The sequence below is a fragment of the Zingiber officinale genome, chromosome 9B (genome assembly GCF_018446385.1).
Source record: "Zingiber officinale cultivar Zhangliang chromosome 9B, Zo_v1.1, whole genome shotgun sequence".
Lineage (NCBI taxonomy): Eukaryota > Viridiplantae > Streptophyta > Magnoliopsida > Zingiberales > Zingiberaceae > Zingiber > Zingiber officinale.
The window spans coordinates 13,863,081-13,934,110 of NC_056003.1; the positions used below are offsets into that span (position 1 = coordinate 13,863,081).

The 71,030-nt window shown below is 36.1% G+C and overlaps 6 protein-coding genes, 1 long non-coding RNA gene and 5 other non-coding genes across 14 annotated transcripts in view; 10 read left to right on the forward strand and 2 right to left on the reverse strand.

Moving 5' to 3' along the window:
- Positions 1–22,049: 22,049 nt before the first annotated feature.
- LOC122024598 (protein FLX-like 1) lies at positions 22,050–25,704 on the forward strand. The gene is made up of 5 exons (XM_042583255.1): positions 22,050–22,471; positions 22,562–22,794; positions 24,171–24,334; positions 25,153–25,235; positions 25,312–25,704. Exons 1-5 carry the CDS (start codon positions 22,097–22,099, stop codon positions 25,408–25,410), a joined length of 954 nt encoding a protein of 317 aa, XP_042439189.1. The 5' UTR covers positions 22,050–22,096; the 3' UTR covers positions 25,411–25,704.
- Positions 25,705–26,235: 531 nt separating this feature from the next.
- LOC122025105 lies at positions 26,236–28,139 on the forward strand. Its single transcript, XR_006123606.1, has 2 exons — positions 26,236–26,614; positions 27,869–28,139. It is a non-coding gene; the product is annotated as an uncharacterized LOC122025105 (long non-coding RNA).
- On the forward strand, positions 26,896–26,979 carry LOC122025807. Its single transcript, XR_006123834.1, has one exon. It is a non-coding gene; the product is annotated as a small nucleolar RNA SNORD36 (small nucleolar RNA).
- LOC122025806 lies at positions 27,133–27,216 on the forward strand. Its single transcript, XR_006123833.1, has one exon. It is a non-coding gene; the product is annotated as a small nucleolar RNA SNORD36 (small nucleolar RNA).
- On the forward strand, positions 27,369–27,452 carry LOC122025811. Its single transcript, XR_006123838.1, has one exon. It is a non-coding gene; the product is annotated as a small nucleolar RNA SNORD36 (small nucleolar RNA).
- Positions 27,606–27,691, forward strand: LOC122025808. The gene has a single exon (XR_006123835.1). It is a non-coding gene; the product is annotated as a small nucleolar RNA SNORD36 (small nucleolar RNA).
- On the forward strand, positions 27,863–27,946 carry LOC122025810. The gene has a single exon (XR_006123837.1). It is a non-coding gene; the product is annotated as a small nucleolar RNA SNORD36 (small nucleolar RNA).
- A 2,674-nt stretch (positions 28,140–30,813) lies between the features above and the next one.
- LOC122023785 (polyadenylate-binding protein-interacting protein 11-like) lies at positions 30,814–47,262 on the forward strand. Of its 3 annotated transcripts, XM_042582109.1 has the most exons (11): positions 30,814–31,317; positions 32,381–32,383; positions 32,722–32,832; positions 44,029–44,073; positions 44,152–44,224; positions 44,306–44,418; positions 44,551–44,610; positions 44,698–44,745; positions 44,916–44,984; positions 46,810–46,871; positions 46,961–47,262. In XM_042582109.1, the coding sequence occupies exons 1-11, from the start codon at positions 30,913–30,915 to the stop codon at positions 47,016–47,018; spliced, it is 1,047 nt and encodes a 348-aa protein (XP_042438043.1). In that variant the 5' UTR covers positions 30,814–30,912; the 3' UTR covers positions 47,019–47,262. The 3 variants fall into 3 exon arrangements, with proteins under 3 accessions (XP_042438043.1, XP_042438045.1, XP_042438044.1); XM_042582110.1 differs by lacking the exon at positions 32,381–32,383 and having other exon boundaries at positions 30,818–31,317; XM_042582111.1 differs by lacking the exons at positions 32,381–32,383; positions 32,722–32,832 and having other exon boundaries at positions 30,815–31,317.
- A 4,229-nt stretch (positions 47,263–51,491) lies between these two features.
- Positions 51,492–57,463, forward strand: LOC122023959 (spastin-like). The gene is made up of 13 exons (XM_042582412.1): positions 51,492–51,898; positions 51,986–52,077; positions 52,188–52,204; positions 52,622–52,820; positions 52,921–53,016; positions 53,095–53,210; positions 53,327–53,407; positions 54,603–54,726; positions 54,841–54,890; positions 55,993–56,083; positions 56,173–56,208; positions 56,287–56,387; positions 57,199–57,463. The coding sequence occupies exons 1-13, from the start codon at positions 51,588–51,590 to the stop codon at positions 57,313–57,315; spliced, it is 1,431 nt and encodes a 476-aa protein (XP_042438346.1). The 5' UTR covers positions 51,492–51,587; the 3' UTR covers positions 57,316–57,463.
- Positions 57,464–60,247: 2,784 nt separating this feature from the next.
- Positions 60,248–62,364, reverse strand: LOC122025776 (pentatricopeptide repeat-containing protein At2g45350, chloroplastic-like). Its single transcript, XM_042584650.1, has one exon. It carries the CDS (start codon positions 62,301–62,303, stop codon positions 60,402–60,404), a length of 1,902 nt encoding a protein of 633 aa, XP_042440584.1. The 5' UTR covers positions 62,304–62,364; the 3' UTR covers positions 60,248–60,401.
- A 161-nt stretch (positions 62,365–62,525) lies between these two features.
- On the reverse strand, positions 62,526–68,824 carry LOC122025309. The gene is made up of 9 exons (XM_042584095.1): positions 68,585–68,824; positions 67,567–67,614; positions 67,417–67,486; positions 67,259–67,316; positions 67,106–67,167; positions 63,484–63,683; positions 63,333–63,375; positions 63,138–63,263; positions 62,526–62,805 (listed from the first exon to the last, which is right to left on the reverse strand). Exons 2-9 carry the CDS (start codon positions 67,612–67,614, stop codon positions 62,612–62,614), a joined length of 801 nt encoding a protein of 266 aa, XP_042440029.1. The 5' UTR covers positions 68,585–68,824; the 3' UTR covers positions 62,526–62,611.
- A 386-nt stretch (positions 68,825–69,210) lies between these two features.
- LOC122025200 (protein cornichon homolog 4-like) overlaps positions 69,211–71,030 on the forward strand; it is a 3,967-nt gene continuing 2,147 nt past the window's right edge. The window contains exon 1 of the mRNA XM_042583970.1: positions 69,211–69,398. Within this exon, the coding sequence (XP_042439904.1) occupies positions 69,333–69,398 (66 nt within the window). The 5' untranslated portion in view covers positions 69,211–69,332. The remainder of the gene's footprint in view (positions 69,399–71,030) is intronic.

The following is a 71,030-nucleotide window of genomic DNA, read 5'->3' on the forward strand; positions in this document are numbered from 1 at the left end:
AGATAATCACCTTATTTCTCTTTATAACGACATTGTTACTAAAAGAGACTGAATATCCATCCAAATACAGTTTAGAAACTGAAATTAAATTCTTTCTAAAACTGGGTACATAAAGACAATTTCTTAAAATCAAATTTCTATTCCTATCAAAAGATAAGTAGACGTCTCCCACTGCAACAGCCGCCACCTTAGTAGCATTGCCCATGTAGACAGTTATCTCTCCATCAACCTGGAACCCCTGCAAAGAATTGCAGACATGATCAGTGGCTCCCGTATCTACACACCAGGTGCTGGTAGATAACACCGCTAAACATGTTTCAACTACTAGAGTATGAGATATACCTTTATTGTTCTGGTTTCTACGAGGACAGTCCGCTTTCCCATGTCCAGACTGCTTGCAGATGAAGCACTTGCCCTTCGGCTTCTTCATTCCAGCTTTCTATCCTGTATTCTGAGGTTTATTCACCTTCTTTGCTGAAAAGACTTGTTTCTTCTTCTTCTTGCCTTTCGACTTAGAAGTAGAACCATTTTCAGCATAGTGAATCTGAGAACTATGACGAAATATTCCTTCTGCTGCCAACGTATACTCTCTTTTGTTCATATTATAGTTCAGGCGGAACTGCTCAAAACTTCTGGGTAGCGTTTGGAGAATTATATCGACCTGGGTTTCCCCATCGATTTCTCCTCCAAGGACTTGTATTTCATTCAGATAAGCCATCATTTTGAGGATATGATCCCTTACGGGTGTCCCCTCAGACATGGTGGCTGTCATTAACTTCCTCATTGTCTCTTGCCTAGCAGTCCGACTCTGGTGCCCAAAGAGTTCTTTGAGATTGTTCATTATATCATAAGCTGTTGGTAAATCTTGATGCTGATGTTGCAATACATTTGACATTGATGTCAAAATGTAACACCGCGTCATCTCATCAGCTTTTACCCATTTCTTATGATACTCAATCTCCTCTGGGGTAGAGTCACCGTCAGGTGCATCAGGGCAAGCCTCAGTCAGTACAAACTTATAGCTTTCAGCAGTAAGAACTATATCCAGGTTTCTTTTCCAATCAATATAGTTTGGACCAGTAAGTTTGTTCTCTTTCAGTATAATGGCTAGTGGATTGAAAGTCATCCTAAGAATCACAAAAGTAAACTTTGGTCAAGACTCTAAATTTAGAATAATATTGATTCCTCAAACAATACTATTTTAAATTAACCAACACCTCAAATCACCGTGAATATTGCATGCCACGTTAGTGTGGACGTATACAAATTCATCATTTGTAAGAGGAGGGTGTGACCCATTAATTTTATTATCTTGTCATCCTAACTTTATGACAAATAAAATTAATAGTTGGTTTCACTTTGGTCACACAAGACAATAGCAGTGACTCCGTTGGGGAGGATACTATTGAATGCGTCTAAGTGTATACTATTACTTGATACTAAGTCCATTAAATAGGATTGTGCCCCTTCAGTTGGAGAAGATCACACACTCCTAAATAATTTCCTTTAACCATCCATAAAAGGAAGTTTGATCTAGTGATCCGCAACAAACCCATCCGTTGTGGAGGGAGGCACTCAGAGCCAACACGCAAGCTTGTTGCATCACTTACAAACCAGTAATGGAGACCATGAGATTTATTAAAATCCCTCTCCCACTTAGTTATTTAGAAATGAGGATTTTAACCTATGCTAGCATACATCACAGTAAATAAAAATAATAAATTTGGAAATTAATTTTTCAACTATTATGGCATTTTCCATCACTGTCTTCAGTATGCTCCAACCCTAGCTGCTGCCATCTTTAGCCACCGCCATCGGGTCGAGTTGTCGCATCCTTCTTGCTTCTTATTCCGCTGCGCCTCTGGTGCTCCGAAAGTACCTCGCCTCGCAAGAATCCGATCCACGACAAAAATATAATTTTACATATGTCGATCCTATATTCCACGAGGGAATGTACATGTATTCTAGATCGAACAAAAATAAAATTCTAAAAATAATACAGCTCCTGCTGTATTTTATACATACAATCATGCACACAAATAATGCCCTTGACATGTCCAAGGGTCCAATCACACACAATATCAATAAGCCATAATAGTTGGAGCCTGCAATCAAAGAGTTAGCACATCCTACTATTTTTCTGCCTAAATTATGCATGATATGTGCATAACCTATTTGAATTCTAAAAATACACAGAGGCAAACCCTAGCTCTGATAACAATTGTTGGTTAAACCTAGGAAAACGTACCGGTTCCACTGTACAAAATTTTTTATACAAGTGTCGAACCTTTCCTTAAATAACCTATTGTGTTCTTTAGAAGTTAAATAAGGAATCGTAGACGGAACTTAACATCATTGATTCCAAATTTAACTTATCTGTTCTTAATGGTTTAGATTTGAATCGCAAGTGGAACTTAACACTATTGATTCAAATCTACCTAGGTTATTAATTCCATAAATATTAATTTCCAAAATTAGCTTCCAGGACTGCATGGCGAGGCACATGGCCTTCTTGGATATGAGAGCAACCACCACCGCCTAGGCAAAGCCTTTTAAGGAAAGCTAATATTTATTTCCTTAAATAACTCTAGGTTAACCAAAAGGAACAATCGAATCACAAGTTCGATAAAGAAGAAAACACAAACTCGAAAAACTAGATCTAATTGCCTCATGTATTTAGAATTCTTACAAAGAGTAAAACTAGCATGATGCGGAAAACAATTGCTAATTATACCTTCTCTTTGTATGCTAATGACCTCGAGATCTTCTGTCGTATTCCTCGCCTCGCCTTAGACGTCGTGTGGGCGACGATCCTCCAAGATGAACACCACCCAAAAGCTTCCTCCTTCTTCTTCTAAAATCCGGCCACCACCACCACCAAGGAGAAGAGAGCAAAGGGAGAGGAAGAAGGGAGAGGGCCGGCCACACCAAGAGATCACCCAAGCAAAAGAATAAGAGTTGTGTCTCATAAAGCCCCCTCACCCCTTCTTTTATATTACTTGCCCAAGGCAAATAAGGAAAAACCTTTTACAAAAAATAAAATCATCCAAGAGTTTTTCCTTTTCCCTCTTTATTTTTCCTTTTCTTTCCTCTTGATTGAATCAATCATCAATCAATGGTTGAGATCAATCCTATTTGGTTTAATCCTATTGGCCGGCCCTTGCTTGGGCACCAAGCAAGGTGGCCAGCCATAATTAAAAGGAAAGGAAAAATAATTTTTTTAAAATTTTACAAGAAGAAAACCTCTTATAAAATTTACAAGCTCTCTTTCCTAAAGTATGAGTTAAAAAAGAAAAGTTTCTAAAAATTAAAACCATGTTTTAAAATTTAAAAAACTCTCTTATAAAATTTCCTTTTTAAACATGGTGATAGAAAATTTAAATTTTAAAACTTCTTTTTCTTTTTTTCTTAAACCATAAGGATGGTTAAAAAGGAAAGTTTTAAAATCTTTTAAACTCTCTATTTAAACATGTGGCCTAATTCAAATAAGGAAAGTTTTAAAAATTAAAATCTCTCTTTTAAAACTTATAGTTTTCTACAAAGAGAAGATTTTAAAAATTCAAAACAACCCTCTCTTTTTGAATTATTATGGCCGGCCCCTACAAGCTTGGTCACCAAGCTATAGGGCCGGCCCCTTTAAGAGGATGTGGCCGGCCATTGCTTGGTCACCAAGCAATGGTCCGGCCCCCTTCTTGGACACCAAGAAGAGCCTTACATTTGGATGGACTTGAGGCTATAATGAGGCTACGACAGGGACCTAGAGGAGAAATTGGTTTTGGCCTTCCGATGAGCTTGAGTATCCCGTGTTCGCCTTGAACACACAACTCAAGTTCATCGATAATAACTCATTCCACTAGAGAGTTATTACCGCACTACCGCACCAATCCCAAATTACATTATGGGCTCCTTCTTATCATGAGTGTGTTAGTCTCCCTGTGTTTAAGATTACAAATGTTCACTAATTAAGTAAGTTACTGACAACTCACTTAATTAATATCTTGCTCCAAGAGTAGTACCACTCAATTTTATTGTCATGTCGGACTAGGTCCACCTGTAGGGTTTAACATGACAATCCTTATGAGCTCCTCTTGGGGACATTCTTAACCTAGATAACTAGGACACAGATTCCTTCTATAATCAACAACACACACTATAAGTAATATCATTTCCCAACTTATCGGGCATATTGATTTATCGAGCTAAACCTCACCCTTTGATAAATCAAAGAAATAAATATTAAATATATGTGCTTGTTATTATATTAGGATTAAGAGCACACACTTCCATAATAACTAAGATTTAGTTCTTTTACTAAGTCGGTACAAAAGAACATACCTAAATGATCATACTCAATACACTTAAAGTGTATTAGTGTAATTTATTAGTCAAGATAAACTAATACTTAATTACACTACGACTATACTGATAGTTTGTTCCTTTCTATCTTAGTCGTGAGCAACTGTTTATAATTTATAGAGAACCGACAACATGATCTTCTGAGTGTGACACCACACTCCATGTTGTCTACTATATAAATTAATTGAACAATTATATTTAATAAATAAATACAGATATTGACCAATGTGATTCTTTTATTTTAACAAATAAATGTTTACAAAAGCTAGACTTTTAGTATACACTCCAACACAAAGGAGATAGAGGAGATGAAGACAGTTCCTTATGCTTCGGTTATAGGAAGCCTAATGTATGCGATGCTATGTACGAGACCGGATATCTGTTTTGCGGTGGACATGGTTAGCAGATATCAAAGTAACCCAAGACAGGGACATTGGACTACCGTAAAGTATATATTAAAGTACCTGAAAAGGACTAGAGATTATATGCTGATTTACCTGACAGATGATTTGCTCCCTGTGTGTTACACGGATTCAGACTTCCAATCAGATAGGGATAGCAGTAAATCAACCTCGGGGTTGTGTTTACTTTGAGAGGTAGAGCCATAGCATGGAGGAGTGTTAAGCAGAAATATATTTCAGACTCCACCATGGAAGCTGAGTATATGGCAGCCTCTAAGGCAGCCAAAGAAGCTGTATGGTTCAGAAATTTCTTGATGGGCTTAGATGTGATTCCTGGTTTACCCAAAATTATCATAATTTATTGTGATAATAGTGGTGCAGTAGCAAACTCGAAGGAACCACGAGCCCATAAGGTAAATAAATACATTGAGCGTAAGTACCACCTGATACGAGACATCATAAAACGATGAGAGGTTGTTGTTGCCAAGATTACATCAGTAGATAACCTCGCAGATCCTTTCATTAAGACCCTTTCGGCGAGAGATTTTGATAGGCATGTTGAGGGGATGAAAATCAGATGTATGACAGCATTTATGACATCAGTCTTTTAGTATAAGTGGAAGATTGTTGGGATGTATACTATAAGCCTAGCTTTTATATGAACATCTGTTTTGAAATATTTTGAAATGAGAATCACTTTAGTCAAATGTTTGCATTTTATATTTATATATATGTCAATGTAGTTGTCTATTTAATTTATATTATAGATAACATGATGTGGTGCCACACAGAAGATCATGTTATCGGTTCCTTATAAATTATAAATAGTAGCTCACAACCAAGATGGATTGGGACAAACCATTGGAACGGTTGTAGTATATTTTGATAGTAGTTTGTCTTGACTATAAAATTACACTAGTACACTATGTGTGTATTGAGCAGGACCGTTTGAGGTTGTTCGATTTGTACTGACTACATAAAAGAATAAAACCTCTGTTATTATGGATGTGTGCCCTCTAAATCCCTATATAATAACAAGCACGTATACTTAGTATTTATTTCTTTAACTTATCAATGAGTGAGATTTATTTGTTAAATCAATAAACCCGATGAGTTGAGAAATAGTACTATTTATATGGTGTGTTGTTGATTATAGAAGGAATCTGTGTCCTAATTATTTAGGTTGATGATGTCCCTTTGAGGAGCTCATAAGGATTTTCATGTAAACCCTGCAGGTGGACTTAGTCTGGCATGATAATAAAGTTGAGTGATATTACTCTTGGAATCAGATGTTAATTAATTGAGTTGCCAGTAACTCATTTAATTAATGAACATACGATATCTTAAACACGGGGAGATTAATGCACTTATGATAAGAAGGAGCCCATATTGTAATATGAGATTGGTGTGGTAGTTCAATAATAACCCTTTAGTGGTATGAGTTATTATTGATGGACTTGGGTTGGGTGTTCGAGCCGAACACAGGAAGCTCAAGCCCATCAGGAGACCTAAACCAATTCCTCCTTTAGGTCCTTGTTGTAGACTTTATATAAAGTCTCGCATCCACCAATCCATAACTTGGTTTGGTTTAACTTGATTTTGGTTTGGTTTTCTCCATCCTCCTAGGGTCGGCCGCAAGGTTATTGATCCAGTGGTAAGGACGGGGGACCCTCATGGGCGGAGGGTCAAAGACACGTGGAGGTCAACCCCAAGTTCGCGCCGAACGGAAGCATGTCGGGCCGAACGGAAGCATGCCGGGCCGAACGGAAGGATGCCCGGCTGAACGGAAGGATGCTGGGCCGAACGGAAGGATGCCGGGCCGAACGGAAGCATGTCGTGCCGAACGGAAGGGTGCTGGGCCGAACGGAAGGATGTCGCGCCGAACGGAAGCATGCCGGGGCGAATGGAAGGATGCCGCGCTGAACGGAAGCATGCCGGGCTGAACGGAAGCATGCCAGGCCAAACGGAAGCATGCCGGGCCGAACGGAAGGATGCCGGACCGACCTGACATTCGGCTAGGAGCTTCCTGGGCCGGACAGAAGGCAACCCGACCATGGGCTGGTTTCCGACGCTCATAGTGAAAAAGGTCACCGGGCCGAGCGGATAGCCCGCTCGGCCGAAGCATAAAGCATGTGGAACACTCTCAGCTGAGCACCCGGTCAGACCGATACTTACGCCCGGTCGGACCTATGCCTGCCGAGCGGATGAAAGCTTGGCGTCAGGAAAAAGGAGACAAGGGCAAGGGGACATTAGGGAACATCATTTTCTGACAGCAGGCATGTTCGACGACCAGGCCATACATAGAATCGTACGACGGAAGGACCTACTGTCCCATCAAAGAGGTGATCAGATTGTATAGTATGGTGTCAGGCATGTTCCTCTGACAAGCCCATGCTAAGGTATGGTACTAGGACACGTGTACACCTCGGTAGGTGTGCCCGAGCCTACCCACAGCTCTATATAAGAGCCTTCATACTTCGCCAGAGGTATGCGTTCTTAGATATTCGAAGCCACCTCTTTGTTGCCCACTTGCCTGACTTGAGCGTCGGAGGGTCGTCGCCGGGAACCCCTTCCCGCCCCGACTTCTTTGCAGGTTCGCCGGAGCGCCGTCCGACCGGCCGAAGATCTACGTCAGCGACAAGGAGAGCACCACGTGCCCAGCGTCCATTGATTCAGCGATTCGGACAGGATCAGTTATAGAAAGGGAGATTTTTAAATAGAATTATGTTATTTTCCTTTTTTGTAACTGATGACAAAGGTTATAAAAGGAGTAGGTGGTGACCCCTAAAATATAATTTTTCCCACAAGCCTCCTCTTCTCCTTACCTAAGGTCGGTGGCATCCTACCTCTTCCATGGTGGTCGCCCACCCCCCTTCCTTGGTGGTCGGCACCCCCTCCTCCTTGGTGGTCGGCTGATTGGAGAAGAAGAAGAAGAAGATTAGAAGATGCCCCATCCTAGAGCCTCCTTTTGTAACCGGCGATTTGGAGAAACGAGAGGAAGGGTGGTTGTTGTCTTGGTAGATCGTCGCCCACACGACGTCCAAGAAGAGGAGTGGAATACCAACACAAGAGGCTAGCGATCTTGTACTTCGATCAAGGTGTGCTTTGATCATTCAAGAACTTTCTTGATTGATCAAACACATGTTTGATCGAACATGCGGGTTGCTAGGAAAAGTTCTGTTCTTGTACAATTTTTTTTGTATAGGGAAATTGAAATAGAACGAAATTTTAACGCCTTCATTGACAACACCAAAAGGATACTCCAAAGTTTGAAGAATGAAGAGTCTCTCAAATTTCCTTTCTATGTTGGTAACATTATTCTTTCCAGTTCTTGTAACCAATTCCTGTAATACATTTACGAACTGATAGTGGATTATCCAACAAAAGCCCTCATCGAGTGCGGGCCTTGGAGTAGGAGTCGTCGAAGGCTCCGAACCAAGTAAAACTAACTTATATTTGCGATTGACTTCTCTATTTTCTTTTCTTCTTTTATTCTTCCGCTGTGTACCTGTTGTAATTCACTATTGATTTTCGACGATCGCTATTCACCCCCCCCCCCCTCTAGCGTTTTTTCGATCCTACAATCATAGTATAATTAGAATGGATCATTCTGTATTTGTGAGATTGTGTAATCTTTTAGGTGGTTTACGATCTATAACAAGGATCAATGTGGAAGAACAAGTAGTAAAATACTCTATTTGCTAAGTCATAATGTTACAAATCATGAACTTGACTTCTTTTTTTATCAATCGAGAGAAATAGCGAGTCATCGTTTCTACAATGTTTTGAGAGTTATAATAGAGTTGGAGGAGAAATTTCTCTGATAGTCAGATGGGTCACAAGTTCCTTTAGAAATCTTCAATGCAATCGATTCTACCCATTTTTTAAGGTGAAAATATTATACATCCCCCCGCATGACTACCCCACACTATTGGAATGGAGTAAATCAAGAAACCGAAGCTAACCATTATATGGGAAGGTAATTCCTCAGTTTTTGCCGAGATTTGACCCTTGCTCAATTCTGCAAACCTGTCATGTAATAACCAACTCGACTATACCCTGGGGGCATCTTTTGACTAGTATAGAATCATGTATATTTGTTCATAATTATTAATAATTTAGACATGGTTATATCAAGATTGTGTTGGAGCAATAGATGGAGCACATATTAGTGTTAAAGTTTCTCCCTTTGATGCGCCAAAGTTTCACAGTGAAAAGGATTTTCCAACACAAAATGTTTTAGCAACATGTACATTTGATTTGAAATTCACTCACTACTAAAAAAGTGGTCTTTCGCATCGGCATGTTTTGATCGTAAAAGTAGCATTTTCGACATAAATCGTCGTTTGCGACGATCTTACGACAGAAAAGGGGTCGACGCATACGTGAGGGTAGCAAATACTCCACAACGGTTACCATGCCGTTGTAAATGTATTCACGTCGAGAATAAGAGGGTTTTGCGATGTGGATGCTTTCGTCACAAACAATTCAAATTTGTGACAATATTTGTCAGGTCGTCACAATTGTGACGCAAATAAAGGTTATTTGCTACCCATATTTTTTCTGTCGTCCCATCGTAAATATATTTGTGACTGTGAAGTATAGTCGTCGTGTAGATGCAAATATATTTGTATTTGCAACCAACAGAACAAAGACGCGAGGTTGTCGCAAATCTAATAGTATTTGTGATGGGCAAATGTAATCATGCTCCCGTCACAAAAAATTATTTTGCAATTAACCAAAATTTCATATTTATTTTATTTTTTTTTGCCCAATTTAATGGGTCTCAACAACCTGTACATGATTATTAGGTAAATATATTTTAGCCATTCAGAAATTTCCCAAATACAAATTACAATTAAAATTCAACAATAAAACCCCACAATACATGAGATTTCCAGCTCATATACACTATTGACTAATAAGTAGTCCAAACTCACTAACCCAGTACCATAGAAGATCGTCTCAAATAAATCCCAAGTCGACGTAAAAAGTCATTTGGCTTATGGATGCTCGATGCATCAACAACCTATTTATAAAAGGTAGTTTAATTACAAAGTAATTATAAGAAAGAACTTATAATTATTTTAGTCACCTAAAATATAATACCTGTGTACTTGCATTTCCTTCTGCTCTCACAGATGATCTATTCGGATCATTATTTGCTTCGGTAATAATGGTTTGGAAGAAATTCTCCAAGGCAATAGCAACTTCATCTCGTGCTTCAGCCCGTGCCTTTTCAAGCACGTACTCCCTTACTTTATTAATTATCATTTGCATCAATCCTTCTGGGATTGACTCCAAAGAAATAGGAGCCGCATTAGATGAACTCGGAGCAAAATGAGATAAATCAGGAGCTGCATTTGGAGTTGGAATCGTACCCAAACAGCGCATACGAGGCCGCCCCTCTCCTCCAACAAGGCTACCCAACAACTTCTCCTTGAATGTGGTTGTGACATCTGACTCAGGAACTTGAGAAATGGCATCTCTTATAGCGTCCTGCACCATTGAAGAAATTAGATTATAAAAGAACCATTTAATTATTTATAACTCCAAAAACTAACAAGTTTTTATACTTACAAACATAGTCTTCATATCTGCATCAAGTGTTTTCCCCGCTTTTGGCATGCGAGTCACAAGGAAAACATCGAGGCGAGAAGTGTCCATGATAGTAGCCCGCATCTATAATATAAAAAGTTACCAACACATTGCCAACAAAAATTTGACAATATCATCATATTGAAGGAATCAAATTATAGAGAATTTACCTTTTCAATGATCTCATCAAAACCTATTCTTCTAGTCCGATGTGGATACCTCAACAAAGCCCTATTTTTCTTGTTTTGTTCAGAAATTTCCTTCCAAAAGATGTTACGAAGCATTAGACATATAAAATATTAGTATAGTCATACGAAATATTGATAAATAAAGAGTAAGAACCATGATGCTTTGGTCCTTCCAATAAGCAACTAGGGTCTTCCATTGATCATTCGAAACACGACTATCCGGGCTATCCATTGGTACACTATCAGTGGCCACAAAAGGAGCAAAATACTTTGTCTTCAAACGACTCTTGAAGTCCTTCCACCTCACTGTCACATCCATTAATACTCTTACTTTTGCCTCCGGATGCAAAGTATTATTGTCTTGAAATAATAATATTTCATGAATTCTTAAAATAATAGATTATTATAATAGTATATCAATAACTATTTAAACAAAATTATCTTAAATTGAACTTCCTCCCAAATATCATCAGTCAAGGATGATGGTATATCTGAGAACGATGGATATGTGAGGAGGAGCTTGGAACCATTTCTCTCCAACACACCAAGAGTGGATTGCAATTTCATCTTGTCCACACCAGCAAAAACTTGCCATTGTCGCCAAGGTGAACCTCTAATTTCCTTGATGTACCCCACCGTATACAAGGGCGAGCACCACCACGACCTCTCCTAGAGCCTTTAGATGTAGAACCTATACTAGGTACTACAAAAATTTTAATTCCATTAGTAGTAGGATACAAATTAAATCATAGAAGAAAAGTTGAGATAAATATGGATAGATGAATATGTTGTAACAAATGTATGGCTGGCTTAACTAAATATAAGACATATCATAACCTGAAATTGTAGCATCTTAGTAGCAGTAGACCCTTTTTGCTGCTGGTTCTCTAGTTGACATGCTTGCAGCTATAATTAAGGTGCTTCCTGTTGTGGTTGTGGTCGTGGCGGCGACTGTGGTTGTGGTGGTGGCTGAACCTCTAGCTATGTTTGAGGTTGTGTTTGGCTTCCTTCTTCATGTAGTGACGGTTGCTCAGGCATCAAATTGTGCCCAAGATTCCTGATGATTTGGTAACCCTCTTCTGAATAATGTCAACCATCGTGGTGCCATGAAACTTTCTTTTTCCTCCCATGCTCACTACCAATATTGGAATGAAATAAGGTAAGCAATTACAATTGAAGGTACAGTAATTAATACAATGAGGAAAAATAATCAGAGAAAAAAATAACAGATAAAGATGGTAAGTTTTGAAAACATGCTATTCTGTCTGATATATATAGGTACACATTACACGCGTAACCAAATTTGTATGGAAAGAGACTTACATTCATAGAATTATGATACACACATATATATCAAGCATCTTCATTTTCATTCATTTGTCTTTCAATTCATTCATGTTCACCAATGTGTCAGTAGCAATAGCCTCCACCCCTTGTCTCGCCCAAGTGACATCTTGCTCACGAGCAATTGGGTGATCATCAAGGGGTCGTGGAAAATAACCATCAGTATCATGGAATCTTGAGTAAACGTCAAAATTATCTCTAAGTGACATTCTCATTACAACATTCCAATTTGAATCAATCGGATCAACCACATACCAACATTGTTCTGCTTAACTAGATAAAATGAATGGTTCATCCCTACTATTATTACCACCATACATCAAGCGGCTAAAGTTCACCAGTGTGAACTTGAATTCATCTTCCATTTTGCCTCTCTCGTTGTCAATCCAGCCACACTTGAATAGAGTGTACTAAAGATCAGTCGTATATGTAACTTTAATAATATGTGTCAGAACCCCATAATATATAACTAGTCCCTCATGTAGAGTTTTGCACTAGCAAAGCTTAAAGTGCTAGCTCTAAGCATAACTCCACTATTTTGAGTTGCCTTAGACTCTTCATAGCTCTTTGTTCGAAATCTGAACCCATTCACAATGCAAACATTGAAGCTACGAGCCCACTTGTCATGACCACATGCCAACTTTTTAACCACATCAGATATTTGTGTAGTGAAATTACTTTTGCAAATCACGTATTTGAAAGTTTATAGCAAATGTTAGTTTTTCAATTAGTAGTCGTTACTGTATAGAGTGACAACATCCATGTAAGTTTAGTATAGCTTACATGGTTCTTAAACCACTCGTGGAATGTTTCATTATGAATTCGTTGGATATGGTTCCTTCCCGCACATGGATATTGCCCCACAAGTAATGACATGTGCATTATGTCCAATTCATTTCATAGTTAGTCCTATGAGTAGTTGTGCCTTAACCAAGTGGGAAGGGACAACATCTGACTCAAGAATAATAAAAAAATACATTAACCAAACAAGTGTATATTAAAATTCCAGAAGTTAAATTAATTAAATGACATATATTGTGATTAGACTTTCCTAGTTTTTACAATTTAATAACATATAAATTTTTTAAAGAAAGATATAATCTTATTGATGCTGGATTCATGTTAAAAGCATTTTTATTACACCATATTGAGGAGAAAGTTATCATTTGAAAGAATATAGCCGCAAATCATCACAAAATGCTCAGGAGTTATTTAATCTTCAACATTTTTCTTTGCACAATATAATTAAAAGAGCTTTTTGTGCCCTTAAGAAGAGATTTCCTATTATAGGAAGTTCTATGGAACCAAATTATGGCGTCGAAACTCAAAAATAAATTATTCTCTATTGTTGTATTTTACACAATTACTAGATTAATGCTAATTCAGATGAGGGATTGATTACTGATGTTGATACTGAACTTCGTAATAATAGTAAACATCAAGAGCAAAATCATATTAATAGAGATGACAATGAAGATGCAAGAAGGAGAGAATTTGCTTAAGGATTTCATAGATGTGACTATATGGTTAGATTATAATATGTGATATTTATGTTTATTTGTTTATCTTGACTATTTAGACAAATTCTCTTGTAATTGGATGATTGTGAATATTGACATTTTAATTTATTATGTTACTTGAATTTTATGTCATATGACTATTTATGTGATTGTGCATTTTGATTGCATGTTACTAGATTTTTATTTTTAAGGATGCCAACAAAGGACTTGCAAAGTAAAAAAATGCAAGTGCATGCAAGGTAAATAATCAATGTGTTTCAAATAAAGTAATGAATGATTATCTAATTGATGCATATTTAAACCAATATAATATAAGCAATAAGGTTGATAGAACTTTTATTACACATGCATTTGAAAATATTATAAATGAATTGAAAGTAAAATTTCCCGACAAACCTATCAATAAGGACAAGATTCAAAATCATATGAAATATATTTGGTTTCACGTTATGATCTATTTAAGAATGCTATGAGCGGTTTTACATGGGATCCCACCATAGAAAAGTTTGTTGTTGAACCTGAAGTTTAGCAACAACCAATTGAGGTGTGCTTCATGATATGCATTTGAAAACTATATTTGATTTTCTCTTGTGATATTATTTATGAATGAATATTTATGCAATTATATCATAACTTGTAGACAAAACCAGAAGTTGTTGAATGGAAGAGCAAGCCTATTCGAAATGATGAGAAGTTAGTTCAATTATATGGGAAAAATAGAGCTGAAATTGCATCAGAAATACTAAATAGAATAGCTAGTATAGAAGTGGAGAATAATATTGGTGGAAATCATTTTGAAACCATTGATAAAGTTGAATTTATGATATCTCAACAAAAAAACTATTTGGACAATTCAGATGCAGTTAATGAGGATGCCCAAATTCCAACTTTTGGTTCTGAACTAATTAAATCTCAAGCTAATTCTTTTGTTGGATCATCATGTTGGAACCCCATGGTAGTTTTGATGTGATTAACCAAGTTAAAGTTAGATCCTATTGTATTTGATCCTTGTGTCTAAGTGTGTAGGAGCTTAGGAACACAAGTAGTCGAGCGGAAGACGTAGTTAGCGAGAAGAATAACACGAGAAGAGAACCGACGGGCTCGGTACATCCAACGAACAAGATGCTACGAAAGAGTACACCGGTGGATGAGAAGGATGTGTGTGACGTTCCGAGAGACGAGAAGCCGGAGCGGAAATTTGTTCGAGGAAAAGGTCAAAAAATGGGTTCAGGTGAACCTTATTCCAGTTGGCCTAAATCACCCGAGTGAGAGGAGCAACAAAAGAGCAAGAGAAGAAGCTTGGAGCTTGGTAGCTACTGAAGCCTTCTGCTGGAAGGCGTCTTCAAGCACTTGAAGGCACATTCAAGCTTTCATGGCACCTTCAAGCACTTGAAGGCGCCTTCAACCCTTCATGGAAGATGCCTTCAATGTGCATGGAAGGCTCCTTCGACTAGGTAAATTTTGTCGTTGGCAGTGGATAAAGTTTTATTCGATGGTGTTTTGCTGGAGGTGCCTTCCACCATGTTGAAAGTACCTTCTAGCATCAGATAAGATTTTTTAGGGAATATAAAAAGACCCCTGGACCTAGGAAATAGACATCAACTCCTGTATTCTTTTCCTAGCACATTTCCAAGCGTTCAACAATTATAATAGGCTTCTTCACCTATACGAAGGAGATCTTTTCTGCACTTTCTTCTGTCTTGGATTAACAATCACCTAAGTTGTAACCAAGTAACTTCTTTGTATCTTTTACTTATTAGTTGCTTAAATTTCTGTTTATAAGTGTGCTACTAATTTGAGTTGAAAGATCGAGAAGGATTTTTATCTTTATTTTTTCATAGGCAGTTCACCCTTTCTTGCTAGCCACCAGTAGTCCAACAATTGGTATTAGAGCTCAACTGCCTCAGAAGGACTAATCGTCGACTAAAGCACTGAAACGATGGTCGGATCGACGATCTTCCCACCGAAGTTCGAGGGAGAATTTGCATCTAAGATTTTCAAAACTGATTTTGAAATACTGTTAATCATTAAATATGGTTTTGTAGCTCCCAAAGACTCCCAAGGAAATGAAAAGGAAGAACATCAATGGACCAAAAAGGAGCAAGCAAACTTCGTAGCGAACGGAAAAGCTAAGTTCCACCTACTCAGCGTACTTCTACCCCAGGAAGTAAATCGAATAAGAGATTACGATTCAGCAAAGGAATTTTGGGAGAAGTTCCTGGAGCTGCACGAAGAAACTTCCAAAGTAAAGCTTGCGAGACGAGATCTACTTCGGAACCAACTGACAAACCTCTAGATAGAAGAATGTGAAACAGTCACGCATCTGCACTCGAGGATCAAAGAACTCATTACCGGACTAATGAATCTCGGAGAAAAGATAACAAATCAAGATTCACTAAGGTACGCTTTAAATGCATTTCTTGGGACATTTAAGTGGACCTCTATAGTCGACTCATTTTATATATCTAAAGACCTCGAAGTCAGTTCATTAGAAAATATTTTTTCTACATTTGAACTTCACGAATCTAGATATATAGAGATGAAAAGGGAGCCTAATCAGAACATTACTCTGAAGGCAAGAACGGACGATCTAGACCCGAAGCGTCATTTGATGAAGACGAAATGACTCTAATGGTAAGAAAATTTAGTAAATTCATTAAATCTAATAAATTTAATAAGTCACAGACAAAGAAGCACTTTCGAAACAAGAGAAAGGCCTGATGCTACAACTGCCAAGGGAAAGGGCACATCAAAGATGACTGCCCAGAACTAAAGAAAAAGGAGAAGGGCAAGGGAAATAGACCAACAAGATCCAAGGACAAGAATTTGAAGGCCACATGGGATGAATCGTCATCCTCTAAGTCTGAGATCGAAGCTTTCTCCAGATTAGCCTTACTGGCCGACTACAAAGAAGAAGATGAAAGCAACTCAGAGATAAGCATCGATGAGGGGAGAGGATCATCAGAGGAAAGCTGCGATGAAGGGGAGCATCAGATCACGAGGTAAGTGAGGTACGTGCACTATCTCCAGAACAGTCTTTTAATTTTATCAAAATATTTTCTAAAAATTTATTCAAATTAAAAAAAGAAAGTATTGATTTAAAAAGATAATTAGCTAATGCATGTCCTCTAAAATTGTATGATAATATGAAATTAGAAAATTAAAAATTAAAAATACAAATAGAGAAATTGAAAGATAAACATGTATGTTCTAATTCCTATCAAAAACTAAAATTTAAAAATTATGAAAAATCAACTGGTATATTAGAAATTACATGGATAAATTAGAAAAATTCCTAAAAATTATGTTTCATCAAAATTTATTATTAATCTAGTAGGTAAGAATTTATATTGGATTTCAAGATCATGCTTAGACTAAAAAGCTTATAATTTTAAAATGTCGGAAAGAAAATTAAATATTAATTTTTTTAAAAGACTTTGTCTAGAAAATGGTTGTTGCTCCAATATCCAAGAAGGTCTGGTGCCTCGCCATAACCTAGAAGCCAATTATTGAAATAAATGTTTAATTAACTAACTATTAAACAGTTGACTGGTATAATCTTTTAGCAAGTTATTTTTTTTTAAAAATAATTCTTTTCAAAATTCGGTCTATGTATTGAAATGATCACTTGTCAAATACCAAGTATGACTTTATGAATTTTAACATTCTGTTTATTATTATGTACCCCTTTAACTTGACTCTTTATGCCAATTTTTTCATTTTTTTGATGTGATCAAAGGGGAAGGAATAAGTACAAGTTTAGGGGGAGTTAGAATTTGTATCAATTTTGAATTTACAACTAACTTGTTTAAATTCATTGCAACATTATAATATTATTATGCAATTTCATTACACTACTTATTTTATTATAATTTTATTTGTTATTACCCTAACTTGAACTTGGATTGATGCACATAAAAAAGGACGAGATTGTTGGAACCCCGTGGTAATTTTGATGTGATCAACCAAGTTAAAATTAGGTCATGTTGTATTTGATCCTTGTGTCTAAGTGTGCAGGAGCTTAGGAACACAAGAAGTCAAGCGAAAGACGCAGCTAATGAAAAGGATAGCACGGGAAGGGAGCCGACGAGCTTGGTGCATCCAAAGGACGAAAGGCTGCAGAAGAGTACACCGGTGGACGAGAAGGACGTGAGCAACGTTCTGAGGGACGAGAAGCCGAAGCGAAAGTCTACTCTTGGAAAAGGTTGGAAAATGGGTTTGGGTGAGCCATATTCTGGTTGGTCTAAATCACCCGAGTGAGAGGAGCAACGAAAGAGCAAGAGAAGAAGCTTGGAGCTCGACAGCCGTTGACGCCTTCTGTTGGAAGACACCTTCAAGCTTTCATGGAAGGCACATTCAAGCACTTGAAGGGGCCTTCAACCCTTCATGGAAGGTACCTTCGACTAGGCAAATTTTGTCATTGGCAGTGGATAAAGTTTTATCCGATGGTGCCTTGCTGGAGGCGCCTTCCACCTGTTAGAATGTATACTAAAAGCCTAGATTTTGGTATAAACATTTATCTAGAAATAAGAATCACATTGGTCAAATGTCTAAATTTATGATAAATGTAGTTGTTCAATTAATATTATAGATAACATGGTGTGTGGTGTCACACACAGAAGATCATGTTATCAGTACCTTATAAATTATAAACAGTAGCTCACGACCAAGATGGAAAGAAACAAACCATTGGAAGGTCGTAATGTAATTAGGTATTAGTTTATCTTAACTATATAATTACACTAATACACTTAGAGTGTATTGAGTAGGACCATTAGAGGTCGTTTCTTTTATACTGACTTTATAAAGGAACAAAGACTTCAGTTATTATGGAAGTGTGTGCTCTTAATCCCAATATAATAACAAGCACATATATTTGATATTTATTTCTTTAATTTATCAATAGGTGAGATTTAGTTCGATAAATCAATAAGCTCGATAAGTTGGGAAATGATATCACTTATAGTGTGTGTTATTGATTATAGAAGGAAACTGTGTCCTAGTAATCTAGATTGAGAATGTCCCCAAGAGGAGCTCATAAGGATTGTCATGTTAAACCCTGCAGGTGGACTTAGTCCGACATGATGATGAGGTTGAGTGGTACTACTCTTGGACTAAGATATTAATTAAATGAGTTGTCAGTAACTCACTTAATTAGTGGTCATTCGACATCTTAAACACAGGGAGACTAACACACTCATAATAAGAAGGAGCCCAAAAATGTAATTTGGGATTGGTGCGGTAGTTCAATAATAATTCTTTAGTGGAATGAATTATTATTGATGAAGTTAAGTTGTGTGTTCGAGGCGAGCACGGGATGCTTAATTTCATCGGGAGACCAAAACCAATTCCTCCTCTCGGTCCCTATCGTAGCCTCTTGTATATAGAGATTTATACCCACCACATACCCACCTTCTTACCCATCCTATAGGGGTCGGCCAAGCTAGCTTGGAGACCAAGCTAGGGCCCGCCATGGTTTGGTTCATGGGTGAATTCATGTGGGCGGCCCTAGCTTGAACTCAAGCTTAGGTGGCCGGCCCTATTAAAATAAAAAGGAATTTTAATTTTAATTTTTTTTTCTTATGTGGATAACATGATTTAAAAGAGAGTTTAAAAATTTAAATCTTTCCTTTTATAAGATTCTACAAAAGATTAAGAGAAGAGCTAAATCTCTTTCCTTATTTGTAGATTAAAAGGTTGATTTTAATTTTGGTAAAAACTTTCCTATTAATCATGTTTATTATTTAAAAGAAAGTTTAAAAATTAAAAATTCTCTTTTATTAGTTTCTACACAAGATTAAGAAAAGATTTAATATCTTTCCTTATTTGTAGATTAAAAAAGATTTTAATTTTTAGAGATAACTTTCTTTTTATCCACATGTTAAAAGAAAGATTTTAATTTATAAAATTTCCTTTTTATTAACCAATCATGAAGGGAAAAATTATTGGAGAAATTTTTTATAAATTTCCGGAAGTAAATAAGGAAGTTTTAATTTGTGTTTAAAATTTTATTTGCTTGGAAATTTTATGGTGTGGCCGGTCATTGTAAATTGAAAAGAAAAATTGTTTTTAATTAAATAAATTTTCCTTTTCAATGGCAAAATAATTAAGGAAGTTTTTATTAAATTTTCCTTATTTGCCAAGACCAAGGATTATAAAAGAGGGGGTAGAGAAGACTTCATTGCGAACAACTCTATTCCATTTTCTCCCTCTTTTTCTTCCTTGGTGTGGCCGACCATCCTCTCCTCCTCTCTTCTCTTTGATGGCCGAACCTCATCCTTCTTATGGAGATTCATATGGTGGCCGAATCAAGTTTAGAGAAGAAGAAGAAGAAGGAGAGAAAGAAAGTTTAGTTTCTAGCATCCCTTGGAGCATGGTGGTGGTGGCCGAACCTCTTCATCCTAGGAGAAGTTTTGATGGCCGAAACTCGTAAGGAAGAAGAAGGTGCTTGGTGGTTCTCATCTCGAAAGATCGTTGCCCACACAACGTCCGAGGTTAGAAGAGGAATACGGTAGAAGATCAAGAGGTCTTTCTAAAAGGTATAACTAGTATTTTTCCTTTCCGCATCATACTAGTTATTTTTGGAAATAATATCAAATACAAGAGGCATGCGATTCTAGTATTTCGAATTTGTTTTCGATGTTGTGTTCTTTTATTTTTTTTTCTTTTCCTTGTGATTTGATTGTTCTTTTCGGTTGACCTAAAGTTATTTAAGGAAATTAAATATTAACTTTCCTTAAAAGGCTTTGTCTAGTCGGTGGTGGTTGTTCCCATATCCAAGAAGGTCATGTGCCTCGCCACGTCAGTACTGGAAGCCAATTTTGGAAATTAATATTTAATGAAATTAATAACCTAGGTGATTTGGATCGAACGTGTTAAGTTCTGCAGGAGATCCGAGTCTAAACCTAAAAGAACAAATAGATTAAACTTTAGATCAAACGTGTTAAGTTCCGCAGGCGATCCAAGTTTAATTTAAAAGAACACATGGTAGCTAGGAAAAGGTTCAGACCTTTGTACAAAAATTTTGTACAGTGGAACCATTAGATTTTCCGAGTAGCAACCAACACCATCATGTTGAAGGCACCTTCCAGCCTCAGATAAGATTTTTCAGGGGCTATAAAAAGACCCCTGAACCTAAGAAATAGACGTCAACTTTTGTATTCTTTTCCTAGCACATTTCTGAGCGTTCAACGACTGTAATAAACTTCTCCTCCTACACGAAGGAGATCTTTTCAGTGCTTTCTTCTGTCTTGAATTAATAACCACTTAAGTTGTAACCAAGTAACTCTTTTTGTGTCTTTTACTTATTAGTTGTTTAATTTTCTGTTTATAAGTGTACTACTAATTTGAGTTGAAAGATCGAGAAGAGTTTTTGTTTTTATTTTTTTCACAAGCAATTCACCCATTCTTGTCGGCTACCAACGGTCCAATACATCATCCAATAACAAGAGTGCAAAGAAAGGTAAAGTTGATGATAATGATATAAGCAATGCAATTGAGCAAGTAACTCGAGCTATTATCAATTCAACATTTGAAATGGTTAAGCCATATAAACTTTCTATTTCTGAAAATGAAGTGTGGAGTAGTTTGTTGAGTCAATTAAGTGTTGAGTAACATAAAATTTCTATATGCTATTTATATCTTGTTCAACGCCCAAAGATGTTAAGAGTTTTACTTAGATGTCCTTATGAATATCATAAAAACTTGTTATTATAAATCATGGATGGAAAGAATCTATTGCATTAGTTTGTTGCTTGTTATGTGATATATAATTGGATGATTATATTTGGATGCTATGTTTTTGGATGATTTAGATGTTTGTTTGACTATTATTATTTAATATAAGACTTGTTTCTTGATGATTGAATATACTTTATTCTTATTATGGTAGAAAGGATATTGCTTTTAAGATGGTTCATTTTTTTTTTACTTCACTCTTTTTTAGTTACTAAATTAAGTGAGGGATCTAGAGATTGCAAAGGACATTGAAACTTGATTAAAAAATAAATTGACAATATTTTTATAGGAACAATTCAGAGTATCACTTCATATCTAAGTTCAGTGGATATTATTGAAGATGGAATAGTCAACAATAATTTTTAATTGTAATTCTCTCCTATAAAGTTACAAGATGGTTTGATACACAAGTAGATTTTTTTCTACTTAATAGATGATAAATGAATAGAAAGAGCTTTGATAACTGGCTATGTTTTTTGGTAGGATTTTTAAATATTATTGAAGTTTAACAAAAGTGAATAAAAAATGTCTCGAATGCTGTAAAATAAAATTTATAAATAGAATAAAGTAATATTTTCTTTCTAAATAAATAAATAAATAAATCAATATATGATTAATTAAATAGTAATATAAAAGAAATAAATTTTTTATTTTATATATTTAATCTTGATCTCTTTCTTTCCTACGTAAATACTTACTTTCCTTCCTCCCAATTGTTTTTTCACTGATTCTTCACCCATCCAAAAGAAACTTAAGTTTCGTGTCTGCCCTAGTTTATTTGATATTGGGTCAAATCCAGATTCGTACTTGACCCGACAAGAGAACTTGCCCAGGTCTGACGTAAATTGTGAGGGTGTGGGTTACGGCCCAATAAATTAACGACGTTAAGAAAAGGAAAAACCATAAAAGAAGACGTTAATTGAATCGATGGAGAGTTAGGGCTCGTTCGACCATGTCCGGAAGGAGCCGCATGCCGCCTCCGCACGCCCCCGTTCCTCCGCCGCCTCACCACGACGCTCCGCGGCCCCCTCTCTTCGCCGGCCCAGGTCTCCTGCCGATCCATCCAGCTGCGCTCCTCGAGGAGGCAGGGAGAGACGGCCCGCCCTTCGGCCTCCACGGCGGTCGACCGCACCCTCACCCGGCCGTCATCGAGGAGCACCTCGCCGTCCAGCACCAGGAGATCCAGGGCCTTCTCGCCGACAACCAGCGCCTCGCCGCTACGCATGTCGCCCTTAAGCAGGAGGTCGACGCGGCGCAGCATGAAATCCGGCGCATGTCCCACGCCTTCTCCTCTATGCAAGCGGATAAGGATCTGCAGATCCGGGAGGTACGCCCGATTTCGTACCTTGATCTATTGTTTTTGAATTGGGAAAACATATTAAGTTGCTGTTTTCTTTGCAAAATTACATCTGAGAAGGTTTATGAGAAGTCAGTTAAGCTGGAATCGGAACTTAGGGCAGTCGATGCTATGAAGGGTGAGCTGATACAGACACGTGGGGACATACAGAAGCTCACTGCTGCCAAGCAGGAGCTAACAGGCCAAGTGCAGGCGCTCACCCAAGAGTTGACTCGGACATCTGCAGATTTGCAACAGGCACCTGCTATCAAAGCTGAGATTGAAGCCACAAAGCAGGAAATTCAACGGGTGAGGTAACATTCAGAAACGACGCTAATGTTGTTGTATGTTAACAAGCCCTTTTTGATACTTTCTATTTTTGTGTTGTCTAATCAAGCTAAGCATGAGCATAGTTACAGCACGTTATACACAAAAAAATCTTATGGGAATATGCTATATATTATGATAAAATTATATATTTCCTAGGGTTCATATATGGAATTTACCATAAAAGCTTTCATACTGATAGTGAATGATTATCTCTACTTCAAATGGATATTTGAAATAATAATTTTTATAAACTGATTTCTGCAGACATTGTTAACATTTGGGTTTTATGTATTGTATTTCAGAAACAGATTATAGCCATTCATAATTTAGCGTAAACTAGTGTAGTTGGTGTTGTTACTTTCTAAAAACATATCCTACATATGAAAAGCTAAACATGATATACACCTTTGGGGTTACTATATCAAAATGATCTGCAAAAGATAAGTACTTCTTAGTTTTAATTCAGCTTAGTATTACTTTAGTTTTCAATTAATTAAACTTCTTATTCACCTATATTAAAGCATAAAAGGTCCTTGTTTTGATAGGATCTTGTGCTATGTCAAATTTGCTTCCTGCTTTACAGTTGAGATAGTTTTTTTTTTTGGTTTCTTGCTCAAGTCTGTGAATGGAGATTGGTGTATGATCTCATGGATGACTTCTTATCCCTGAGACAAGTCTTAATCAGCTTAATTATGATAATTTGGTCTTGAAGTATGATCTTGAGGTATAGTTTGTGAATGTGTTCACAATCTTTGATATGACTCAAATCACATCTTTACATTAGAATTTCAACCTTGGTGCTTGGGTATGCTTTCTCTATTGCAAGCTGGTAAATCATAAGGAATATAGCCAAGAAAATGCATTGAAATTGCCATTTCTTTTTTTATTAAAACATAATTGTAGGCCTAGAAAGGCTTTGCTGATCTAACCCCAGTTGGATATGTGTATCAAGATGGTTAAGTTTTCCCGCATGGCTTGTGTAATGTGCATATGGCTTGTATTTGGTTGGTTGCAATTACATTAGAATAAGTAAACTGTTTGCATACCAAAACTAATGAAAGCAAGGACTCAAACTTTAGAGAAATCATCACCCCAAAAGTTGCAAAAAGCATACTTTATCCCTCAAGTATTATAGTTATGAGAAAAGGCCAGGCATTTTGATGTCTATATTTATGTCAATCTGTTATTTTGAGAATTTGGGACTGAAGATGGCTTTAGATTTAGCAGTCCAACGTGAAAAGCCTAACCTGATAAGAAGAAGCTGAAGTAAAGCCTTTTGCCTGCTTCTTGTGCTCTTTGAAGTATCTTACTTGTCACCTCAGGCAGGAAGTTTTATTCTGTGGACAATAATGATATGTAGGGCTGCTATAGAGTATGAGAAGAAGGGATATGCAGAGAATTACGAACAAGGACAAGTGATGGAGAAAAATCTAATTTCAATTGCTCGGGAGGTTGAGAAGCTAAGAGCTGAGGTTGCCAATGCTGAAAAACGTGCCAGAGCTACCACTGCTGCTGGAAACCTAGGTGGGTTCTTGCTTATTTAATTTATGATCTGTCAGAATCCTTAAATATCAACATGTTTCTTCGATGTTCTTGTTATCTTGATCCTTAAATAACAACCATTTTCTGAATTGATTGAAGCTATTTCCATTTGGTCATCAGCTTAAATCATCAATGTTATACACAATCTAAATGAGCAATTAATGATTCTCGATGGCCAATGATTCATTAGTCAATCTGCTGATGTCATAAACAGTCTCAGTGGCCATTTTTTCTTCCAAATTTGAAACCTTTCAGTTCTAGTACATCGGCTGAACTTCTCGAAAGCTTTAGTTGTTAGAGATAAGAGAAGACTCTGTGCTCTGGCTCTTAAGTGGTTTAATCAAAATGCAGATACTAACAGTTAATTGGAAAATCCTAGGACATCTTTGGTGGTTATCTATTGCCAATGTAATCTTACAGTCACGTCTTAAGATTAAAAGATGAATTTATAGAAAGAAGATGTACAAAAACTATGCAATCGGTCGAGAAACTCGGGGTTGTTATCTTTCAGATCATCTGGATCTGTTAATAACTACTTTGGTCATTAGATGTGGTATAGACTTTTTATTTGGCTTTGGCTTTAGGTATGCTTTTCATTTTACTCCAATGGAAAGTGGAGCAAGATTATGAGTTCTCATGCCTTGTATAAATTAGGAGCCGCACAGGCAAGTAAACTTAAAATTAGCCACAGAATTCCTAGTGGAATTGTAGTTCCTGGCGGAATCTTTGTTACTAGTTCCTCTGCAATGATATATCATATACGCAACAATTTCATTAAACTTAATGTGTTTGAACCACAGCTGCTGGTTATGGTGGTAACTACGGCAATCCTGATCCCAGCTATGGTGGAAATCAATATCCTTATGGCTACGGAATGAATCCCGTAAGTTTTCTCACTGTATGTAATGCAAATTTGAATGGCCAATGTGACCAGAAGCATTTGTCTCTTTAAACCTCAGATCGCTGGAGCTGCTGATGCTGGCCCTCAGTATGGATCTGGATCCGGCCATAGTTCTTGGGGTGCATATGACATACAAAGAGATCACGGGCGCAAATAAGTAAATGATTCTATAAGAGTATCATCTCACTAATTCTACCATGAAGTGTCATTTTGAACCTGTGGATGCAAAGTAAATTGTTCCTGAGTTACAATTCAGAGTGTTGGTAGCCAAAAATGACAAGGCGGTCAAAGTTCTTCCGAATATCTTGATTTGCTTTGTCTATGTTCAAAAAAATTTCACTTGTAATGGGCACTTATCTTCTAAATTATGTAGTTGCTTTAAGTAATTGCATTACTGGTTATATGTTTGTTCCATTTTGGTTGTCGCTAATGATGGGTTTCTTCTGTTCTATTGTATTTTTGCAGTCTTTTGTTGAGTTCTATTGCCTTCGCATGAGGATCTCATTTTCTTAAACACATGATTTAAAACAAAGATAATCTGTTTATAGAATAAATGGACAAGGTACTTCTATTTTTTACATTGTCTTTATTCATTAAAACTATTTTTATATAAAATGGATATTGCTTGTATAAAATTTTATATAAAAAGTATAATAAATAAAGTTCTTATAATCTGAACTATATTATAGTAGGACAGAATGTAATTTTTAAATATATTAATCTGCAATAATTAAATGAAATCGGATTAAAATTCTTATATGATTTGAAATTGTTTTAATTCTTTTTCAATGATTAATTTGTAGCAAAAATATATTTCTATTTTTTTGCAATAAATAAAATTCAATTACAAATAAAAAACTCTTTTATCTTTTTTACTTAAAATAGAGACTATCAAGCCAACCTCCGATTGCCACGTGGCACCCAAGGCTTCTAATTTTAAGTGAGAATTATAATGGCTCTGGGTTAACGAGATCTATAAAAGGCTCATATGCCGATGCCCTAAGGCCATCGTTACAGAAGATATGACGGCGTTGAAGAAGCTCGATCTGATCTGACCGTGCGTTCTCCGGAAATGTCCTACGCCGTGCAGCCGGCGAAGCTTAGCTTCGAAGAGCCCAGGATGAGCTCATCGAATTCTCATCACCCTCACCTCTAAGAACGCCAAAACCTTCAGAAGGGTACGTACCTTGTGAGATCTCTGCCGTGTTTGTTTTTGTCGACGATCGCTGGATCTATTGTAGTCTATCTTGTTGTGTTTCCTCTGGGCGATAACCTTGTGAAGGGAACAAAGGACAAGGGTCTCAAGTTAAGGGCCTCGTGATTTTGCCAACCAAGGTCCCCTATATCACCACGAGGAAGTGGTATTATTCAGTCAGTTTCCTTTGCTCCAATTTGTTTATGTTGTGTGTTTTTAGTTTAAATTGTTTCAAACTGTTAAAATTTTAACCTTTGTGGATGGAGAATTTTCCAATATGCTTTTTAATTTGTCAAAAATACGGTATTCTGTTTTGCCGTAGAAATTGCTGTTATTTGATTAATTTCATCAAATTCCCTCTCTTTTTCAATATCAGAAGGGAAGTTTCTTGGTTCTATGATTCCATCGATGTGGTTCTGTTAGGCTGTACCCTTGTGTGATTTGACTGTGCAGATGATGATAAATATGGTAATTTAGCACAGAGAGTTTTCTATGAAGTTCTAAAATCGAGCTTTTTAAAACTGATGCACACTTTACTCATGTATGAGAGTTGTCTTTAATACTGTTTTACCGTAGGAACTGCTTTGTTATTTCTCGTTTTTTTCAATACCAGAAATGAAAGGTTATTGGTTCTATGATACCTTCGATGTGTTTCTCTAGGTTGTTTCCTTGAGTGGTTTGACTGTGCAAATGATGAAAAAAATATGATAATTTAACACAGAGCTTTCTATGAAGTCTCAAAATCGAGCTTTTTAAAACTGATGCACAGTTTCCTCATGTATGAGGGTTGTCTTTAGTACTGTTTTATCGTAGGAACTGCTTTGTTATTTCTTGTTTTTTCAGTATCAGAAATGGAAGGTTATTGGTTCTATGATTCCTTCGATGTGTTTCTCTAGGTTGTACCCTCGAGTGGTTTGGCCGTGGAGATGATGATAAAAATATGGTAATTTAACACAGAGCTTTCTATGAAGTCTCAAATTCGAGTTTTTTAAAACTTATGCACAGTTTGCACATGTATGATGGTTGTCTTTAGTACTGTTTTACCGTAGGAACTGCTTTGTTATTTCTCTTTTTTTTCAATGTCAGAAATGAAAGGTTATTGGTTCTATGATGCCTTCGATGAGTTTCTCTAGGTTGTACCCTTGAGTGGATTGACTGTGCAGATGATGATAAAATTATGGTAATTTAACACAGAGAGCTTTCTATGAAGTCTCAAAATCGAGCTTTTTAAAACTGATGCACAGTTTGCTCATCTATGATGGTTGCCTTTAGTACTGTTTTATTGTAGGAACTGCTTTGTTATCTGATTAACTTCTACAATTTTTCTTCTTTTAAATATCAGAAATGAAGGTTTTCTTGGTTCTATGATTCTTTTGATGTGGTTCTGTTAAATTGTACCCTGTGTGATTTTACTGTGCAGATGATGATAAATCCTAGTAGTTTACACAGAGAGTTTTCTATGAAGTCTCAAAATCGAGCTTTTTAAGACTGATGCACAGTTTATTCGTGTATGAGGGTTGTCTTTAGTAATGTATTATTGTACTGATGTGGTTCGGTTAGGTTGTATCCTTTTATTATCTATGATAAACACAGTAGTTTAGCACCAAGAGCTTTTTATGAAGTCTTAAAATTGAGCTCTGTAAAACTGATGTGCAGTTTCCACGTCTATGATTATGATATCTGTTTTGTTAGCTGATTATAGTATTCTAAATGGCGGTTGAGGTGGCCTCCTAGGTGGGAGGCGGACCTCAACCACACCGTCTTGAACCACACCGCATTATGTTTAGGCGGCGGTAAAGCATTTCTGGTTCGGGCAATATGTCCAGGCACGCGTGACAGGTTCGGACTTGTTGTCGGGCCTAGGCGATGTATCTAGATGTGTCACGTCTGGTGACGTGTCTGACGCCGAAATACCTAAGTCGATCGCCGAACATAATAAGTTTTTTTTTTAGTTAGTGTTTAATCAAAATTTTAGATTAATAATTTTAATCATGATTGGGATAATTTGAATAAACTTAATTATTATCTTTTAATTTAATATATATAGTTAAAAAATTATTGTTATTTATTTTTTAAAAAAATATTTAATTTTTTTTATTTTTAGTTAATATATTTATTATAATTTTTTTTAAAAAATTTTGATCCTTTATTTAAGTTTTGATCCTTTAGTTAATATATTATTTAATCGTGTATAAAAATAATAAAAAAATCCAATCCCCTAGGCATTGTTTAGAGAGCACAGATCTTCTGAATTACAATTTGCGGTCCAGTGGATGGACCTCTACATCAACTTGTGTGGTCCATCTTCTAAACTGCAAATTGTGGTCTAGAGGATCTTGGTTGTTGCTTAGATGGCCAAGACGGTAGGTGGTCACTGATTGCACTACCATCATTTACAACATTGGTTGATGATATTCAACATATTCTTGTATTTTCAATATCAAAAGTGAAGGTTTATGGTTCTATGATTCCTTTGATGTGGTTCAGGAAAGTTGTACTCTGCCTTAAGTTGCTATCTGATTCTAAGATGAAAAACATTGTAGAATGGAGCAGTAAATGTGGATGATATTTTAATAAATGTGATTTTGTCACAGAAGCATTGCTTCTCCCTGGTTGTTCATTCTTGATTAGTGTCCAAAAGGCCATAGAATCAAAACTCTAATTGAACCTCCTATTCTTCACTAAATTTTTTGAGTCTCTCTAACAGTTTGATCGCCTAATCTTCCTGCACAGACAGAAGATAAACAGAATGTGAGTGAAATACAGTTGGACTGAGGCATCCAATCAATCATCCAAAGTGAAAATAATTCCCTTTGATTTTTTGCTAGTTATGCATCAAAAGTTGATTCCTTAAATGAATATTTAAGCTTATTGATTACACCGGTCCTTTTTCTTAAAAGTCGAGTAAGTTTTAGTTGATGCTTGACCTGCAACCAGCGATCTTTTTCAAAGTCAACCCATGAATGTTAGTTCTCCAGCATCAGTATTTTCTTGAAATCTTTCAAAGTCTAGAAAACGTTAGTTAGAGGGACTTTGACACTCTGAAACTTGTTTTAGCATTCTTGATATATTGCTTTAGCTTATTGGATCCAACAATTTAGGGAAACTGGCAGGTTTCAAGTTGCTTACGAAATTTTCAATGTGATCTTTTTCCCTATTGCAAATGTTCATTTATCAGCATGATGGTGGTTGCAAATCAAGCCTTTGCTCGTTTCATCGCTTGACTTTAACATTGCGATGCTGATTCTCTGTCCCAGGACAGCACCTGGGGCCATTTTGAGTTCCTAGTGCACAAGCACATCATAGAGTTCTACAGAGGCTGTTAAACAGGTTACCTCCATAAGCATAAAAACCTGGTGTCGCGGTTGAAGTAACCATTCGCAGGTCCATGAACTTTATACACAAACTGAAGCAATGTGAAGTAACTATTATATTTTTTATTTTATTTTATTTTTGATGATTCTAGAATAGTTGCCATCTTGTGTTCTGATATTATCCTCCTTCAGAACCCTTTTTATTGATTAATTATTGTAGTTTTCCTTTGGTTAATCCTGTCATTATAGTTCTTGATGGAAGCATATGAAAAAATGACACTTACAGGATTAAAATGTCATCTAAATTTGTGATATAAATGTATTTATTTGATCATGGGACATTGAATTTTTGATGTAGATTTCTGAGATTATTGTAAAACAACCAGAAACAAAGTTATTTATATACAATTCGATGTAATTTTAATATTGCTAATTACAAAGTGTTAACCATATATATGTGTTAGTTGGGTTCTACTGAAGAATATGTGGGTAATAAATCCATGGACGTAAAACCTTTAAAAATATATGTAGTATTAAAAATAAAATTATTTGAGAACATTTTACTGGATCGTTGTTTTAAATAATAAATAATTATATCGTCGTATTCGTCTTCTCTTACTCCACGTGTCTTGAGGTTAGCCTTTCATGTTACGTGACATGAATACATGCCATGGCGCGATGCTCCCGCAAAAAACAGCACAACTACACGTTAACCCATTCGGTACCCGCAACAACCCTCAGTCGGACCCACTCTAGTAATCAAATGACCGAGCGTGTAAGAAAAGAAATTGCCCCAGTTCTACCTCTCGCATTTAATATTGACCGTCGGATACTTTTCCCAGATGGAAAAGCCGGAGCCTACCGTCCGATTCAAGTTAGAAATGAACAAGACCGAGTAGAGAGAGAAGAGATTGACGCGACGGCCCCGAAAAAGTTCGCCAGTGCGATCTGGTCACCTCCTCTCCCTTTCATCTCCGTCGCGGACTCGCGGCTCCTTGGTTGCGCTAGTTCATCGGGTGAGCTTACCCCTCCTGTTCTGTACTCTCAACTACCCTGTCCACCCCTTCTTTATTCTCCCCTCCGCGGAGCAGCAGCTGAATCCCTCGTCGGAGAGGAGGAACAGGTGGTCGTTTGGGAGCTCGTTCCGGAGATGGCCATCGTGGAGACCATGAAGGGCGTCGATCTGGCGTCTGCCGTGAGCTCCTCCGCCCCCGTCGACGGCGTCTTAGCGCCGGAGCTCCGCAGCACAAAGGATCTGACTGTGCCCGAAATACGCAGTCACCGAGACGCGTCCGCAGACACCTTCCTCTCGACTACCAAGGATGTGACTGCGTCTGCGGCACAGAGGCCTACCGGCGTCGCCTCCACCACCGGAGACGAGGGGTTTAAGCGGGAGATGCGGGACCTGGAGGAGCTCCTGTCGAAGCTGAACCCGATGGCGCAGGAGTTCGTACCCCCGTCGCTCACGGCGATGGGGAATAGCTTCGGCGCCGACGGAGTTATTTATCCGAATGGTCTCGGGGTTGGCGATGGTGTTGGGAATGGTGGCAGGCGGGTGAGGGTCACTGATGCAGCTGTTTTACATGGATTTATTATCTTCTTTATTGTTGGAAAACATGGATGTATTATCTTCTTTATCGTTATATAAGAATAAGGGAGACGTACAAAATTGTGCAAACTATAGGGGTATTAAACTAATGAGTCATACTATGAAACTTTGGGAAAAAGTAATAGAAAAAAGATTAAGGAAGGAGACCATAGTGACAGAAAATCAATTTGGGTTCATGCCTGGAAGGTCGACAATAGAAGCTATACATCTTCTTAGACAATTAATTGAAAAATATCGAGAGCAAAAACAAGATCTACACATGGTATTCATTGACTTAGAAAAGGCATATGATAGAGTCCCAAGAGAAATTATATGGAGAATTTTAGAAAAGAGAGGTGTTAGCGTAACATATATTGAACTAATTAAGGATATGTATGAGGATGTAACGACTAGAGGAGTAACTGAAGCATTTCCAATAAAGATAGGGTTACAATCAACTCTAAGTCCTTATCTTTTACATTAATTATGGATGAACTCACTGCACATTCAAGATACAATACCGTAGTGCGTGTTGTTTGCAGATGATATTATTTTGGTAGATGAGACACGTGAAGGAGTAAATGCTAAGCTAGAATCTTGAGGGAAACACTAGAAGGAAATGTTTTAAGCTTAGTAGATTAAAGACGGAATATATGGAATTTAAGTTTAGCAATATTAGAAGTAATGAAACAATTGTTAAGATAGGAGAGGACGAGTTAGCAAACCGAGAAATTTAAATATTTAGGATCATTTTTACAAAATGATGGAGGGATTGAGAGATGTCTTACATAGAATACAAGCGGGATGGGTGAAATGGAGGGCGCCAGATGTTTATGTGACCGTAAAGTACCTCTTAAACTTAAGGTAAATTTATAAAACAATGATTAGACCTGCTATGTTATATGGAGCTGAATGTTGGGCTATGACTCGAGCACATGAGCAGAAGATGAGAGTTGCAGAGATGAGGATGTTAAGGTGGATGTGTGGACATACGAGGATGGACAAAATAAGAAATGAGAGCATTAGAGAGAAAGTAGGAGTTGCATCTATTGAGGAAAAACTCAGAGAGACACGTTTAAGATGGTACGGACATGTACTTAGACGACCAATAAATGCTCCAGTTAGGCGATGTGAAACTATGATAAACATGCATATAAAACGAGGAAGAGGAAGACCAAAAAAGACTTGGTTAGCAACAATAAAACAAGATAAAATTTATTTAAATATAGATGATGATATAATAGGAGATAGAGCTCAATGGCGTAAAAGGATTCATACAGCCGACCCCACCTAGTGGGAAAAGGCTTGGTTGTTGTTGTTGTATTGTTGGAAGTGGTTCTGATTTTTTATGTTCTTGTGCTTTTCTTCCAGAAAAAAAATGGATATGGTCATGGGAGGCGTCGTATGAATAGCCGGACCAGTATGGCACAGCGAGATGAAGTGATTAAAAGGACTGTGTATGTTTCGGACATTGATCATCAGGTAGTGACTAATAAGGTCATCCATAATGTTAAATAGCTTTTATGCTCTTTTTTGTTTGATATGCTTTCTGGAGCACAAAAGCCTTTTCCATTGGTTACCTCTTTTCTATTATGCTTAAACAGTATTGACTGGGATAGGACACTGGAATGAGACATATCATATGTAAGAAAATCTAAATAAAATTTAAAGTCGATCAAATAAAATGTATCAGAGTCATGTTACAAATGACAATGTAAAATTGTTGACAAAAGGATATGCTACATTGTTTGATACGGGAGTGGGTGAGTATTTGGGATACCGAATTATACGATTGTCTGGATGGGAATAATGCTCCTTTTTTCTTATTATGTGGTTAACTTGTCTGTTCTAATAAAGTTTGATTTTCTCCTTTAATTAGTGTACTTAATTTTTCTCTTGGCTTTTTACTTGTCTGTGCAGTCAAATACACATGATTGGTTCATGTGGCATAGTATAGAATCATTAATGTTTGCTCATGTATGTTGTATAGATGACTCTTTAGAACACTGAAACACTAAAATGGCAATTAGATAAATATGCTAACAACTAGTACTCTATAGGTTTATTGATCTAATTTTTTTAGTTGTCTTTTTTCTGACTATTACTGATGTTTAGTTCTGAAAATATTTGTAATCATTTTTCACTATTTGATGTGTAAGTATCCAAAGAATGGAAAAACTATCCTGTTGTCTAACTAAGATGAATTAAGTCCCATGGCATTTGGTGATGAGCTGTACCAGTTGTCATTGGCAAAATCTACCGTTTTGTCTCTTAACACGCAGACAAGATGATCTTGTCATAAGCGGCACACAATAGAAAGATGAAATATAGAGGAGAGAAGAGAGAAAGCAGAAGAGAGGAGAGGAGAAGAGATTGGAAATAGAGGAAAATAGAGGGAGAGAAGAGAGGAGAAGTAAGGAATATCGGGCATGAGTATTAGGAATCAAAGGCAGTATCGGAAAGAGGATAGGAGAGAGAACAACAAAAATAATTCCATTGATCCTAAAGTGGACCACATTCAGATGTGATTCATTTGTTGTGTACTGAATAAGGTAAATAATGTTTGTGTAGTGAACAACTAGTGATGTTATAGTTGTAAGTACCTTGTGGTAGTTTTGATGTGGTCAACTGAGTTAAGTTTGGTCTTGTTTGTGTTTGATGTCTTGTGTCTAAGTGTGTAGGAACTTAGGAGCACAAGAAGTCGAGCGGAAGATGCAACGGACGAGAAGGATGGTACGAGAAGCGAGTCAATGAGCTCGGTACATCCGAGGGACGAGAAGCTGAAGAAGAGTACACCAGCGAATGAGAAGGACGCACACAACACTTCCGAGGGACAAGAAGTCGGAGTAGAAGTCCGCTCGAGAAGAAGGCCAGAAGATGGGTCCGGGTGAGTCCAATTCCGAATGTCCGAAATCACCCACACGAAGCTGTTGGAATCTGCCAGCAACAGCTGGAGGCGCCTTCAAGGAGATGGAAGGCACCTTCCATGAGGGCTCGAAGGCGCCTTCAAGCATGTTGAAGGTGCCTTCAATATCCATTAGCCGAAGATAAAGTTTTATTTTCGACAGTTAAAACTTGTCTCATTGAAGGCACCTTGGACCTCGTTGGAAGCGCCTCCGAGCACTGGATAGGTTTTTCTAGAAGCTATAAAAAGACTCTTGGATCTAGGAATTAAACAATAACTTAACTACAATTTTTATAATCACTTCCTAGTCTTTTTCTAAGTTGTCAACGTCTGTAAGAGACTACTCTGCCTTTAACAAAGGAAATTTCCAGTGGAGCTTCTTTAACGTCTTGGATTAACAACCACCTAGGTTGTAACCAAGTAAATCTAGCCTTCTTACTATTCTCTCAGAAGTTGTTGATTTTATGCATTCTTATTTTGTTTAATTTAATCGTGCTAATTTAATCATGCTAATTTAATCAAGTCAAAGATCGAGATAAGATTTGAATTTTATTTTGTAAGCAATTTACCCCTATTGTCGGCCGCATCGGGATTAACAAGTGGTATCAAAATCCAATTGCCTCATAAGGACTAACCGTTGACTGAAGCAACAAGACGATGGTCAGACCAAGACGATGGCAGTTCACGATATGGAAGAAATACATGGAGGTATTTTTCAAAATAGATTTTGAAATACTTTTAATAATTAAATATGATTTTGTAGCCCCCAAGGACTAACAAGGAGCTAAAAAGAAGAGTACCAATGGACTAAAAAAGAATAAACTGACTTCGTAGCGAACGGACGAGCCGAGTTCCACTTGCTAAGCGTACTTCCATATCAAGAAGTCAATCAAATTGGAGTTTACGAATTAGCAAAGAAACTTAAGGAGAAGTTCCTGGAATTACATGAAGGAACGTCCGAAGCAAAGCTCGCGAGACGAGACCTGCTTCGGAACCAATTGACGAACCTCCGGCTAAAAAAAGGAGAGTCAACAGCGCAACTGCACGCCAAACTGAAGGACCTGATCATCGGACTTACGAATTTCGGAGAAAAGGTAACAAATTGAGATTCACTAAGGTACACTTTGAATGCTTTCCCTAGAACACAAGAATGGACATCCATACTTGACTCCTATTACATTTCCAAAGATCTAGAGGTAAATTAGTTAGAAAATTTATTTTTGACTTTAGAACTTCGTGAATCTAGATATCCAAAATTAAGGAAGTCGATTCATAACATTGTCCTAAAGGCAAGAACAAACGATTTAAACTCTGAAACATCCATCGACGAAGATGAGGCAGTGTTAATGGTAAGAAAGTTTAGTAAATTTATTAAAACTAATAAATTTAACAAGTCGTTTGCGAAAAAGCATTTTCAGAGCAAAAGAAAGATTCGATGCTACAACTAGCAAAAAGAATGACACATCAAGTACAACTGGCTTAAACTGAAGGAGAAAGACTAGGGAAAAAGACTAACAAAATCGAAACGCAAGACTTTGAAGGCAACATGGGACGAATCATCGCCATCAGAATTGGAACTAGAAGAGTTCGTCGGATTAGTCCTGATGGCAGACCACTAGAGAGATGTCGAAAGCTCCTCATAGATGAGCATTGACGAAGGGGAAGGATTTTTAGAAGAAAGTAGTGACGAGGGGGAGCATCAGACCACGAGGTAAGTGAGGTACGTGTATTACCTCTTGAAAAATCATTTCAATTTATTAAAATGCTCTCCAAGAATATAGTGAAATTAAAAAAAGAAAATGCTAAGTTAAAATTAAACTTAGCAAATTATGCCCTTTAGACATGTATGATAACCTCAAACTAGAAAATGAAAAATTGAAGAACATAAATAGAAAAGTTGAAGAATAACTATGTATGTGTAAAATCGAATATTCTTCAAAATTCAAAATTTAAGAATTATAAAGGGCTTAATTAGTATTTTAGATTTCACAAGGGTTAAATTAGAAAAATCCCTAGAAATTATATACCATAAAATTTTTTGATTAATCTTGTGGGAAATAATTTATTTTGGATACTAAAATCATGCGTAACTCAACAATAACAACAACAACTAAGCCTTATCTTACTAGATGAGGTCAGCTATATGAATCCTTTTACGCCATTGAGCTCTATCTCCTACTATTTATCATCTATACTTAAATAAATTTTATCTTGTTTTATTGTTACTAATCAAGTTTTTTTTGTCTTCCTCTTCCTCGTTTGATATTCATGTTTATCATAGTTTCACATCATCTAACTGGGGCATTTATTGGTCGTCTAAGTACATGCCTGTACCATCTTAAACATGTCTCTTGGAGTTGTTCCTCAATAGATGTAACTCTGACTTTCTCTCTAATGCTCTCATTTATTGTTTTGTCTATCCTCGTATGTCCACGCATCCACCTTAATATCTTCATCTTTGTAACTCTCATCTTCTGCTCATGTGCTCGAGTCATAGTCCAACATTCAACTCCATATAACATTGCAGGTCTAACTGCGATTTTATAGAATTTTCCTGCGGTCACATAAAACACCCGATGCTTCCCTCCATTTCTATCATCCTGTTTGTATTATATGTAAGACATCTCTCTCAATCCTTCTGTTTTACAAAATTGATCCTAAATATTTAAAGCTCTCGGTTCCGGGCAACTCATCCTCTCCTATGTTAACAATTGTCTCATTACTTCTAATATTGTTAAACTTAAATTTCATATATTCTGTCTTTAATTTATTAAGCCTAAAACCTTTCCTTTCTAGTGTTTCCTGCCAAGATTCTAGTTTTGTATTTACTTCTTTACGTATTTCATCTACTAAAACAATATCATCTACAAACAACATGTACCACTGTACTGTGTCTTGAATGTGTAGTGAGTTCGCCGTATAAAAAGATAGAGACTTAGAGCTAATCCTTGATGTAATCCTATCTTTATTGGAAATGTTTCAGTTACTCCACCTGAAGTCTTTACTCTGGTTGTTACATCCTCTTACATATCCTTAATTAGTTCAATATATGTTACGCTAGCATCTCTCTTTTCTAGAATTCTCCATTTAAATTCCCTTGGGATTTTATCATAAGTTTTTTCTAAGTCAATGAATACCATGTGTAGATCTTGTTTTTGCTCCCGATAATTTTCAATTAATTGTCTATAAAGATGTATAGCTTCTATTGTTAACCTTCCAGGCATGAACCCAAATTGATTTTCAATCCTTAATCTTTTTTCTATTATTTTTTCCCAAAGTTTCATGGTATGACTCATTAATTTAATACCCTATATTTTGCATAATTTTGTACGTCTTCCTTGTTCTTATATAAGGGAACTAGAGTACTTATTCTCCATTGATCAGACATTTTTTTCATTTTTAATATCAAGTTAAATAATTTTGTAAGCTAGTCAATACCTTGTTTCCCTAGGCACTTCCATACTTCTATCAGAATATCATCTGGTCAAACGTCTTTTCCATTGTGCATCCCATTTAAAGTTTGTTCTACTTCTTAAGGTTAAATTCTATGATAAAAATTGAAATTTCTATATTCATTTGACTTACTTAAATTATCTAAATTAAGTCGGTCACCTAAATCTTCATTAAAAAGTTGATGAAAATACTTCTTCATCATTTACTAATACCCTATTGCATTAATCTTTAATACATTTTATTTGGATAAAATATCTTATTTTCCTTTCTCTCATTTTAGCTATTACAAAAAGTAGGGTAAGGTTGCGTAATGGATCCTTTCATGGAACCCCGCAGGCGGGAACTTCATGCACCGGGTTGCCTCTTTTTTTTTTTTTCATTTTAGCTATTCTATAAATGTCTCTTTCCCCCTTTTTTATATTTAATTTTTGATATAATCATTCAAAAGTTTCATTCTTCGCTTCACTCACTACTTTCTTAGCTTCTTTCTTGGCTATTGTATATTTTTTTAAGTTTTCCTCGTTCTTACAAATATATAATTCCTTATAAGCTATTTGTTTTTCTTTCACTTTCTCTTGTACCTTTTTATTCCACCACTAAGATTCCTTGCTTAGTGGTGCATGCCCCTTTGACTCATCGGGTACACTCTTAGCTACTATTTTCAATTTTGATATCATCTTATTCCATGTATTAGAGTCATCATCGTATATTTCACCTAATGCTTTTACTACTACCTTTTCTTTAAACATATTTTGATTCTCATCCTTCAACTTCCACCACTTAATTTTAGGAGTTGTATATATTTTATTTCTATTGATATTATGTTTGAGGCGTATATCCAACACTACTAACTTATGTTGGATAGTTAATCTTTTTCCAAGATGACTGCAATCTTTACAAATCTTTCTCTCCTACTTCCTAACCACAAGAAAGCTAATTAACGATTTATTATTCTCACTTTTGAACATGACTAAGTGTTCTTCTCTTTTCTTAAAAAACGTATTAGCTAATATAAAGTTATATGCTATCGCAAAATCTAATATAGTTTTTTCTTCCTCATTTCTCATTCCAAACTCATAACTCCCATGTATCTTATCATATTCCTCATTTTTCATTCTGACATGTCCATTAAGATCATCTCCTATTAAAATCATTTAATTTGGCGGAATATTTTGTAATATTTCATCTAAGTCATTCCAAAATCTTGATTTAGTAACTTCATCTAACCTTACTTGCGGTGCATATAAGCTAATTATGTTCATAGTTTTTTTCACTACTATTATCTTAAGGGTTATTCTATTATTTTTTTTAACTACTCCTACAACTTCATCCTTTAATGAACCATCTACAATAATACTCACTCCATTTCTTGCTTACTCTTTCCAGTGTACCATAACTTAAAATCTGAGTTCTCTATCATCTTTGCCTTCTCACCTACCCATTTTGTTTTTTGTACGTACAAAATATTAATTCGTCTCTTAATCATTGTATCTACTATCTCCATTGATTTGCCAGTGAGGGTTCCATGTTCCAAATATTAAATTATTAGTTTTCCTATCATATTTATTTTTATCCAACTTATGGTGTGAGAACTCTGGCCTATTTAACATTACACCTAAGTTCTCATAGAGATGTAGTTGTTGGTTGCTACTCGGAAAACCTAGAGGTTCCACTGTACAAAAATTTTGTACAAAGGTTTGAACCTTTTCCTAGCTACCATGTGTTCTTTTAAATTAAATTTTGGATCGCCTGCGGAACTTAACACGTTTGATCCAAAACTTAATCTATTTGTTCTTTTAGGTTTTGACTTGGATCTCCTGCGGAACTTAACACGTTCGACCCAAATCACCTTAAGTTATTAATTCCATTAAATATTAATTTCCATAATTGGTTCCCAGTACTGACGTGGCGAGGCACACGGCCTTCTTGGATATGGGAGCAACCACCACCGACTAGACAAAACCTTTTATAGAAATCTAATATTTAATTTCCTAAAATAACTTTAGGTTAACCAAAAGGAACAATCAAATCGCAAGGAAAAGAAAAAACAAAAGAACACAACATCGAAAAACATATTCGAAATTCTAGAAAGCCTCTTGTATTATTTCCATAAATAACTAGTGTGACGGAAAGAAAAATTACTAGTTATACCTTGTAGAAACCTCTTGATCTTCTACCATATTCCTCTTCTAACCCTGGACGTTGTGGGCAACGATCTTCCGAGACGAGAAACCACCAACCACCTTCTTCTCCTCCCAGCTAGGTTCGCCACAAAGAAAGAAGCTTCACCAAGGACGAAGAATAAAACACCAACCAAGCTCCAAGGATACAAGCTTTCTCCTCCTTCTTCTTCTTCTCCAAGTAGATCCGGCCACTACAAGAACTCCAAGCAAGAGATAGGTTTCCACCACAAAAGAGGAAGAAAGGAAGAGGACGGCCGGCCACAATAATTTTCTTCAAGGATGAAGAATTTCGACCACCACCAATGCTCCAAGGGACGCTAGAGATGCTTGCTTTCTCTCCTTCTTCTCCTTCCTTGATCCGGCCACAAACAAAAGCTCCACCAAGAAGATAGGTTTCGGCCAACAAGAGGAGAAGAGAGAAAGGGAAGGGCCGGCCACCACACCAAGGAAAAGAGGGAGAAAAATAATAGAGGTTATCCCCATGAAGGCACCCTCACCTCTTCTTTTATATTCCTTGGCCTAGGCAAATTAGGAAATTTAATTACAAAATTTCCTTAATTCTTTTGCCATGTAAAGAAAAATTATTTTAATTAAAACAAATTTCTTCTTTTAAACACAATGGCCGGCCACTTTAAAAACAAAACAAGGAGAGTTTTAATTAATTAAAACTTCCTAATTTGTCTCTAAATTTATAAAAATTTCTCCAATAATTTTTTCCCTTTTATGATTGGTTTATAAAAAGAAATTTATATAATTTTAATTTTTCAACATGTGAATAATTTATAAAGAAGAGAAATAAAATATCCTTTCTAATCTACAAATAAGGAAAGAGATTTAATCTCTTTCTTTAATCTTTTGTAGAGACTTATAAAAGAGATATTTTAATTTTTAATCTCTTCAATAAATTATATCTTTCACATAAGAAAATTTTAAAATTAAAATTCTTTTAAATTAAATAGTCGCCACCCAAGCTTGGGTCTGCTAGGGCCACCCACGAACCATGGTTTGGCGCCCCTAGCTGATCCTCAAGCTAGCTTGGCCTCACAACACGGGTATGAAGGTGGGTATAGGTGGGTATAGTACTATAAATAAGAGGCTACGATAGGACCGAGAGGAGGAATTGGTTTGGTCTCCGATAAAATTAAGCATCCGTGTTTGCCCCAACACACAACTTAATTTTATCAATAATAATTCATTCCACTGAAGAACTATTATTGAACTACCGCACCAATCCCAAATTACATTTTGGGCTCCTTCTTATTATGAGTGTGTTGTCTCTGTGTTTAAGATATCGAATGTCCACTAATTAAGTGAGTTCTCGACAACTCATTTAATTAATATCTAAGTCCAAGAGTAGTACCACTCAACCTTATTATCACGGACTAAGTCCACCTGCAGGGTTTAACACGACAATCCTTATGAGCTCCTCTTGAGGACATTATCAACCTAGTATCTCTAGGACACAGTTTTCTTCTATAATCAACAACACACACTATAAGTGATATCATTTCCCAACTTATCGGGCTTATTGATTTATCGAACTAAATCTCACCCATTGATAAATTAAAGAAATAAATATCAAATATATGTGCTTGTTATTATATTAGGATTAAGAGTACACACTTCCATAATAACCGAGGTCTTTGTTTCTTTATAAAGCCAGTATAAAAGAAACGACCTCAAATGGTCCTACTCAATACACTCTAAGTGTACTAGTGTAATTATATAGTTAAGATAAACTAATACCTAATTACACTACGACCTTCCAATGGTTTGTTCCTTTCCATTATGGTCGTGAGTTACTGTTTATAATTTATAAGGTACTGATAACATGATCCTCTGTGTGTGACACCACACACCATGTTATCTACAATATAAATTAATTGAACAACTACATTTATCATAAATGTAGACATTTGACCAATGTGATTCTTATTTCTAGATAAATGTTTATACCAAAAGCTAGGCTTTTAGTATACACTCTAACAGTAGTGGTCCTTGCTGATACATTATAGTCGGACCTTGTAACTCGAACTCTTGCATATTTAGCACTACACCCGAGTTCTGGAGATGTAGTGGTCTTTGTCGAGACGTTACAGTTAAACCCTGCAACACGTTCTTTCCGGGGAACAATCTAGCATTAACACAATCGTTTAATGGATCCATTTATTGAATATTTGCTATATTTTTAACGCCGGCTGGCAACCTAACGCAACCCTCCTTAATTCGGGTTTGGGATCAATCATGATCGGTCGTCATGGGCGGAGTTTAAAGTCATGCGTAACTCAATAAATTAATTTTTATGCATGCTAGAAAATTAATTTGCTTAATTTATTCTTATTTGGTAAATTCAATTATTTCGTAACTTTTTGGTTATATTGTCTACTCAAAATTTTACCTATACAAAATGGAAATATTATCTACAAACATAAAAAAATTTTAAATTTTTTTTTTATCGTTAAGTTATTTTCTATGAATTTATTAATGAAAATGGTATTTTGAAAATTAAAAATATTTTGCAAATTTATTTTTGAGAACTTTTATTTTTCTACGATAAACATGATGTTCTCTATCATAATAAAAATTTTCGATAATTTTCAAATATTATTTGAATTATTATAAATTTTTTTTCCAAAAACAATGTTTTTATTATTAAAAATTATAGAACATTATTTTTGAAGATTTTAATTTTTTTGGATAAATATTAAGTTTTATTAATAGAATTTTTAGAGTTGAAAATATATTTTTAAAGATTTGTTTTTGAAAATTGGGTTACTCTACTGAAATAAATCATTTCTGTTAGATTAAATAATATCTTTCTATGAAAATTTTTATATTGATCGACCTTATTCTGTTTAAGTTTGACAAATATTTTTATGAGTTTTTGAAGCCGAAAAGTAATTTTTAAATTATTTGTGTCAAAACAGAAGATTATGTTGAGGGGTATTGTAAGTACTTCATGATAGTTTTGATGTAGTAAATCGAGTTAAGTTAAGTTCTATTTGTGTTTGTTGCCTTGTGTCTAAGTGTGTAAGAACTTCGGAGCACAAGAGGTGGAGGTGAAGACGCAGCAGACGAGAATAATGGTATGGGAAACGAGTCGACAAGCTCGGTACATCTGAGGGAAGAGAAGCTGCAGAAGAGTACACTGGCAAATAAGAAGGACGTGCGCGACGCTTTTGAGGAATGAGAAGCTGGAGCGGAAGTCTACTCGAGGAGAAGGCCGGGAGATGGATTTGGGGGAGTCCAATTCCGGATGGTCGAAATCACCAACGCGAAGCTGCTGGAGTCCGCCGGCAATTGCTAGAAGCGCTTTCAAGGAGATGGAAGACGCCTTCGAGCCCTCATGGAAGGTGCCTTTAACCCGTTAGTCGAAGATAAAGTTTTATCTTCGACAGATAAAACTTGTCTCATTGCAGGTGCCTTGGACCTCGTTGGAGGTGCCTTTGAGCACCGGATAGGTTTTTCCAGGGGCCCAGGGGCTATAAAAGACCCTTGGAGGTAGGAATTAAACAATAACTCAACTACAATTTCTGTAATCACTTTCTAGTCTTTTTCTAAGCTGTTAATGTCTATAAGAGGCTACTCTGCCTACAACAAAAGAGATTTCTAGTAGAGCTTCTTCAACGCCTTGGATTAACAACCACGTAGGTTGTAACCATGTAAATCTAGCCTTCTTACTATTCTCTTAGAAGTTGTTGATTTTATACATTCTTATTTTGTTTAATTTAATCGTGCTAATCTAATCAAGTCAAAGATTGAGATAGGATTCGAATTTTATTTTGTAGGCAATTCGAAACCAACAATAGTATTCTATCTGTTTCAGCAACTCATCATAGGAAGAACACTACAATGTTAAACCAAATACGAACTTGTCTTCTAAACGTTATTGAATAGATTAACTTTTAGAGAATATTGCTATGTTGGTTGAGCCATATTGCTTTGTTTGACTGGCATATATTTTTCCATCTTGTATTTTAAGCTTTTTAATGATCTGAATTTTAGAAGCAAGTCCCTTTGTCAGCATAATTTAGAATTTGTTTCCATCCATGGATACGAAATTTCAAATTATCTGTTGCATCATAGAATCAACTTGTTCATACTGGAGTTTTGATTCATGATTCTGTGTATATTTAGGTTACTGAAGAGCAGCTTGCAACACTTTTCGTTCATTGTGGGCAGGTGAATTGTTTTCCTATCCTTCATGTGTCTTAATAAGATTATAAATACTTGTAGATGAATGAATGTCTTATGCAACAGGTTGTTGATTGTCGCATGTGTGGGGACCCAAAATCAGTTCTTCGGTTTGCTTTCATAGAGTTCACTGATGAGGGTATTTTTTTTTTTTTTAATCCTTGGGGTGAAATTGTATTTAATCACCACTGATAATTGCCACTGGTTCTTTCAAAACTAGAGGGTGCACAAGCTGCTTTAAGTCTGTCAGGGACTGTTCTTGGATTTTATCCCGTAAGAGTGCTTCCTTCGAAAACTGCAATTGCACCTGTCAACCCCACATTTTTGCCTCGAGTAAGATAATTTTGAAAATATTGGCTTTACCTTTAATATATGTACCAAGCTGATTAAACCTTTATGAGTATATTTTAGTTGTAGCCAGGATTCTTCCCATTATTATTGATTTGAGAATTTCTGTGATTTCAGTCTGATGATGAACGTGAGATGTGTTCAAGGACTGTCTACTGTACAAATATTGACAAGAAGGTTCATTGTAGAAAACATTGTTTGATATGTACAATTTGTGTTAGCATAAATTGCTCATTTATAATTCTTCTTTCATGGCTACTATAGGTGTCTCAAGCAGATGTTAAACTCTTCTTCGAATCTATTTGTGGAGAGGTTGGTTGCAATTGGCATAACCTCCTCTTTAATATATTTATATCGACTATTATTATTTATAACTATGGCTTTAGAAATTAAGATTGGATATTAAATGATATTTTTTTTGTAATCTAAATACCTTGTAAAAATGCAGATAACTAGATGACAATGCAAATTATATTTTACAGGTTTATCGCTTGAGACTTCTTGGAGATTATAATCATTCCTCAAGAATTGCGTTTGTTGAATTTGTGATGGTTAGTGACTCTGGCTTTGGTTAATCCGCATTGAATGATATGATACTGTTCTTTATTTTCTTTCTATTGTTTTTTTTTTTTCTGTTTTTAATTATTGTATGTGTATGGTGAGTTTATTAAAAGGTTTTATTTGAGATGTCAAATTATAATGGTGTCATTATTTCTCATGTTAAGTATTGGTTGTGAACCACCTTTTATAGTGGCAATGTCCTGCCACAAATGCCCCCAGGGGCTGGATCAGTTGGTAGGTTGGCGGGACGTTGCTCCAATTGGTCGAAGGTTCGAGTGTCACCAGTTGCAATGAGGGATAATATCCCCGTCTGCTGGTCTAAATGCCTCGAACCCCCGTCAACCTCCAACCCAGCATTCACCCTGATTTACCTCCTCCTGCACACCTGTGGGGCCGGGCGCAGGGGGCCGCTGGGGTGGGCGGTTCCCACCTTTTTGCTCCAAATGTCCTGCCACAAATCATGGGTCAAATCTATTATTATGTGCGTCTGTTGATGGTCCAACATTAAATGCCAATTTTTTCAAGAAGTTATATCTAGCAGATCTGCCGTATAAAAAGTACTGTAAATTTAATTTTGCATACATTAAAGATACATCTTGACTCTTATATGTTGGTATATCAAATTACAAATAACATATTGTGAGTCTCAAAAGCATTTGATCGAGGCTTTTACTATCCAACAAGCAGGTCAACATATGTTACTATGTGAATGTCCATCCACTACTTTTATAGTTTGTCTCATATGAAGGTAAATGCTTACCAACTAGATTCATTCATAGCAGACTTGTAAATGATTGACATATTCATCATCCCTCTTAAACTGTTTTGATTAAATTTGTGATTGTTATGGGAAATCTAACAGCAAACAATTAGATACTGGAGATGATATGATGGTGTATGTTGCAGTGCATGCAATATGTTCTTCAATTTTATTTTACATCTTTTTTTTTTTCCATGAAGTGCTAGATTTTAATTGTTATTGCTGTATTATAAAAAAAAACAACCAGACATCACACCTACAAATTTAATGTCCTGTTTCTTGATTCAATCCTAATTCCCATGATCCTAAACCTATTTCTTAGATCTTAGTAATTGCATTAATCTGATATAAACAGGTAAGTCCAAATTTCTTTTCACCCCTAGTGATAGGATTTATATTATTTCAACTGGACCAGATTAGCTTTCAGTTCCCACTTGAATTGACCAGTCTAGAAACATTGATAAACTGTAATTACAATAGTTGGTATGTATGTTATTTCATTTGTAAGCTCAGATAGACACTAGTAATATGCTGGATTAAACTATTCTTGTTGAAGAAATTACAATCCTTGCAACACAATGGAGTGATTTCATTTTCACTCATGTTGGAGTTTCTGAGTTCCTCATGTTTAGGTCCTATCACGATATTAGGTTGAATCAGGGCATCCTTGTATATTCGGATGATCCCTACATTTCGTCCAAGCAACTCTAGGTAATCCTTCACAACACACAGTGGCACAGAGAGAGACCATTATCTTAACCCTTTTTCATTAGGATATAATTCCTAATCTAATAAATTCATAATTATGATATTGGTGAGGATTATAAAAATCTGCAATCCTGTTGTACGAACTAGTCATTCTTATATTATCTCTCATGGGGATGATATTTTCGCCGACCCCACTTAATGGGATAAAGCTTAGTTGTTGTATGGTGATGATGCTTTCATTCGTTTAATTGTTACATACTTGTGCATGTTAATTTACTATTTCTAATGTTCAGTGATCACCTTAATCATATTATATTTGATTTTATTATCGGAATTTATCATTTTAGGCTGAGAGTGCGACTGCTGCTCTGAACTGTAGTGGTGTGGTTTTGGGATCCTTATCCATAAGGTAAGCTCTGTGCAATAGTTCAATTACCATTCATGTATCTTTGTTTTCTTGGGATATTGAAAATGTTCTGATACACTTATTTGATTTAGGGTAAGCCCCTCAAAGACTCCCGTGCGACCTCGTGCACCTCGCTCGCCAATTCATTGAGTCACACATCTTTATGAGCTGGTCTGCGGCAGTACATACACAATATACAGAGATATGGAAAGTTATCTTTTAGTCGATAAGTTATTTCCATGTAGTTTTCCCTCCCATAAATGGTTGGATTTTTCCTTTGCTCACGAAGGTGTTCTGAACATTTAAGGCTTTGAAACATTTATCCGAGTTCACAGACGATCTGAGCAACTTTCTGGTGGTAAAATTTCAGCTGTTTGATGGTCTTATTTACTAATCACTATTTTAAAATGCTCTTCTACCATGAAAATGCTTTTGTTAAGTAGTTAGTTTAAAGGTGTCATTTTACGCTGTTAAGGTTGTTTTTCTATGATATGATTATAGCGTAGTTCTTGTCAACTTTTTCCTCTTGTTCTCCCCATCGAGCGGGACTTGATCTATTTATTGTATGAATTCATACTTTTGTATATTGTTTGATTCATTTTTATGCTAAAAATGAAAATAAAAATATTTATGTTCTTATTGGCTTAAAGGAAATTGGTCAATTTGGTTCAAACCTGTCAATTGGGCTCACTAGGTATATGATTTTTGTTCAGTTTACATTTGAAAGTTTTCTCATCGTGTCTGATTTAAAAATTGGTTTATAAAACTGACAAATGGAATTGTGGTTGTTTTCCTAGTTGTTTGTTGCCAAAGCATTAATGATAAATTTGAGAGTCCACTTAAGTTTTCATTTATTTTCATTCTATATATAAAATAAAGTATAAGATACATCAGAGGTTAAATGACTCGAATCGTTAAGTTTATGTACAGTGCATAAATAAAATTCTCTGATATTCTGATTATGTACACTTCATAAATAAAATTCTCTGATAATCTGATTGTCATTTTATTCTTTAGCTGTACTATTTAAATATATAAAAATATAAAAGAGATGCATATCTATAAGGAAAATTTTGCATGTAATCCTTATTGATAAATAAATTTTTGCATGCAGTCTTCATTTATGAAAATTTTTGTTTTCACTCCCCAATCAAACATATTTATCTAATTATCCATGATATTTTTAGGTACAAAAAGTTTAAAAATTAGTATAAATCATCTTAAATTCAGTATATTAAATTAGAATTTAGTATATTTTCTATCAAATTGAGTACGTTTCTTTTTTCATCTCAAAATATACTCAATTTTAATTTAATGTGCTAAATTTAATAGAAATTATATTTATTTTTAGACTATTATACCTGATCCGGATGATAGGTGAGGGCATAGAAGGGATTAGGGAGAAAAGAGGGGGCAGAGGCGTCATTTGGAAGGGGGAGGGTTTTAGGAGCCGGTTCGTGAAAAGAGGTGGGGGGGCGTTTTCCGCTGCCTCTAGGGAAAAACAGAGGGGGCAGCCAACCTTCTTCCTCCTCCCTCGCCGGCGCCGGAGCTGGTCGCCGGCTGCTCCTCTCTTCTACCCCTTGCCCTCCGGTCTCCACTACAGTATCGCCGTCGCGTATAGCGTCCAGCACCGCCTTCTCTTCCGGCGTCCAGCGCTGCCTCCTTTTCCGGCGGTGTATCCAACAGCCGGTGCCGCCTCCTCCAGCACTAGCTGGTGTTTTCAGTCGCCTCTGGCAACCGCCGACGTCGGCGATCAGCATCTCAGTAGCCTCCCCGAGTGTGCATCGTGGCAGCCTCAGGCAGCGCCGCCGCCGGCAGGCTCCGTCTCCAGCGGGCCTCCGTTACCAGCGGGCCCAGTCGCCAGTGAGCCTCTGCCGTGAGCGGATTGCTGCTGGTTAGCGCCCGTCGACATCTCTAGCGGTCGCCGATGGTCAACTGTACCTGTATCCATCGACCGGGTTGCCCCGGCCTCTGGTACCTCGGTGCTCGAGGCGAATTCCACAAATATATGAGTATCCAGATAATAATAGAAGAGTGCAACAAATGCAAGAAGAATGAGCAGGATGACGTACCCTGGCCCAGGGGGGCGCCCTCGGATGGGTCGGTGAGCTAGTCAAGATGCGGGTCGAGTCGTCGTGACCCTGGTGAATAGATAGATGTCCACCAGCTGAGCAGCTGAATCCGATGGCTCGGAGTTGAATGTGATACGACTCCGCAAGACGACGCGCGGTCTGACCGCATCATCGGCTCACAGGCCGGACTAGGGGCACGATGGCCGGAATACAATAATGGCCCGAAGACCGAATACTCTATCGGCTCGCAGGCCGAATATACAAATATAATGATACCAGAGCACTTGGACGGCGGCTGAAGGCGCCATCGGCGACCGCTAGAGATGTCGACGGCGCTAACCAGCAGCAATCCGCTCACGGCAGCGGCGGCGCTGCCTGAGGCTGCCACGATGCACACTCGGGGAGGCTACTGAGATGCTGATCGCCGACGTCGGCGGTTGCCAGAGGCGACTGAAAACACCAGCTAGTGCTGGAGGAGGCGGCACCGGCTGTTGGATACACCGCCGGAAAAGGAGGCAGCGCTGGACGCCGGAAGAGAAGGCGGTGCTGGACGCTATACGCGACGGCGATACTGTAGTGGAGACCGGAGGGCAAGGGGTAGAAGAGAGGAGCAGCCGGCGACCAGCTCCGGCGCCGGTGAGGGAGGAGGAAGAAGGTTGGCTGCCCCCTCTGTTTTTCCCTGGCGACGGCGGAAAACGCCCCCCACCTCTCCCCCAGGTGGTGGCGGCAGGCTCCCCCATAAAGAAAATCCCCCCCTTCCTCTTTTCACGAACCGGCTCCTAAAACCCTCCCCCTTCCAAATGACGCCTCTGCCCCCTCTTTTCTCCCTAATCCCTTCTATGCCCTCACTTATCATCCGGATCAGTACCAAAAAATATGAGGGTTAATTTTGATAGAAAATATACTAGATTCTAGTATAGAATACTAGATTATAGTGTAAAGTGCTGAATTTAACAAGAATTATACTTATTTTTAGACTTTTTATACCTAAAAAATAAGAGAGACAATTTTGATAGAAAATATATTCGATTTTTAATATAAAGTACTGACTTTAAGAAAAATTATATTCGTTTTTGGACTTTTTGTACCTAAAATATCTAAGGGGCAATTTAGGTATCAATATTTGTATGAAGGAGTTAAAACAAGTAATACTTTGCATGCAGGGAGTGGAAACAAAGTTTTTTGGATATGGAATTACATGCAAAGTTAACATTGTGATTGGAGATTTTTCTCTAATTTACCGTTATTTAAATATATTTATTTAATTAATCTTATATATATTAAATAAATATAAATAAATTCCTACTAAACTCAACACTCAACTAGTCAACTCACAAATATCCAATTTATTTACCGTCCAAATTAAAACAAATTAAATATGATTTTGACGACCAGAACTGAGAGAGAATAACAGACTGAAATAGCATTATAGATATGGTAAATTAGAGAAAAATCTCCAATCACAATGTTAATTTTGCATGTAATCCTCATGTCCAAAAAACTTTGTCCACTCCCTGCATGCAAAGTATTACTTGTTTTAACTCCCTCATGCAAATATTAATACCTAAATTGCCCCTCAGATTTTTTAGGTACAAAAAAATCCAAAATTGAGTACAAAAAGTCTAAAAACGAGTATAATTCTTCTTAAAGTCAGTACTTTATATTAAAAATCGAGTATATTTTCTATCAAAATTGTCTTTCTTATTTTTAGGTATAAAAAGTCTAAAAATAAGTATAATTCTTGTTAAATTCAGTACTTTACACTATAATCTAGTATTCTATACTAGGATTTAGTATATTTTCTATCGAAATTAACCCTCATATTTTTTGGTACAATAGTTTAAAAATGAGTATAATTCCTATTAAATTCAGCACATTAAATTAAAATTGAGTATATTTTGAGATGAAAAAAGAAACGTACTCAATTTGATAGAAAATATACTAGATTCTAATTTAATATACTGAATTTAAGAGGATTTATACTGATTTTTGGACTTTTTGTACCTAAAAATATCATGGGCAATTAGATAAATATGTTTGATTGGGGAGTGAAAACAAAGATTTCCATGGATGAGGATTGCATGTAAAAATTTATTTATCAATGGGAATTGCATGCAAATTTTCTCAAATAACTAATTTATTAAATTAAATGAATAAGTTTAAATATGTATTTAATTTATTAATATTTATAAATAATATTTGTGAATAATTATAAGAAATTTTTTAAATGAATATATAATTTTAAATTATCAAACTCAATCCAATTAAATAAATATGAATTAAGAATTTGATAATATCTCAATTAATTAAATTTTAAATAGTAAATTAAATTTAAATAATCATTTTAATGACTTAGCCCATTTTAAATTTAACTTGATTTTATCCGATTATCAATTTGGACATCTGAAAACTCGACTCGATTTGGCTGGTTTACCGTCAAAGATTTAACCAATTGGGGAACGAGTTCACTTTGAGCCGATCTGTTTCGGTTTGAATTCCGGCTAATCTGTTCAATTTGAGCTGATCTAGTTCGGTTTAAATTCCGTTTTTTTTTCTCCTCCTATGGCTTTCATTATTCTTCGATTGCTTCTCGATCTTTCCCTTTCCTTCTCCTCTCGCCCAGCCCGATCGAATTAATGCCTCGCCGATGAGCCTCCTCCGTGATCTGGTCGATTCCTTCTCCGGATTCTTCTCCCCCTCAGCTGACCACTCGCCGCCGAGCTCCTCCACCAACGGCGCCACGGATTCCCTTCCCTCCGCCGCGCCTCCCGATGTCGTCGCCGAGCGCGTTGCCCTCAAGCTCAAGGGATACTTCGATCTGGCCAAGGAGGAGATTGACATGGCCGTTCGGGCCGAGGAGTGGGGCCTTGCAGACGACGCCATCGCTCACTACCGAAACGCGCAGCGCGTCATGCTCGAGGCTAAGGCCGTCCGAGTCCCAGATGTCCTCTCTTTGAGGTCGGACATTCTACGGGATTTATTGGTCCGATGATATTAAGGGTTTAGGGGGTTTACTGAGCCCGAACTGATGTTTTGCTGTTGCAGGGAGAAGAGCCAGGCTAACACCTATCGGCAAAAGATATCCAAATGGCAGCAGCAGGTCGCGGATAGACTACAGGTGCTATCGCTGAGGACAGGTAATCCTTTTTATGGAGAGCAAATCGATTGTGAATGCTTCTTTCTAGAACATCTTTTCCTTGTTTTCCTAGAAAACTAACTATTTGCTTTTCTTCTTTCGCATGATAAGCTGAGCCGTCCACTAAGGTATGCATCTCCTAGTTGAATTGTGAGTAATTTCTCAACTATGAAGTCAATTTGAATGCATTCAAACACCATCATCACTTATTCGAGTGAACTATATCATTTTCTGGTGCAATTTGAGAGTTGGATGCTAGATTCATGTGTCCTGTGACTTATCTAGAGATTTGCAAAGCTGCTATATATTATTTTAGTCTCTTCTCTAGCTTTATATGCTGCTGTTGAGAACTGAATAGGAGTACTTAATATTTTTAATTTTCCTTTCAGGTATTTAAATGTTTTTTGCTTGCTAAAATAATCTGGTTTTGAGATACTAAATTGTCACAGGAGTTCTTTGTTTTGTTGTTGGGTTCGACAATAGCTACTGAATATGAATCTCCCATGTTTCCTTTCTCTCAATTGTCATTGTATGTAACTTTGTAGCCCTACCCAAGCACTAGTTCAAGCAGACCTACCATGTCTAGGGTTCCTACTGCACGGAAAGCTACAAAAATCTTGCCTAGTCAGAAGAATGGTATTGAAAACTCAAAACCAGTATCCAAAAATCAGGATTCCCGTCTGGTTGAAATGATTAACACTGCAATAGTGGACAGAAGCCCCGCTGTTAAATGGGATGATGTTGGTATGAAATTATCAGATCATAATTAAATTTTATTTTGAAATATTTTCTTTCAAATATATTTTCTAAGTTGGTATGTGCCCCATTCTTGTTTGATGTGAAGCTGGTCTTGACAAGGCCAAGCAAACTCTTATGGAAATGGTAATTTTACCGACTAAAAGAAGAGACCTTTTTACCGGTCTTCGAAAACCAGCTAGAGGTACATCTTTAGTTGATATTTGCAAACTTTGAATAAGAGGAATCCCTGACTTTCGGATTTTAAATTTGTATATATTAGGTCTTCTCCTCTTTGGTCCACCTGGCAATGGGAAAACAATGCTTGCCAAAGCTGTTGCATCAGAATCAGAAGCAACGTTTTTTAATGTTTCTGCTTCATCTTTAACTTCAAAATGGGTACATGATATTCCCATTTATAGATTTTTTTTTAAAAAAAAAGAGGTTGTATGTATTATTTATCTAGAATGTTTGATGATACTATCTTCTGTCATTTTCAATTATTGGTGAATTAGGTTGGAGAAGCTGAGAAGCTTGTTCGAACTCTTTTTGAGGTTGCTGTTGCTAGGCAGCCATCTGTAATCTTCATGGATGAAGTGAGTTATTCCATACATTATACACACGCATATATAACATGATAGGTTATTTAAATGCACTTCATCAGTTTTTTTTAAAATAAAAATAAAAATAAAACTTGTAATTAGGATTAGAAAGAGTTACTTTATCAAATTAGGGAATTCTTGACAACTGTAGCTTAGTATGATGGTAGATGGAAATAAGGCTCGTGGCACACAGATTAGTTTGTTGTTCTTTGTAATTCATGAAAAAAAGATGATTAGGTGGTGAAAAGTTAATAATGAGAGTGTGGAACCATGATAATGTTCACTTCCATATACGCATGTTGATGTCTTTGCTTATTCTATCTGAAATTCCTGCAGCTATCATACTTCTTGAATTATAGAATCCAATAAGCTATGTCTAAAATCACCTAGGTTTATGAATGTTTTGCATTTGTCTTTTAATTGAGGTTTCAATATAGTTTTTCTCATGAAATAACAATATCATCAGCAAAGTGGATAGTTTCTGAAGCTTCAATATATTTGCCAAAAAGTTTGCCAGTTAAAGTAGCCTAATTACTGAGTATGGACTGGTGTGCTAAAACATCCTTGCTTTTCTTGAAGCTTACATTTAGAAGGTGCATTTTTTTTTCAAGTTATCACTTTTCTTCTTGATGAATGTTTGGCATAATTCTTTGTTGACTGAGAAAATAATCTGAAGAATTCAGCAGTATGAATCCTTGAAACATAAAATTGCTGAAACCTGGTATTGTGAAGATTCTAAGGTACGAGGTAGAAATTAAGAAAGCTCAAAAACTTGTATTGCATATCAAAGGTTCTATAATGAGGAAATGCTTCTATACTATTAGTAAATTGGCATGTATCCTTGTTTCCTTCCTGAAGAAGCAGTTAGATACAAGCAAGTATTCTTGTTACTCCTGAATTGTTTGATTTAAGTATGTGGATAGTGAATAATTTTATTCTTTGTCTTTACCATATGGATTAAAGGAACATCAATGTGGAAACTGTTCCTAGAATTAGATTGGAGACTTTTCGAACAATGTTATTTGATTTTGGATGTTAAACAATATTTCCTTTTTTTTGTCACGATCTATGAATTTCATCAATTATTCTCACTAAGAAACATGTTTATGTCCTTAGGGGCTATTGCTTATTTTTTCTGGTATGAAAAGTTAAGATTAATCTGATTGAGTTTGCATTTTTCATTCTGAAGATAGACAGTGTTTTGTCCAATAGAGTTGCTAATGAGAATGATGCAAGTAGAAGGCTGAAGTCAGAGTTCCTAGTCCAGTTTGATGGGGTGACTTCAAATCAGAATGATTTGGTAATCGTGATTGGTGAGGACATGCCCCTCAATTTTAGGTTAACATACATATTTTGTTAAGTCATATCTGATTTAGCTTTATATACTTTGCACATATATTGTGTTCTGAGGTTAAATATTTTTGCAGGTGCAACTAATAAGCCTCAGGAATTAGATGATGCTGTTCTACGTAGGCTGGTGGGTAAAATATTAAGACTTGACATGCCAAGAATAAATTTGTTACATGGGTTTATATTCTTCTAGGACTTTCTTCTTATTGCTTTTATGTTTAGTTTAACTTAAATCGATGTCAGGTAGCATATGTTGATAATTGATATATCCTGTAAAAGGGAGCCATAGAAAACAAAAGAGGAAACTTGCATCTCATTGTTGTTTCATCATTTGACCTCCTTTTTAATGTTTGCATGGATGCTTATCACGACCCTCTGTGATCTCATGCTTTGCTCGATACTGTGACCTGCCATGAATGAGACTATGCTAAGAGTGACCTGAACCATGTGGGGCTTGCCCCATTTGACACTCATAAATTCTGATACTACCTTATCTTGATATAAATGTTTTAAAAAAGTAGGAAGTGAGAAAGATAGCATAAAACTTTATCTCTATCAGGTTTAGCTTACTACCTGTTAAACCTTAGACAAGTTAGGTTTTTGATAACAAACTGAATATCAAGATATTTTTTCTGCATCTTCTTCCTAATCTGGTGTCTTGGTTGATCTCAGCACTTAGACAATACCATTCTTATCATTGACTAAAAATCAATATGGGAAACTAGCACTTTAAATTGTGGAACGTCCTGCGGTACGTTGACTGAAGAGAATTTATATTTGATTGGATGCAAGGTAACTATCCTATAAAATTTAGTTATTTTTAGGACAGGATCTAAAGATTGATGGTAACTAGAAAGGTAACTAGACGCTTTCGACTGATGATGAAAGCACACTGTTGAACAGAAAGGTCAATTAAAATTAATTGCCTCTCCTCCTGTTGAATTTCAAATACCAATGTATCTGTTGTTTTGTCTCACCACACTAAATTGACAAGGGACTACAGGACTTGTGAGAAAAAAGAAACATTCGCTGAATAATTTGAAGTTAAAAAATATTGTGTTTGCAAAGTAGCTTTAGCTGCTTTGCCTATCTGATTATGATATGCTTTTAAATTGTAAATTAACCTTGGGTAGAATTATAGCATGGCTGCACTTTTTACATTCTTTTCCCAAAATGAATATTGGATATTGTGCTTTTACCTTCTCATTAATATCCAATTGATGAATCAGGTTAAGAGAATATACATCCCACTACCAGATGAAAATGTGAGGAAACTACTCCTCAAGAATCAACTAAAAGGAAGAGCATATTCCTTGCCAAGTAAGCATAAAATGCCTGTTTCCATAACATTATTATATATATATACAATTGATCTTTTGTCCAATCTTAATGCTTAATTTACACTACAGGTGGCGATCTGGAAAAACTTGCCAGGATTACAGATGGTATAATATCTTTTCCCATTTCATGCATAATGAAATACTAGTCCTTTTTCACTTAATTGTATGGTTATATACATTCAGGGTATTCTGGGAGTGATTTACAAGCCTTGTGTGAAGAAGCTGCCATGATGCCCATCAGAGAGTTGGATCCTCAGAATATTCTTACGATAAGTGCTAGCCAGGTGAACATCAACCTTCCTATAAAGCTATCTTTTACATTTTAGTTAGTGTTTACGAGTTACATAAGTTCATTTTGAGTTATATGTATGTGTCAACATAGTTATCGAGCCATGTTTATGTGAATCTTATCGTAACTGTTCGTGTTAGATTTATGCCTGATTGAACTAATTTGTTTCCACTTCGAGCATTGCTAGTTTATGCATCGATACTACTACGAAACTATTAATCCTGAACACTATCAAGTTGATTTGTTCATGAAGGCATAAAAAAATGTGTGATCTCCTACTGACGTTATGCTTTCTTAGTGTCCGCATCTGAAATATCACGCCGGGTATGCAAAAGAAGTGATATGTTGTTTATTTGATGATAACCAATCTCTCTACTAATTCTTGCTTCTCTCGTAATGTGCATAAACTAACTCTTCCTATGAGGGTGACGAACTCTTTGCTGAACATAATTCTATAGAGGGCCCCGTTGTAGAGATTTATATGTTATTTGTCAAATCATATTTCATCATTAACCATTAGTCCTGTTGTATTATACGATCTCAGAATATATTAATGGGCGATATGAATCTCGGTTTCATTTGTAGTATACAGTTCTCAACACGGTACCATCATGAATGTAACAATGTGATATGCATTTATGTTTATATTGACTAGAATAATTTGATTTATGATATAATTAAGATGTCACAAACACAAATTGCTGCCCTATATGTTTAGCTTGTTTGATGGATAAACATTAGAATTCTAAATCCTAATGTTTTTTTTTTCTAAATTATTACTTTTATTTAATCACCTTTGAATTCAGGTGAGGCCATTAAGATTCGGAGATTTTCAGAAAGCAATGGTAGTGATCAGACCAAGCTTACAGAAGAGCAAGTGGGAGGAGCTGCAGCGATGGAATGAAGAATTCGGTTCAAATTGATTTACCATCATATGCACCATGCTCAGCCCTAAACACTCTTTAACATTTATCGAAGATAACAAGTCTGGGATGTGTCTACTACAATTGCATATATTTCTTTGATGTAAATAACAAAACATTGATGATAAATGAATCATGACTTGTGAAAGCTTGGATATATATATATATGTTCCGTGGGGAACCGTCCGCGACAAGTTAGTCTAGACACCTTAATTAACTTTTTTTATTTTTTAAAAATTTTTTGGCCGAATTAAGGTGCCTTAAAGTTTTTTTTATAGAATATATTTTTTTTAATTTTAAATTTGAAATATTCTAAATGCATATATTATATTTGTGAGAATTTAAAATTTATCTTAAACATTATAACACAAGAGAAGTAAGGTGACGTTTGGTTTGGAGGTTTGGGAATAAAGGAATGGATTCATTTTCAAATCTTGTGTTTGGTTGAGAAGAATGAAATCAAAAAATTTGGGTATGGATGAAACTTACCCCCTCTCTTGTGTTTTGATGGAATGGGAATAAGAATTAAGTTTTAGACGAAAATATCCTTAGTATATTTGTTCAATTTTTCTTTCATTTCACTCTCTCTCCTTGTTTTCTCTCGTCATACGTTTTCTCTCCTAATTCTATCATCACATTTTATTTTTCAACATACTTTCTCTCTCCTCATTCTCTCTCATCACACATTTTCTATCATTTTCTCTCTGTATTCTCTCTCATCAGACACACTCTCTCATTATTTTCTCTCTCTTCATTCTCTCCTCATTTTTTCATCATACTTTTTCTCTCATCATTTTTTCTCTCTCCTCAATCTTTATTAACATACTCTCTCTATATTTTGTTCCCTCAGATGAGTCTAGTGGCTAGCGCATGAGGTGTTCTCACAATGAGGTCTGGGGTTCGAATCTCGACAAAAGTCGAGGTAAATACCTCCTTTATGTGCGTCACTATTCCAAAGGTTAGTAGCCGCCCGTGATTTACCTCCTTCGTGTTGGCCTTGGGACAGGTTGACAGGGGCGTTGAGGGCGAGCGTATTCGCTTTTTGTCACAATACTCTCTCTATATTTTATTTTATCACACTTTCTCTCTCTTCATTCTTTTTCATCACACTTTCTCTCCTCATTCTCTCTCATCACACATTCTTTACCATTTTCTCTCTGTATGTTCTCTCATTACGCATTCTCTTATTATTTTCTCTCTTCATTCTCTCTTCGTTTTTTCATCATACTTTCTCTCTCATCATTTTTTCTCTTTCCTCAATCTTTCTTACCATAATTTCTCTATATTTTATTTTATCACACTTTCTCCCTCTTCATTATCTTTCATTACAATCTCTCTCCTCATTCTCTCTCATCACACATTCTTTACCATTTTCTCCCTGTATTCTCCTCTTATCACACACTCTCTCTCATTATTTTCTCTCTCTTCATCCTCTTTTCATTTTTTCATCATACTTTCTCTCTCCTCAATTTCTCTTACCATACTCTCTCTCCATATTTTCTCTCATCACACTTTCTCTCTCTCTTCATTCTCTTCCAGCACTCTCTCTCTCCTCATTTTCTCTCATCCCACTTTCACTCTCTTCATTTTTTCCCATCACACTTTCTCTCTCATCACATTTTCTTATCATACTTTCTCTCTCATCACATTTTTTATCATACTTTCTCTCCTCAATCTCTCATTTTCTCTCATCACACTTTCTCTCTCTTTATTTTTCCCATCACTCTTTCTCTCTCAACATACTTTCTCTCTCATCATACTTTTTTTCTCTTCTCAATCTCTCTTATCACGCTCTCTCTCCTCATTTTCTCTGATCACACTTTCCCTCTCTTCATTTTTTTCTCATCACACTTTCTCTCTCATCATTCTCTCTCATCATATGTTTCTCTCACATTTAACTTTATATTCCATCTAATTTTTTCTCTTATTTTTCTCTAAGGGTAAGAAAGGAAATTTAGGTTCATTCCGATTAAAAATATTCAACTAACCAAACATTATTTTTAAGAATGATACCCAAGCTTATATCCATTCTCATTCCATAATACTATGATACCCATTCCCATTCTAATTCCTAGAAGAGAACCAAACGCACCTTAACAATTCTAGAGGAAAAATCTTATTAGCTTAAATCTATTATAATTCAATTTTTAAATTTTTAAATTTTAAATTCTAAATACGTATAATAATATATACCTGTATTTAAAATTTTTAATTTTGAATACTATAACCCAAGAAGAAAGTTTGAATCTTAGGGGGTAAATTTTATTGGTTCAAATTCATTATAACTTAACTCATAAATCTTAAAATTTTTTATCTTAAATACATATAATATATTTCAAAATAAAATTCTAAAAAATTATTGAGATGAATATAGGCGCCTGTCATTCTATGCACTTGTACGAGTTTTTGTTCTGGTGCCTGGATTAATTTCAAACACCTCGAATCAAGTCCGGATGAATTTGCAATTGAAGGTATGTAGCATATCAAAATATTATATATTTAACTGATGTATTTCAATTTTCAAAAATCAGTAAATTGTTTTAATTTGGTTTGAAATCAAATTAAAAATTTCAATTTAATTCAGTTCAAAAGAATTAATTTAAAATAAATATTATTAATTAAAATTAATTTATAACTAATAACAAAAATTATTAAAATTTAAGTAAATTAGGAAATAAAAATTCATCTAAATTTAAATAGTTTTGTTTGATTTTAACGATTTATATAAATTTAAACTGAAATTAAATCAGAATTGATAATTTTATCGAATAAGTAAATCAAAACTAAGGCGACAAATCTTGTGTCTAAACAAAATAATAAAAATCTCAATTAGTCTCATTGACTATCTCTGGATGACAAGTCTACCTCACGAAACGACCAGAAGGGTAAATCGAAAAGCAGGTACAACGGTCAACCCAAACACCCAACATCCTTTGTTTGCATGTTCCATTTAAAAGAAAATTCTTATAAATATGTCATAAATAGAGATCAAACTATGAATACTTAGATGACAATCTGAGTGTCCTTACAGGGACACAAATCCTGTGTCTAAAAATCATATAAATGTTAAAAAAAATGAGCAAGTATCATAAGCATGCACAATCTATGGAAGCTGTTGAACTGTACAACTTGGGTATGCAGCAGACATCCAATGAAGAATTAACCTCTTGAGTTTGAGTTTGCAATTGATCTCCCACAACAAACTCGTACACCTTACCATCTACTTCAATCGAACTGCATCCGGGAAGCTTTTTCATATTTTTCTCCCTCATCAACATCCTCAACTTCCACGCATCACCCCACAACCCTACACCGGCGTAGAGATTCGACAGGAGCACATATGAACTCGAGTTCCAAATCCTCTCTCCGGTTAAACATTGCACCAGCTTTTGGCCCATGTCAAGGTCTCGGTGGTTCCTACAAGCACTGAGCAATGACCTCCACACCACATCATTTGGCTCCATCGGCATACTTCGAATCAAACCCAATGCCTCCTCCAATTTCCCTGCTCGGCTGAGGATGTCCACCATGCATCCATAATGCTGGACTTTTGGCTCCAAGCCATGTTCTTTTTGCATCCTCTCAAAACACATTAGCCCTTCGTCCACCATCCCCGCATGACTACAAGCACTCAAAACTGCAATGAATGTTATATCATCAGGCTTCAGCAATTGTCTCTCCATCTCCCGAAAGAGTTCGAGAGCCAAATTGCCATGTCCGTGACAAGCAAAACCACTGATCATTGCATTCCAATGGTCCACACTGTTCGCCGAAATGTCAAACACCTTCAGCGCATCATCTAGTCGACCACATTTGGAGTACATATCGATCAGAGCAACCCCTAGGTTACCATCCATCGACAAGTTGCTCCTCTTAATGTACTCATGAATGGATATTCCATCATTGATGCGTCCTAGTTCAGTGAGCGCCGTGAGAACAGTCGCTAGAGTGGTATTGTCTGGAGCAGCATTGTCTTTGCCTCGCATATTTGCAAAGAGATTCAAAGCTTCCCTGGAGAGCCCATTCTTGACATAGCCATCCATCATGGTGTTCCATGTGATCAAGTCTTTCTCAGCCATCGCCTCAAAGAGTTTCTTGGCATAGTCAATTCTTCCGAGTCCCATGTAGCCGTTAATCATGGTGGTGCAAGATATGACATCCCTTTCAGGCATTTTCTCAAACATGTCCTCTGCGTCTACTACTCTACCACACTTCACATACCCATCGATCATCAAGTTCCAGGAAACCATATCTCTCGCAGGCATTGAGTCGAACAGTTGGCGAGCAGCGTCAATGTTCTGAACAGACACAGTGTATCCACTGAGCATGGTGTTCCAGGTTACAACATTCTTCCTTCGACTGTCCATTTCGTCGAACAGCTCCTCCGCAGCAGACATCTTTGCCTCCTTGACGTACCCATTGATCATCGAGTTCCAAGCGACTGCGTCCCTCTCGAGCACTCTGTCGAACACCTTTCGGGCAATGTGGGGCAGCCCGCACTTGGAGTAGAACGCAATCAAGCCGTTCTGGAGGTAAGGGTTGGAGGCGAGGCCGCTCTTTAGCAGAAGGCCATGGATCTGGGAGCCTTCTAGAAGACGCAAGATGCGGGAGCAGGCGGTGAGGGCGAGCGAGAAGGCGAACTCGTCGGCGGCGACGCTGTCGAAGAGCATGAGTGCGAAGGCGAGGAGGGCTTCGCGGGGATGGCTGCCGCGGGAGGAGGAGCCGATGAGGGCGTTCCAGAGGAAGCGGCGGTGGTCGGTGAAGGGGAGGGAGAAGAAGAGGCGGCGGGCGAGGTGGCGCAGGGGAGGGTGAGGGGAGTAGAAGAGGCGGCGGAGGAGTGGCGCGGGGTGGCGGCGGAGTAGGCCTGAGGTGACGAGGCGGGCGTGGAGCTGGCGGGCGTCGCGCGGCGTGCGGCATCGAGGGAGGAAGTCGAGTGCGGCGGTGGCTGCGTCCGGCGGCGAGTGGGAGCACGATAGAAAGAGTGGCATGGCGCTAACCGCTAAACCGCCGAGGACAACCTCACCCGTTCATCCAGAACGAGTGCCTCTCAGACTTACTGTTGTAACGGCCAAAGCATAAATAATCTATTTGCCTTTTCGAAAGAATTTCACTTTGCCCCTAAAAGCCATGTGAAATTCTATATTTACCCCTAATATTTATTGGGTAAAAATCAAAGGAATGTTTTTTCCTTTTGATTATGAGCGTGCCATATTAAAAAAATGTCAACTTACAAAGTTAAGTAAAATGATTTTGATGGGCAAAATGCACTTCACTAGATTATGCGAGACCAGCACAATCAAAAACTACACTGTCGCCCAATGATGAGCGATACTCTCTCGAAGAAATCACAACACATAGCTGCACTAAACATGATGTCCTCCTTCATCCAATCCAAAGCTACACTTTCTAGTGTCCCCAGTGAAGTAACGTGATACATCCACTCGCCTTCATCATTTTCATGTTGTATCCATGTTAAGGTAAAAGTGTAACCTGGGGCATGCCAAACAAGAGAGACACATTAGAATGAACAATGCAAGTTACACTACAAATCAACTATACAACATTTTGAATCACTTTCAAGTAAACCATAACCTTGCATTTCTCTTTGTTGTAAACATTAGTAATAGTAAAACTGGCATTTTGAAATATTTCCATACACCAAATTATTTTACATTTGTGAGAAACTTAATATAGAAGAGAGAATGATACAATCACCACCAACTTAAGAGTAGCACATGCACTTGTAGGTTAAGCATTACAAAGAATATGGATGGAAAAAAGGTAAAAGCTTATTCTGGCCATGTAAGAAAAGGATATATTACCACTTGTTTTGTGGACGACCAGAATACTGAGGCTTTCGATTTGATTATCAACATAAAAATCCATGCCAACTAAGAACCTCATAAGAGTTTGGAAAACAAAATTGCTGCAAGCCTCTGATCCATTATCTAAAACAACGAAATGGACGCATTAAACACACAAAAATATAAGCAGTGCAAAACTAACTGATAGTATACCTATTGTTCCTGAACTAGCAAAGTATCTTCCGCTGTTCTCTTGCTATTCAATGGTTGAGGTAGAAATTTGATTTTGAAGTTAATCACATGAGCTGGATAATTACAGATATAAGTTCAAATCATTTATTGGAGAGGAGTAACATTTGCTTACCATATTGGCACCAACTTTATTTTGAGTTACAATTTCCTGATATGACTCTGGTAATCTCTGTCCTTGTGGGCCTTTAGTTATCACTTGAGACCTAATTCTAGAATTGGTACTCGGAGATGTGATCAATAGGGTATCACTCGTATCATTTCTCTTTAGTACAAGATTCTGGAGTTTTTCAACTTCATCTGAAAGCTCTTTGGCTGTGAAGAAAAAGATTTAAATTTTATCAGCACAATGTGGCCATGGAGATACAAAAAACTTCAAACCCATAAATATGCTAGTAAGATCGCACCAAGAAACAACTGGTTTTGACTCTAGTGTTTTAACAAACATAGAACATTTGGTGCTTACAGAGAGAATCACAACAAAATGAATGTTTAAAAAGAATTCAACCCTGTATCACAGTTAGCTAACCAATTTCAGTAACAAGTATACCCTATACTTGCTGCTGGGGTACTAACTCATACTGTCAGGTGGTAACCAAAATGAAACATTAAAAAAATAATAATAAAGGCACCCGTCCATTGTTATACTAGTAAGAAATGGTCAATAAGTTCCTCTTCAAAGAAAGGATGGTCAAGAGGCAGGACACTATATCAATGAATAAATAAATAAATAAGAAAATAACTGCAAGAAGAAATTTAGGAAAATACACAACACATTGATCTATGAAATACCTGGCAATGTGTATCCATGGTTTAGAAACTGAGGTGGTGTTTTGAGTTTAAGGGTTTGGGAATGAGGGAATGGATTTATTCCCAAACCTTATATTTGGTTGATGAGAATGAAATTAAAATTTTGGAATGAAATTCAAAAAATTAGGTATTGATGAAACTCACCTCCTGCTTTAGGTTTTGATGGAAATGATAATGGAAATGAGAATTAAGTTTTAGACAAAAATACCCTTAATATATTTGTTTAATTTTTCTTTCATATCACTTTCTCTCTTTGTTCTCTTTCATCATACTTTCCCTCTCCTCCTTCTATTATTATACTTTCTCCCTTCTTAATCTCTCCCATCATATACTCTCTCTCATTTTATTCTATCATACTTTTTCTCTCATCACACTTTTTCTTTCCTTATCCTCTCTCATCACATTGTCTTTCCTCATTTTTTCTCATCACATTTCTTTCTCATCATATTTTCTCTCTCCTCAATCTCTTCCATTACTCTCTCTACTCATTTTCTCTCATCACACTTTCTCTCTCATCATTCTCTCCCATCACCACTTTCTCTCTCATCTTATTTTCTCTCTCCTCATTCTCTCTCATCATGCTCTCTCTCAAAACACTCTCTTTCCTCATTTTCTCTCATCACATTTTCCCTCTCTTCATTCTTTCTCATCATATTTTCTCCTTATATTTTTCTTTTACATTCAACTTTCTCTCACATTTATTTTTTTTTCTTATTTTCCTCTAAGGGTAAAAAAAAGAAAATTTTAGTTTATTCTGATAGAAAATATTCAACTAACCAAATATTATTTTTAAGAGTGATATCTATACTCATCCATTTTCGTTCCATAATACTATGATTCTCATTCCCATTTCTATTTCTAGAAAAAAACCAAACACCACCTGAATTTCAGTTACATTGTAGAAATAAAGAATAAATAAAAATCACTTCTTGTTCTAAATTGTGACGGTAAAGTTATTACTTTGTGACCAAAAGGTCACGGGTTCGAATCCTGAAAAAAATCAGGAGGTAGAAATTGAAAGAAAAATCTTTATGGTGGAGATATCTCTAACCATAAAGGAATCAGAAGATGATTTCAGAAAAGTAACAAGTAATGTATTGAAGCTCTCAAACATTTCAAAAATTATTTTGAAAGGTAATCTTCAGGTTAAAGATGTATTAAAAAAACCTGCATTTCACAACTTCACAAGGATGCAAGATTATTTATTTCTATTCATCTCCTTTTCATTTCCTCTGGGGGTTTAATCATACAGGCAACTCACCAAAGGAAGGCCAACCATACTAATTCTCAAGAGACAGCTTTCGATAAAATATAAAGCAAAGTAATCCCATCTGCACGTAGTCCTAGTTTATAATGAAATCAGAAGACTCCAAGCTAATGAGGGCGGCTCGGCGCACGAAGTTCCTGCCATACGGGGTCCCGAGAAAGGATACATTATACGCAACCTTACCCTGTTTTTTGCAAGAGACTATTTTCAGGATTCGAATCCATGACCTTTAGGGTGCATTTGGTTGGGAGTTATCCTTGATAACCTTGGTTATTCATCTAAGTTTATCAACGAAAACCCTGTTTAATTTAGACAATCAATGATTCCCGAATAATATTCTATGCCTGAGCAAAAGGGGCATGCAACCCGGAATTGAAAAATCTCGAAATACTGAGGTTTTTCTTGATTCCGGGGTTAACGAATTTTTTCTACTAAAAATACCCTCCGATAAGAGAAAAATGTAAAAAATAATAAAAAATATAAAAAAACATTAAAAAGGGGAAAAAAAAGGAAAAACATTAAAATAAATATAAAATAATAAAAAATGTAAAATAATAAAAAAACATTAAAAATAAAAATAGAAAAAACGTTAAAAAATAAAAAAATGTAAAAAAAATAAAAAAAAGTAAAAAAAATAAAAAAAAATAGAAAAAACATAAAAATATAAAAAAATATAAAAAATATAAAAAAATAGAAAAAACATAAAAATATAAAAAAATATATAAAAATATAAAAATACGAAAAATAAAAAACATAAAAAAATAAAACAAATTAAAAAACGCAAAAAAAAAAAATTAAAAAACAAAAAAGGAAAGAAAATGTAAAAAAAAAGAAAAAAAATTAAAAAACACATAAAAAATAAAGAAAAATGTGAAAAAGAAAAAGTAAAAAAAATAAAAACGTAGAGTAAATAATAATAATAATAATAATAATAATAATATATGGTTGGTTTTGTATAGAGGTGTAATCGAGCAGAGCCGAGCCGAGCCGAGCCGTTAAATGTTTGAGTTTAACTCATTTATAATCGAACCGAGCTCAAGCTTTATTTAACGAATATATTCATGGCTCACAAGCTTATTCGAGCTTTTATCGAGCCTAAACGAGTTTAATAAATATAAATTATAAATTTAAATATTCATTAAAAACTAAATTATATATTTAGAGAAAATTATAATATTCTTATTAAAATTTACAATTTTATTCTAATAAATAAATTTAATATATTTATCTATATGTTTCATAAGTAGAGTGTAAAATCTATAAATTTAATATCAAAATTATTTTTTTTTTATTTAAAAGTTGATTCATGAGCCTAGACATGACAAGATTTCGTTTGCATTGAGAAATAGAAAAACTTCTATATTCCTGTTCTCAAGAATGATAAAGCATTTGTTCGTTGAAATCATGGGTTTTTCTTAGCAAATGTGGCCAAGGCTCACCCATGTAAGGAATATTTCATCAGAATCTAAAAGCTCTAGATTCGAATACTATAAAAACAACAGAATTTTTTTTTTTTAATCAAACTATGATAAAGCAAGCAGTCACCTTAAGGGGATTGTTTTTAACGAAATAAAATTTATCTCTTCTACATCTGATAAATAAAAATTGCAAGACAGAAACATCTTAATCTAAAAAAAAAACAAAATAATTACATCCTTACATCTCTTGCCCTCTTCAAGAAGTAACTTTTTGCATTCAGCATATTTCTCCTGAAATGCATACCTGCAATCAAATTCCTACAAAAACTTACTATTTCCTTATTTATGGATAGGACAGCTCTAATCAAATTAATCGACATCCAATTAATTATTACAAATTTTGGTGAAGCCCCTTATTTTCTTTATTCAACTGTTCTATTAAGTCCCCCACAACTACAAGAGAGCAAAAATGTCAAGCGCATGAATCTTATGCTATATAAAAGATCATTCTCTAAATATGACTTAATTGTTTGGGCAACTATATAAACCATACCAGACTGATAACTTCTCAACTCAGCATCTCTGGCATGGGTCCACTCTTCCTCATCTGAGATCTTCCTTTTCTGAGGATTGTGAAGAAAAATCACAAAAAAAAAAAACCAATTTAGAGAATTTAAATGGAGCACTAGAAGGGGGGGAGTACCTTCAAATTCTTGTATTTTTCATACAGTTTGAAATTGAGTGATTCCATCTGCATTAAGGAAATCAAAAACACTTAAGTACTATGCATATGATCATGAATACACGTGGTCAAGAAGACAAAATAGCACAGAATCTAAGACTAGTTAGCTTCAAAGACCTCTTTTCATCTTGCTCCATTGTGCATCAACTATACCATGTTAATTCCTCTTCAAAGACAGATAGCTTCTACCCACCAAACTTAAGGGTGCACACAAACAAGACAAAATGACTTACCCAGAAGCAAACTTCCCAGTTAGATCGTGCAATAATATGGCTGGAAGTCTCCAATTTGCATAGATAAATTTGTGAATGTCAAAAGCACCACTAGAAATACAACTGCTGTATTAACAGAAATACTCCGGATAAAACCATACCATCATAAATTATGAACCAAATGCCAGTCCTTAGAACTTCTGTATATCAGGCAAGATATCGATACAGAACCTTAAGTTTGAATGCTACTGTGCAACTTTCAGCTTGATAAAGGTATTTTTTACCATATCACCCAGAAGGACCTCAATCGTACAGTTACTCACATTTCTCCCATGGAACACACAACAATCAAATACAAACCACCTCACAGGAATCTAGCTATGTTGGTTATGGATCATATGGGGAGCACAAAACCAGAAAATCTTTAGTTATTTTTTTTTCAAAAAAAGCCAAATCTATCCATTTAATCTCATAACCGACAGGTACCCAAACTAGACTCCAAAATAACAATATAAAATGATTACAAAATAGAATAAAATTTTGAAAATTCAAACAACAATTAACCATAGCAACAATTTGGCAATTAATCATAATTAACGATCATCAACACCTGTAATTCTATATAAAACAGCACTTTGATGGAAACCAATTTAAAAAAATAAAATTAATCATAGCAAGTCCAATATCAATTTTCTTAACGTAATAAATATGACACTTAGGAAACAGCAAGTAGTACAAATCTTCAAAAAGGAAAGATTTTGCTATACCTTAGCATCTGCGACAAGTTTGGTCGCCACCTGCTCCTTTCATCCCGTTTCTTAAGGCGAGATAGGGAACGCGGCGAAGATTTCTTGAGGAGAAAAATGATGATATGTTCGATTCAGGTTTTTCTAGGAGGAAGATGAGGTCGCCAGCGGCAGCGCGACGGTGAAGATCAGATTAGGGCTGGCGAGGCGACGGTGAGAGAGAGAACCGGAGAATGGGCGGGGATTTTTCATTTTCGAAAAATGATTGGATTTTTATTTCTGCAATTGCCTAAAAGACCCATGTTTTTTGGTTCTAGCCCATTTTATTTTTGTAAATTACCCATTTAAGCTCTTCGTTCTTGAAGTGCACCTAAAGTCTCTTTTTTCGCCAAATTATTTTTGTTAAAAAAATATATTTTATCACTTAATAAATTTAATAATAAGTTAAATAAATATTAGAATAAATGTAGCACAAGGAACTCAATAGTTTTTTTTTATAATTCATATTATGAGGAACTTTTATCTAATATATATATACATAATATTATTATTATTATTATATATATAATAATAATAATAGATCGATTATTATTATTATTATTATTATTATTATTATTAAAACTGAATTATTTAGATCGATTAATGAGTTTTAACAAAAGAAGTTTGACCTAGTCCCCCACTTCCATCGGATATCGCAAGGAGAAGCTCGATTTGCTGCCATCGCTTCTATTCCGAGCTTTGTCGGCGGTGGAGCTGACAGGGGGAGGTGATGGTGTTCTTCTGGCTCACCGCCTTCTTCCTCCTCATCATCCTTATCGTTCTCGTCATTTACCAGGTGTGCTCTCCTTCTTTCCCTAATAATGATTAATGGTCGACAAATTGCATTTTTCCCCTTCCCTAAATCCATTGGAGGTTCATGCCCTATCTCATTCAACCGTTTGAGAGAAGAAAAAGCTGGTCTTTTTAGTTCTTTGTCCTTTCTCGAGTTGGAACTGGTGAAGCTCCGGTTTGGATGGCTCATTTTCACTTTCTAGCTCTGCTGACTACAATAATTTAATTTTTTGAGGCCCCTAGTCTTCTTTGGTTGTGCCCCGGAAACTGGAAATGGATGTTATTCTACTTTGGTTGGAACCGGTGGTTTCATCAAGTTTTGTTTCAGATAGCTGTCTATTAGAGTGATTTCTAGTCTTTAATCTCAAATTTATTTTCCATAATGGATAGAAAATTGTTTTTGTGATGAAGATCTTCGATTAGAATGGCATTATGCGGTTAGAATTTCTCTTTCATGCATTATTTTGTTGAAAAAAATTCACCCTTGATAAAATTTAAAGTTGTTAGTTCATGTTGCCTCTCAATCTCAAGCACAATTGAATCTTCAATTTAAAGAAATTCACCACATTATTTGTTTCATTTGGATAGATTCATTGTTATGTCCTTTCCTGACAATTGTATGGCATATATTTATGATTTTGGACGAATGGCCAACTGAGTCATGTTGTTGCATGTTCTGGACATGGCTAACCTGGAAATGCTTGGGCCGTTTGGCTGAGTATGTATTATCCTCTGACTCTTTTCAAATTTAACCTCCTAATTTCTTTAACGTGAGGTTTACTTTGATGAAAAGATAAGAACAAAGGGAAAAGGAAAGGGAAAAGATAACAGAATTGTACATGGATTGTGGATGACTCATGTATATGCTTTGCATTGCCTCCTTAGTTATCCGTCCAAGTAAGCCCAGCCTAAAGAAGATCTAAAGAAGATCTAAGTTCCTTCTCTAAAGATGTTGAAATTTAGAATTTCTAGATCAGATTCGTGATTTATCCATGCATTATATGATTTTATGTTAGGGAAAGAAAAACATTGATAAGCTCTTTTCATGAATCAAACGCCATTTTGATTATTGGCTAAGATGTATAAGATAGACAAATAATTTTCTTCTTGAGGGAAAAAGAATCATTTTCATTTTACGAGTCTTTTTCTTTTGTTTGGAGGCTCATAACAAATTCCTTACCTTCAAAAAGGGAATTAGTTTTTTTTTTTTTGACTATATGTCATTTTATTTTGTATTTATCTAATTTAGATTTTGGTGTTACTGGAAAAAAAATTGTTCAAGAACATTGCTCATTGATTTTAAGAATAGTTACCTCATTTGGTATTTGTTGTCCTATCTGCTTATATAACCAAGAAAAACATGTATTCTCCTCCCATTAGATGGGGCCTTAGTGAATAAATCTGACTTAAACAATCAAGTATATACTTCATCTTGAATATCTTCTCTATAAGCTCCTATCTTCTCTTTTTATATTTAGATATTATTTACTGAGCATACGGTGACATGAGGTTCATTAACAGATTAGTTGAGAAGTCTTGTTGCAGTGTGCTTTGACTTATTAGTTCAATCTTCCATTTTATCGGAGAGATGATGATGACTTTGTCAACGTGTTAGTGAGCTGAGGTCTTTAGACAC

Coding starts and splice junctions, on each gene's coding strand:
- LOC122024598 (XM_042583255.1), top strand. CDS start 22,097: ATGTCCGGAAGGAGCCGCATGCCGCCTCCGCACGCCCCCGTTCCTCCG. Junction 22,472..22,561: donor AGGATCTGCAGATCCGGGAG/GTACGCCCGATT, acceptor ACATCTGAGAAG/GTTTATGAGAAGTCAGTTAA. Junction 22,795..24,170: donor CAGGAAATTCAACGGGTGAG/GTAACATTCAGA, acceptor AATGATATGTAG/GGCTGCTATAGAGTATGAGA.
- LOC122023785 (XM_042582109.1), top strand. CDS start 30,913: ATGGCCATCGTGGAGACCATGAAGGGCGTCGATCTGGCGTCTGCCGTG. Junction 32,833..44,028: donor TTTCGGACATTGATCATCAG/GTAGTGACTAAT, acceptor GTGTATATTTAG/GTTACTGAAGAGCAGCTTGC. Junction 44,074..44,151: donor TTTTCGTTCATTGTGGGCAG/GTGAATTGTTTT, acceptor CTTATGCAACAG/GTTGTTGATTGTCGCATGTG.
- LOC122023959 (XM_042582412.1), top strand. CDS start 51,588: ATGAGCCTCCTCCGTGATCTGGTCGATTCCTTCTCCGGATTCTTCTCC. Junction 53,211..53,326: donor CATCTTTAACTTCAAAATGG/GTACATGATATT, acceptor TTGGTGAATTAG/GTTGGAGAAGCTGAGAAGCT. Junction 56,209..56,286: donor ACTTGCCAGGATTACAGATG/GTATAATATCTT, acceptor ATATACATTCAG/GGTATTCTGGGAGTGATTTA.
- LOC122025776 (XM_042584650.1), bottom strand. CDS start 62,303: ATGCCACTCTTTCTATCGTGCTCCCACTCGCCGCCGGACGCAGCCACC.
- LOC122025309 (XM_042584095.1), bottom strand. CDS start 67,614: ATGGAATCACTCAATTTCAAACTGTATGAAAAATACAAGAATTTGAAG. Junction 67,487..67,566: donor AAAAATACAAGAATTTGAAG/GTACTCCCCCCC, acceptor CACAATCCTCAG/AAAAGGAAGATCTCAGATGA. Junction 67,168..67,258: donor AAGGGGCTTCACCAAAATTT/GTAATAATTAAT, acceptor ATTTGATTGCAG/GTATGCATTTCAGGAGAAAT.